Below are 72,089 nucleotides of genomic sequence, written 5' to 3' on the forward strand. Positions count from 1 at the left end.
TTGAAATAACATGTTTTCCCTAAATCTGCCTTTTTCCTAATGTCAGTCTTTTTTTTTAAGAAAAAACAAGATTAACTTTTAATTTATTTTTCTCTGCTTCCCTGATTATACACATTTTATAATTTTCCTTTCCATTAAACGATATAATGACATTTTACTTGTCCCAATCCTCACAATTATCCAGATCTAAATTTTTACCTACTTTGTAAAACTTTTCCTAATTATTCTAACTAGAAGTCATGTCTCTCCTCTTCTTTAACCTCTAAAATGACAGTTTTTAGAGTTTAGGAGGTAATTAATTTTGTATATTTATTAAATGTTCTGATGTTATTTCCTAGGGTTGCTCTTCATTTTTGTGTGTCTTATGTGTGCTTTTCAGGAAAAAGCACAACACACAGACACAAAAAGTACCTGGTGCTCAGTGGGTAGTCTATGACCATTTGGAAAACTTGGCTTGCTCCTATTTGGTCAGTTTCCTTTCAGGTTGATCAGCCAACTGAGTTCTATCCATCTTTACAAAAACACATGTTTCTGAATCATCAGGAAAATAAAATTCCATTGTATTCGCTTTATAAAACAGAAAAGATTTCTGTCAAATATTTTCAAAACAATGAAAAGGCATTTTGCAGAATTTCACTTAAACAGAAAATGCTATTTATTCCAATGCTTCAATCTCAAAGCATGTTCATCAATTTTATTTCATGCTAACTGAATCTGAATTAGTTTGGGGGTTTTGATCATTTATTTTTGAAAACCTACATGCATAGTGTCGAGTTACTGCAAAAAAGAAAAAAATGCAACTGATGCTGGAGCTCACCTCCTATAAATGAGTCAAATGTTTTACACATACTCGTTCCACACTTGTTTTCCTGGTAAATATCATCATCGTCTGTACTGACATGTCAACTGTACATAAAGGCCCATATATCTAACAAAAAGGAAAAATAAAAATTACAGCTGTGTAACCCAACTATTGTTGGTCAAACTCAGACCTAGATTTGTTCTCTTTTTCAATTAAAAAAAAAATTATAAACACAGATTTCTCACAAGCACAAACTTGTTTTCTACAATTTCCATTTACTGCTAATTTCCAAAATACTATCTTCTCTGACTTTATTTATTTATTTTCTCCTCAATAGGGAATATTAAAATTTGGGAAATACTTGCTGATTTCCTTTGACCCCTTTGTTTTTGTGCAATTGCTCTTGCATGAGATGTCTGTGTTGGCATGTCATACATATCACAGCTTTCCAGCAAAACCATGTTACGAGTTCCAGAGCAAGAGTTTATTGAGCAGTCACTGTGCATGGGGACTGACTTAGGCACTATAGAAGGGTGCAGAAAATATAAAAATGCATAGTCTTGAGGCACTTTCTAATTCAGTTAGAAAGAGCAAAAAACCAAACATGAACCTTCCTAAAGATTAATTTTAATCAGTTAAAAAAATCAGCATGTTACAAGTATAGAGTACCAATAAGAATTGATCAAAAAAAAAAAAATCTCTCCTTGACCAAACTTTAGTCAGGTTCCTCTGAATTCTCCTTTCAACTAGACCCTGACTTTTGAGCTTTCATGTTCTTCTCTGCATTGTCCAATATTAGCAAGAATCCTGCTAAGTCAGTCCGACCACAATCCCCCACCTTGGTATCTGCTCATTCTAGATATCTGATCAAGTCCCTCAACACCCACAGTCCCCCAGGTGATGTTTATCCCTCTAGCCTCCTTTCAGCAAGAATCCTGTTAGGTCATTTAGTCAGCATTCCCCCTTACCAGTGTTATGATATATCCTCTTAGCAATTTTCCATCCATTGACTCCCACTTTGCAACTTGGCTATCAATTCCGACCTTTCCTTATTGTGTCTTGAGTTGAGTCCAATCTCTGTCCTCACAAAACCCCATGTAGTAGGCCCCTGAATAAAGTCTGCCTTACTGTCTTCAATAAGTGTCATGAATAATTTTTCTTTAAGAGTATTGGTGAAATACAAAATAAAGAGATGGATAATTTAAAGAAAAGGTTAATTTATTTGGATTTAATGAGGCAAATGTTAGAGTCGTGAGCCTTGGAAGTAATAAAATGAGTTAACTTGACAAAAACGAAAGCTATGGTTTTCTGTGGAGGGAAGAGAGGGATGGCTATTTATTATCTATAAAAAGGCACAGAGGAGAAATATGGAAACTGAAATTCAGGGCATCACACACTGGTACAGTTGAAGCAGAGGCTTCAGAAGCTGAAGAAATAGATACTACATTAATTGATGGTGCAAACTGAATGCTTGTCTAATAAGGTCCATGTATTACCTCATCACTGTATGCAATCTGTGATTACTAAAGGAAACAGTAAAGTTCTAAGCGGAAAGTGACTGAAGCATATCACATTGTTCCGAACACAGATTCATAAGAATTTCTCATGCATGTAAGCCACTCTAATTAGGAATATTTCATCAGCTGATTGTGATCATGCCTGAGACAAAATGTTGCCATCTGTGGACTGGCCAGTCCTTAGAGGCAGCCTGGCATAAAGCCTCTATGTATGGTGTTCCATAGACAGATACATGCAGCATAATGGTGTTCTATATTGTTTAGTGACTAGTTAATCCTATCAAATATTCTCTCAGACATTTGAATATTAGATACATATCCAGTGATTTACAAAGTACTCTAAAATAGAAGCTTATAATCGTATAGATATAACAGGAAAGTCCAGGAGGCAGTGAAGAAAGTAGAGATTTCATACTTGGCAGCACTGATAGAGCTAGAGGGACTGAGTCAAGAAAATGGGACACTATGAGAGTTGCTGCTGAGCCATGAGAGGGACTCCAGAATCCAGAGAACTCCAAAGTTCAACTCTGAAGTTCTCCAAAGTTAGGCTGTACCAAGGCTGAGAAAGTTCCCTAAACTTGCTTAATTAATTTAATGTAAGCTCATCATGATCTTAAACTTAATAATCTTAAGACCTGGAAAAAAATCAAATGTACAAACTCTGTTTTTCTTCAAAATAAACTTTCTAGGATCATTTCTCATAGAATTATTACACTGTATTATTCTTCCTTTCCTTCTCTGTTCTGTGGTACATGACTTTCCTTGGTACATGAACTACTACTAAGTTTACCATTATTTACATCCCCTCCTCGCTAATCTAGAATATTTCATATTTTTGTGTTCTTCAGTATGGCTGAAAGGGCAACTTTACCACATACTGCCATCAAAATCACTGCTCCTGATTGCTGGGGTGGATGCCACAGTGCTTTCACACAGCTCTCAGTGGCTGCATCCCACCTGATATACCCACTTACAGACTCTCCAGTAGAGAAGAAAATATTGCAAAATAAATTGAAAGTCACTGAACAAATGGGGGTGTTAAGCCCAGTGGAGTGACCCAGATGAACAGAACACTGCAGAGGTAATCAGGAAACAATGCAACCTGGGATCACAAGGAGAGCTGAGCCCATAACAAGGGAGGAACCGTACAATGAGTACTTCTGATGCTTTCAGCTATTTCAAATGTGTCTTGCTAGGGTTTCCTAAAAGAGAGCAAACACTGCTCTTGATGTGAACAGACATGATTTAAAGCCCCAGCTGTGCCATTAGCTGCTTGCCTGATCTTGGGCAAAGCAACTGAACATTCTGTAGAGCCCTAGTGGGAGAGAATACTGACCCACCTCATGTATATAATGCACATGTAATAATATGTGTGAAACAATTCGAAGTATAAAATTATACTTTTTATTTCTAAGAATTTTTTAGTAAACTGCATGTTAAAGCCTAAAGATTTTAACTATATAGATATAAATATCTCTGATGCCCCTGGTAGTTTCTGGATCCAAACAAAATTAATTAAGAATGGTCACATTTATCAAGATTAAGAATTGACATTCATTCCCTTAAGACACAGTAAAATATTTTAGTAAAAATTAAAAAGGAATTTCTAAATAAGTGATGTATAATTTATTACTGAGAGATGTTAGCTCACGTGCATTTTGTGTGTGCAAGTACTTATTAGATGAAAAATTCAAATACAATCAGAAATATTTTTAAGAATGGTGCATATATAGGCCATTGTTTCAAAGATGGAGTCATAATATGGTTATTTAAGAGGTGGGCACTGATCATTAAAAAGCTAATTTTGCCTTCTAGTGGTTTATATAGTTCAAAAGCAAGGCAAGTGACCGTCAGAGACTCCTTCTTCTACCCTCCCTCCTCACTCACCCATTAGCAATGCCCTCACTGTCTCTCTCTATGTGCCCTGAGCAGAGAAGTTACATATTTGCTCTCTGTTGAAGAAGGGGTGGATAGCTTTTATGTGACCACAATGAACAAATTATCCCTTAAGGTGTCCAAAAGAGTCAGTGATGATAGCAACTGAGGCAGCTGCTTACTCATCCCCAAGGCTGAAGCATTAAATGCATGAAAGAGGAAAAAATAATAAATGCAGATTATCATTCAGAACAGTATAATGAAATAAAGGTATCCATATCATATCCATCAGAGTCATTTCTTTTTTAATTTTAAAAGTACAGAATTCATTTTTAATCTTCTCAATGATTCTGATTTCACAGGAACTGATTATGGTGGATTCTAGCAAAGGAAAAAAATGCAAGCATTGATTGATAATATGTAGTTAACAAAGCGATAATCATCACCATTAGTTTCACAGTAAAATGGCCACCATTCCTCCAAGGTGTGAACGTGGCAATCATTTCAGAAAAAACAGCAACAAAGGTGACAATTACAAGGTGAAAGAGTCCTTAGGAAATGACAATATAAAATGCTAGCCTTGCTGAAAAGTACTGATTAGCTACAGAAGCAGAGTGAAAACACAAAGAGAAAAGATACAAATGGAAGGACAAGTACCAAACTATCAATACCTGTTGAGGTTAGCTTTTGATAATTTGTCAGACCAAATAAAAAAAGAAGCCACTTCCACAACTATGCATCTGTTTCATTCAGAAATTACATATGAGCTGTGGAATGACTCCTGGTAAAGGAGTGGTTGTGAGCATGGATTCACAAGGAAGACTGCCTGGCTTTAAATCCTGTTCCACCATTTACTAGCTGTATGATCTTGGAAGCTTACTTTCCTCATCTGAAAAATGGGGGCATTAATACCTACTTCACTGGATTTTTAATGAGGAGTAAATGAAAGACAGTACATATGGCATGTGTACTGTGTGCAACAACAAAACAAATGTGACCAGACTCTACTCATCCCCAAGAGTGAGTGCTGTTCTTCAAAGTCATCTTCAAAGGGCATGACTATGGCACCTGTAATGACAGTAGTTTCTGATACTATTCTTAGAATACATTTTTAGGAGTTGGCTACTCTACAAACTCAGGAAATATAAGGGCTTCTCTAACAGTTACTTCAAAATTTTGTAAGCAGAACTGATTCTGCAGTCGGCTTCCTTTTTTCAATTCATGAACAGATACTTTGAGACAAGGACAAGCAGAGTAAAGTGGGTTGCTTCAGTCTTGCCGTTGTTTTCCCCACCCCATGCTACACGTGGAGGGAAAATCGGAGGTTGGAGATGGAAGCTACAGATGTTTGACTCTATTGTGTGTGGATCTTTATAGTCAATACATCAGAATAGCTCTCTGTTTCTATCTCTCATCGCTGTCTGCTAGGTACCTCTTACGCTCACCAAACTTTTCTCTCTGTTACTTTCTCCTACTCTTGACGTAACTGATTTCAGCCAGAGAAAATTTTAGAAGTTGCTCTAAATTGTGCATTTTAGTAAATCAATCAAAGTGTTCAATTGTTTCAAACACTTTTGCAACAGAGAACTTCTTTGTTCAAATGTCATCGTGTGGGCATAATTTTGTTTAACATATTTGCACTTTAAACATCTTTGTGTCAGGATAAACACATCCTGTACTCTTATCTGGTATACTCTAGGCCCTCTGTAGAATGGATGTGAAAACTTTAAAAGTCATAGATTTCACTACCTTTCTAGATTCAGGGTATGTTTATATGTAAGCAGATCCCTTGTCTTTTTCCAAACCAGTCTTTATTTAGGGCTGGCTCAGACACAGTACAGGCTCCGATATCAGGGAAAATGATAATATGTGGATGGAAATGCCTTTTAGTCAGTGAATCACAGTTTTGAACATTCACCGAATTCACTCTCCTTATTTCCCCTATTCTCAGTGTCTGGTTATTAAGAGACCACAAACTTGAGAATAAGTGACAGCAAACCCTCTTTCCATATTTTCCTATCTCTCATCCTGAGAACTCATCACTAGATGCTTTGAGGAGTCTATTGTTGTTGTTCTTACTTGTTTTGGGTTTTTGTTACCTTTCTTATGTTAGGTATTCCCAGAATGCTGGCTGAAATTATACTGGACATGGAGGTATAAGTAATAAGAAGTAGTCATGCAAATGATTCCTTAGAATTTTTTTCCCTAAGTTTAGTCCGAAATTAAATACTGTCCACCATTTTCCATGCTAAGGGTAGCAAATTAAATTGAATCCTCAAATAATTTCTTACTGGCACTAAATCAAGTGTTTCAACTGTGTTCCAAATCCTCCTAAAAATGTGTAAAATGTATAGGTTTGTAATTTGACTTCTCTCTTTGAAGTTTTATCAGTAATGAAAAAATTGAGGTTATACAGACCAGCAGATAAGTAAGCATTACGAAGGGGGTGGGGAACCCAACAGACTAACAGTTTATTGGAGAACTCCAGGATACATGAGAATGAAGACTTATGGAAAGTGAAGGTAAGTAGACAACTTTCAAACATGTGTCTCCTGTAACAACAAAAAAATCCCATTACTCCCTATTGCTTTCCTTTCACAGACAAGCATCTGAAACCACTGATCTCTACTTGCTGCCTTCATTTTTCACATCCATTCAATATTTTGAACCCCTTGAAACCTGGTTTCTGACCAAATCAATCTCCTGATTCTACTCTCTCAAAGGTCACTAACAGTCTTTTCATTGCCACGTGCAATGGCCCTTTTCTCCAATCCCATTTTTCTTCATCTTTCTGTTGCATTTAACACATATTCCCCACTTCCTTGAAATGCTTTTCCCCCTCTTTTCTTGTGGCCTTACAAATCTTGATTCTCTATTGACTTTTTGACAAATCTTCTTTTTTAGTTGTTAAGATTTGTGTCCTCTTTTCCCTATAACTATTCACGTTTCTCAAGGCCAGTCCTAGATCCTTTATCCTCTGGCTCTGCATGCCCTCATTCTTATTGCATATTTTGTTTCTCTGCATGATGTCAACCCTCTTCTCTATGCTCCTGACTCTTAAATCTATTGAATGGTCAGGCTTTATCAAATGACAGGAAGTATCCTGCTCTTCATCCTTTTACCCCTTCTCTAGCCCAGAAAACCATGAGCCAATGATTCATTCTTGCCAAAGATCGTCTCCTGCTCTTGACAGAGACCACTTAAGAGGCTGCTTAATCATGACCTAGATTTTCTCCTTTAGGGACAAAACTCTTTATATGGGTTACTGATCCTAGTAGCCTGAAATCCATTATTTTCACACACTGACTGACCTGATTCTTTGAGTCCAATTATATCTTAGAGGCTTTTTTTGTCTGCTTGGAACCCTGACTTAGACCCTGTTTTGTTTTGACACTCAGAAGAGCCCTAATTCCTGCTATTGGACAGGACGTGGGGGCAGTGTTAAGAGGCCCTCCACAGAGAGGAGATAAAGTAAGGATTTGTACCACCTTGTTCCTTAACGATCTTTGTTACTTGTCTCTCCCATGTGAGACATTGTCAGTTTCAACAGCCTTTCAATAAGATAGTCTTCTGTAAATGAAACTCACCCTTCTCAGAAGGACCCACCCCATTTAACACACTATTTTCGTTCTCATCTACCAACACTCTCTCCTGTTTGTTTGCATTCCCACCACTTCCATCTCCACCTGAACAATGTCTCCTGCCTACCTTACTTCTTTTCTAAGAGATGCTTAGTGGCAGCCATCCAACCTGGTTGCCCTATGACCTTGCTTGACCAAGTCAAACTCTTTTTCTTAGGCTACTGAAATCAGGAGTCTGAGATGCCAGTCAGCATTTGCTAGGCACTTAAACTGAGGATACAAAAGCTTAGGATTTTGGAGTGTGAGTTGTAATCTTCCCTTATGTGCAGAAAAGTAAACAAAGCTGATTCCAGGAAAAAAGAGAGTGATGCAGGTGTTCATAGAAAAACCCAAGTGAGGGGAATAGTTGAGCCCAGATTAAAAGGCAGAGACAGAATAAGACCATTGTGGTTCTCAGCTCTTAAGGCCTAAGAGTAACTCCTGATCATACTATGACCAAGTCTGCTCCTCTCAGTACAAGCTGCTTTCTGTCTAAGCTGGCTGAGTGGATTTTGATTAGTTACAACCATGGGTCTCAACCAAGACACTGACTATCATTCAAACTAAAGGTCACATTTCACCTTCTGTGTGAAGTCTTCTAAGATTATTCCTTATTGATTTCTAAGTCTCAGAAATCCCATTGAAAAAGAGGCTTTGAGTCACAAATGCCTGTACTAATGATGCATTGTCTTTGACTGTTAGTCACATTTCACTGACAAGATTGTAAGTGCTTCAGTTTTTATTTCCCAGTACATACAACATGCTACTAGCAAATAGTTGTGTCTCATAATAGCTTTTACTAGCACTGTATACATATTGATCTATGAATTGGAAACATAAATGCTATATAAATTCTGCATAGAGAAAACATATGTATAAACATATAAGCATGTTGACTCCTAAAATAGAGTAGGCATTATGCAAATAGATTTTTTAAAGTTCCCAAACTAACATATAATGACTAGAAAAGTATCAGTAATAGCATTGTTTATGTTTTGTAGGCTGAACTTACTAATTTTTGTTATTTAAAATGGTATATGGAAATACTTATGTCAACCAATAGAGATTCTTTTTTTTTTTTTGGTCATGCTGTAATGCTGTCTTGAAACATTATAGAAATATTGAATCACTATGTTGTGCACCAGGAACTAACACAGTGTTGTAGGTCAATTGTACTTCAAAAGCAAACCAATGAAGTCATGGAAAAAGAGATCAGATTTGTGGTTACCATAAGCTAGGGTTGGGGGAAAGGAGAACTGGATGAAGGCAGTCAAAAGGTACCAATTTCCATTTATAAGATAAACAGTACTAGGGGTGTAATGTACAACATGACAAATATAAGTAATACTGCTGTATGTTATATATAAAAGTTGAGAGAGTAAATCCTAAAAGTTCTCATCACAAGGAAAAAAATTGTTTTTCCTTTTTCTTTTGTATCTATATGAGATGATGGATCTTCACTAAACTTATTGTGGTAATAATGTCTTGATGTATGTGTTGACTGAAAAAAATGCACAACGTAAAAGCTGAGAGTTATGTTTTATTTGGTGGACAAAACTGAGGTCCTAAGCCTGGGACACTGCATCTCAGATAACTCTGAAAGACTGCTCTGAGGAGGCAAGAAGGGGGGAGCCAGAATGTATAGGAGTTTTTGCAACAAAAACCAGGTAGTTGAAACACCAAAAGATTACTGATCATTAAAGAAAACCAGATATCTCAAGTTTAGGAATTTAGCGCTTTGCTTTTCTGTTTATGGGAAGATGCAAGAGTCTGAGCTCACTGATACCACTCCTTTGTTATGCACCTCAGCTATCTGGGGTCAGTATCCTGTGCTTCTCATCCTGAGTTCCCTTAGGGTGCACCATCTGGTTGACTGTAACGTGATGGCTTGATGGCTGCAACATCCTTCATTTACTGATACAGCAGGCAATATTTTTCATTCACATATGTAAGTCAAATCAGTATGCTGCACACCTTAAATTTACATAGTGCTGTATGTCAATTGTAGCTCAATAAAATTGGAAGGGGGAAATAAAGAAATGTAAAACTATTTAAAAGTAAAATATAAAGGTTAAAAAATTGTTATCTAGGAATGTGTTCAGACAATGGGATAAAATGAAAAATAAAATGCCGTGTGAACTATTACAAAGGACTTGACAATTTTCCTTTAGAAGGGGAAAAAAAAAAAAAGCCTTAAGAGAGCAAAGCAGTCTTACTCACCCCCTGCAGCTGTAGAAATGAACAGGCCAAGCTCTGCCCTACTTTACAGTCCTTGGGCCTCAGGATAAAAAAAGGGGGGAATTTCTCAGAGAGCTGTGAATAAAACTGTTGCCACAGTCAAGTACTTCAAAATGCCTAAGGATAGAGAATTCCAACATAATTCTCTCAAATGCAAACAACTTTTAAGAATTAAGCCAACTGACTTTAAAAGGATACTAAGAGAGCTGCCATTTAACCATTAAGTAATCAATTTCCTGACTCTTACAGAGAAAACAATGTAGGCTGGCTCCTTCAGTGTGCTCCTCCAAAAATGAGGACACTCTGAGACTGGAAGACTGGTCTCTTTGAGCTGGAAATAGTATTGAGTTGGCCAAAAAGTTCATTTGGGTTTTTTCCATAAGATGTTATTGAAAAACCTGAACGAACTTTTTGGCCAGCCCAATAATTTCTCTAGACCCTCTCCATTGTCCCTCCTCTTTTTGAAAAATCCTTGAACTTCAGAGTTTCAGTTAGTTGATCAACTAACTACTCTCATTCTAAAACTTACTAAAGGCACATACAAGTTAAAAATGAGAAGCTTAATTCTCCCTGTTGAAAATAAGGGAGAGACTTCTCCCCGCTCTTTTTTCTTAGAGCAATTTCTTGAGAAAACTTGTATTTTAAGTTCTTTCCCTCTCTTTGAAATGTATGTAATTCTTTTTTTAAATTGAAGTATAGTTGATTTACAATGTTGTATAACTGAATCACTTTGCTGAATATAACTCTTTTTGAAAGCTAGATAAGCTTTTGCCATCTTCACAATACAGCCATGTCTCTCAAGGACCAGAGAATCAACCCCTTGAAATGTGATTAACAAGGAAATGGGACTCTATCTCCTAGTCTCTGTGGATGGGTATGTGGGTAAGAGTTTAACTTTGGTGGGTGCCTGGCACCAAATCTACCTTCTGTCAGAAAAATAAATGTATTTTTCCTTTGGATAAAGCCAACTAGCTAACACAGAAGGTCACCCCAATTACCAAATGAATTTAGGATGAACTATGTGCAGCAAATGGTGTTGTCAAGTCCTCTTACCTGAGGACTAATTATCGTTTATCTTGAGAACATGTATGTGATGGCTATATGAAAGGATGAGATGTCTTTCTGTCCTTGTAATCTCTTAGCAGGTTACCTGTGATGCACATCATTTTCTGGTATAACCCTTATTCAATACTAAAACTGTTTTCTTACCCTTTTACCTTTGTGATGTTACAGTAATTAATCAAAGAAGCCATTAGACTGAGGTGTCTTTAATGCCTTGGTAGCAACCAAAACCAAAGCCAGAGTCAAAGCACTGGAGTCCAGGAAAATGAAACTTAAGAACTACCAATCCCAAACAGCCAAGGAGGCTTTTCCAAGTAAAGCAAGCTTAGGCAAGAGCTAATCAAATAACATTCTTGCTTTGCTTCCTTATCTTCTCTATAAAAACCTCTCCCCTAGCTCCTGTTAGTGGAGTGTCCCAAAGACTTGCAATGTGGGCTACTGCCTGACTCATATGGATGTATGCGCAAATAAGCTCTAGAAAATTTAATGTGCCCCAGTTCATCTTTGAACAGTTCAGAGGTTGTCTGGGTTAGGTGAAGATTTTGTTTTTAATTATATTGCCCCAACACCAGCTCTTGCTTCTGGGACACCAATTTCTCCTGTATTTTCTCCTGCTTCTCTAAGCAGATACCTTAGGGTGTCCCAGAGAAAGAGAACTAGGCATGGCTTTCTTATCAGAAGAGAAGCCATTTTGGGCCTAAGTCATTTTGTGATCTAAGCCTGGCCAGGATGTTTGTCCTTGAACAGGTCTCAGCAATTAATGATCTTAAGGAAACAAAACAGTGCAGAGACATTGCCTGTTATCAGACAAGGGAAGTAACAATACAAAGATAGTGTATCAGTTGTAAAGACTCCTAGTTCCAGTTTCAGTGGTAGAGATTAGCCAGAAGCCTCAACCATCAGATCAACTGGAACCTAAGGGAGGATAATGTTGATCTTTTCTGACCCCTGTGACTTCAATCAACTAAAGCTTGGACTCTGTGACTGCCCAAGCCCCTTCACGAATATGCATGTACCCTTAGCTTAAAACTTCCCCAGTTTTGCTGTTCAGAGAGACACTGCTTTGGGAAAGATTCCTAGTGTTTTCCTTATTTGTGGCAAGTAATAATAAATCCTTCCTTCTCTTGATATTTGGCTTGGTTGTGTCTTTTGGCTTGACACCCAACAAGAGGTGAACCCAGTTTTCGGGTAAGAGTCTGTCTGCCTTCCTGGTGCCCTTGGTTGAATTCTCTTTCCTGACATTGACTGACCAGATTTTTCAAGGTCTGGTCCCCTTCTACCTTTCCAAACTGAGTCCTTGCCAGTCCTAGCTCTACCAACCCCCGCCCAGCCAGCCCTTGCACATTGTACAACCTAACAATATTACTAGAGACACACCATGTTTGTTTTGATTCTATGCCTTTAAGGTGCTGTTCTTTCTGGCTGGAGTCACCTCCTCCTCTGGTTTGATCTCCTCTGTTAAGCTTTTCCTGAGCAGGCTCTGGAAACAGTTATTTCTTTTGCTGCAAAATCTGCTCTGATTTCATGTTACCCAATCTTCTGATTGTAACTGCATAAAGTGTAGATTTGATGAAGGGAGAAAATGTACTAGTCTGCTCCAGAATTCCTGTTCATGTGACAGTGATTTCTCACTATTAAATTGGCTGGCATTGTTTTGCTATAGTTTTTATGAATCAGTTTCTGGGATTAGGTGAGTGTGATACTGTTTTAAGAAAAGGAAAAAAGAAAAAAAGAAAAAAAAAAAAGAAAAGGGGTGATCCATTCAGAGAATTTCTGAATTTTTGAGGCTGTGAAGGTCAGACCCAAGGTAATGGTGGCCTTTGGGACTCTGTGGATGCCATCTAGTTGGGCTTCCCTGGTTATATGCCAACCTCACCTCACTATCTGTTTAAATTGCACTTGTTCTAGCCACAAGTTTGCATATAAATATAATCTACTAATCAAGACAAGTCATTTCTCTGATCTTGGTTTTGTCAATTATAAAATGTCAGGTTGACCTTGGTTATTTCTAAAAGTCCTACAGTAAAGTATATGAATCTGAAAATGTTTTCCTAATCTGCAGTGTCAATATCAGAAAATGCTAGGAACCCTCAAGTATCTATTATTAGTGTCAGACATTCAATTTTCTCCTTGGTGGGCTGTTGTGGTCTATAAACCCCATCAACAAAGCATCTCAAAAATCTCATATAAGCAGCTGAGAAGTGTTAAATAAAAGTTATTTTTCCATTAAATTTTTTTCCAAGCAAAGTTTCTGCATCTATTTTCATCATTAAAAACTTAAAGTTTATTTCCTTATTTTTGATTAATGCTTCTCTTTTTGTTACTTATTTTCATGTGCATCACCTAAAAGGCTAGAAGGTTTAACAAGATAGCTTGGGGGATGTTTGTGTGCAAATTGCCAATAAGAAAGTGACCTGAAACTAAGTTCCCTTTGATCTTATCAGATTTGCAGAATGCCAGTCTTTTAACCCTGGGATCTCCTGAGGAGAGCACCAAATAGAAGGTATATGAAAATTAGTGAATGAATGATGGATAAGTAAATAAGTAAGTAAATAAACAAATACATACATACATACATAATTAGTTGAGGGTAAGGTTGAAGAGAGGAAAAGACTATTAATTATTAAAGTCAAAGGCAAAGGCAAAGTGAAGCTTAGAAATCATTAAATGTTATCATTTGATTAGGCAAATGTTCCAACATTAAAGTGATGGGAAATTATAGTCATAGTACGTTATAATGCAAGGCCTAATTTTTGCTGATAGCTCATGCTGACCCACATCAGCATTATAATACAGATTCATGCAAAAAGGCCTTTGAGTACAGGCCAAATTTCAGCAAAAATTTTGTTCATTCCACAAATATCTTTGAGTGGAAGATATAATGATGAACAAAATAAATATAGACCCAGACTTCAAGAAGCAAGTGGATTTATAGGCAAAAAGTCCAGAGTGGCCTTACTGCGCTTCACAAAACCAAGCAACGCCTCTTGGCAGGCAGGAAGGGCCAGAGCAAATGTCTGTGAGCATCTCCTGGGAACAGAGGAAGAGAAGTTGAGCATGGTGACTTGGCTCAGCCTATATTTCCACTTCAACTTGCTGTGCAGAGGTAGATTTACTTCTTGACAAACAAAAAAATATGCATATTTAAGAAAAAATATCTGATGAATAAGATTTCTGAATTTGAACAAAAAGCACACAAGTCTGTTACTGCCTGAATGAAATAAAGATCACATTTAGGGAAATGAAAAAGGAGGAGGGTGGGAATAATATGAGTTTAGGGGTCTCATTACTCTTATTTCTTCATCAGCCAAGGAAATTCTGTTGGGGAATATCAGATCAGCCCAGTGTTTTCTCAGAAGCCTTTATGGCTAACAGAGAAGTTAGTCTTCCAAAGTCTTAAAAACTAAAGTGTTTGCTAGATGAACCTTAAATTGCTGCAAGCTAAATAGACCAGATAATAAAAAAGAATTGCAGCAGAATGTACAGATAGCTAGCTGTGTCAAAATCGTTGTTCTCAAAGATTGACAGGCTTGAGAAAAAAAGCAACTTTAGAGTTGCTTCAATTGCAAAATCTAAAGCATTCACTCCTTTTATATCCTTGAGAATCTGTGTAATGTGTTACAGCAATGTAACGTCAAATTAATACTGTTGAAAACTCCAGACCAGGTCCCTACTTATTTTATTTTTTCAGAATTTACTTTGTTTTTTTTTAAGTTTTAATAAATTGTGTTTCTTTGATTTCTTAAATGAAATATAATTACATATTTAATGCATGAGTGTATTTGCTATTTAAAATTTAAAACTCATCAGCTAAAAGCTATTTCTTTTAAACTGTGGATGAATGAGGAGTAAGAAAAAGGTGGATTTATAATCAGCAGAAGCTTTTTCCTCATGAAGCTTAATCTTAAGGCCCGTTATTTGTACAAGGCCATATCTCTAGTTTTTGATTTGTTATTTTATATGCTATTTCCATGGGAACTTTTCCCCTCCACCTCAAAATTGTACAAGCTTTGGGAGCCAATATAATCTGAGTGTGATATCCATAATTAACATTCTACCTCTGTAAGATCCTCAGCTACTTGTCCGTCTTTCAGTAGTGAGAATATCCTGTGATTTATGCTTGAACAGGAAGTGAGAAAATGTGTTTGCAAACTGACTACGTAGTCATACCCATTTACCAAGGTCTGAAGTTTTTCTTGGGAAATGAGACATTCAGTGCTAAAACCAGGCCAGCTGGTCACTAGAACTTTGGGTTGGACAGTGGTTTAGGAAACAGAAGGAGAAAAATGAAGCCTGCTTAATCATGTTCCCCAAAGACAACATTGCTGCTAACCTACCTTTTTCTGGCCCTCTCTTTCCCCATTAAAATGAAAATGCAAACTCATAACTTTCACCATAAAGATAACTCACATCACAAGAAAACTAAAACTTTATATGTAGCAAACACACTATATATTTGGAAGCATGTGACATTACTTTTTCTGATTGCTTTTGTACCTATTCATTCATTTGAACTTTTAAATAATCCATCAAGGTAGAAACAATATATTTTACTTGTTTTTAAAATTAAGGAAACTAGGCTACTAAGGTTTTGAGTCATCAACTGAAGGAAAATAGTTAGAGACTGAACCAGAATCAAAGCTTCTTGAATTAGCACAATAGATCAGCAATGGGTCATCTGAAACACCCTGGAAAATGTCCCAGACACCAAATATTTACCAACCAAAACCCATCTTAATCTAAACTGTGCTAGCAATTTAACCAAATCAGAAAGCATATCATATAGAAGCAGTTATTTGACTATAATTTAAAAACACTGTCTTAATCCCAAACCAGAGAAGCTACTACATTGCCATTTGAGTGTATACATCTGGCATAGAATGTAAAGAGTACACAATATTTCCCTTCATATATTCCAACATGCATGCTTTTCTATTTGTAGTTAGTGGTTCTCTTTAAAATTATAACAGTTTAATTTGAGAATTTCACAACCACATAACTATTTTCTTCACATGATGAAAATGTAAAATGGCAATTAGAACAAAAATATATTAAGATCATGAATTATGCTCAAAACCACAATTGATAAAAAGTTTTTAAATGAAACATTACTAATTATAAACGCAAAGTTATGTATGAATGACTTTAAAAATAACACTTAACTTTGAGCTACAGGCAACTGAGACCCTGTGGTTTCAAGAGAAACTACTGCTCCTCCCTTAACTCCCTAGAAAGAATTTAAATTGGGGATTCTTCCCAGCAAAATGGATGTTACCAGAGATAAATTTTATCTGAGTGGCCCCATCTAAATGGCAAGGCAAATGTCTAAACATCAAACATCTGCTCTTCTTATGGACCTGTCCTGGAATGACCCTCTTCTCCTTGGAAACACCAACCCCCTATCCCATTTCTTAACTCAGGGTGACATAGATACCTCATTCTATCTTTCTGTCTTTGGACTTTTCACATATGTAGGGTCTCTGACCTCTCACGTATGTGGGATTCTGGTACATACAAAATTAAATTTTATTTTCTCCTGTTAATCTGTCTCATGTCAATTTAATTCTTAGATCAGCCAGAAAAACCTAGAAGGGCAGAGGGAAATTTTCTTCCTCCCCAACATATCAGAATGTTTAAACGTATATTAAGTTAGAAAATAAATAAGAGACTTCTTCTTTTAACTAGGAGGTAACTAGCAATATCTGCCAATAGTTGCCGTATTCACTTTTGTGTGTAGTAAGTGGGGAGAAGAAAACTAAACAAAAAGTCTGAGTACTCTCTGACTAGTAAGGTAATTTACATATTTCATAAGTATTGGGCTGGGTGAAATTGAGGTGAAGTAGTAAGCTGTGTGTTAATATTCATAAAGGAATACACAAATCAATTTCCAATAACACACATGGCCTATAACTTTAAGTGAATAAACATATTTTCCTAACAAGCATATTTTCAAAGTTAAGGAACTATTAAGGGTTTCTTTTTTTCTGTCAGTATTTTATTTAATGCAGATGGCTTTCACTATTGTAGTCACACTTATACTAATAGAAACATATAGGTACTCTGAGACCAAACTAAGACCTAAAGAATTATAATGGGAGAATCACCTGGATAATTTTCAAGACTCAAAATAAAATAGAATGTAGGTAAATCTACAGGATTTCTTTTCTCTATAGAACTATAGATAGATATCTCTATAAATAGATAGATACTCTCTCCATATAAATATGCATTATATATGTACATATATATAAATACATACAAACATAGACAGATACTTTTATATAAATTCATGGAAACATACACATGTATAACTGAGTACTAAATGCAACAAGATAGCACTGGGGGCTGGTTGAAGAGACCCAGATTAAGAGAGCTGCAATATAGAAAATGTAGAGTTCCTATTGTCAATTATGCATATCTGTCTCGATTATGTAGATGCTTCAACAATTAGCAATATCTAGTAACTAACACTAATATAGCACTTACTATATACCAGGCATTGTTCTAAGCACTTTTATATATTCTCATTTTACCCTTACAGCACGCCTTTGAGAACAGGACTATTATTATCCTCATACAGAAGAGCACCTGAGACACCATAAATTTTAATGACATGACTGAGGTCGTTTGTAACTGTCTGATCCAGGAATCAAAGCCATTAGTCATTTTGCTCCAGAGTCCATGACCTCCACCACAATGCCCTTTAATTAACTGTCTAGGCCCAAATTTTCCATGATAAAAACCTATGGCTTACTATTTACAATAGCCAGGACATGGAACCAACCTAAATGTCCATCGACAGATGAATGGATAAAGAAGATGTGGCACATATATACAATGGAATATTACTCAGCCCTAAAAAGAAACGAAATTGAGTTATTTGTAGTGAGGTGGATGGACCTAGAGTCTGTCATACAGAGTGAAGTAAGTCAGAAAGAGAAAAACAAATGCCGTATGCTAATGCATATATATGGAATCTAAAAAAAAAAAAAAGATACCGATGAACCTAGTTGCAGGGCAGGAATAAAGAGGTAGACATAGAGAATGGACTTGAGGACTTGAGGTGGAGGGGGAAGCTGGGGCAAAGTGATAGTAGCATTGACATTTATACACTACTGAATGTAAATAGTTGGCTGGTGGGTAGCAGCAGCATAGCACAGGGAGATTGGCTCCGTGCTTTGTGATAACCTAGAGGGGTGGGATAGGGAGTGTGGGAGGGAGGCTCAGGAGGGAGGGGATATGGGGACATGTGTATGTATATGGCTGATTTGCTTTGTTGTGCAACAGAAACTAACACAGTATTGTGAAGCAATTATACTCCGATAAAGATCTATTTAAAAAAACCTATGGCTTAAATATAGTCTATCCAGTTTACTTATAACTCAGAAACTCTTGAAATTTAGAAATCAAGATTATTTTTAGAGGTACAATTTCACATGCATTAGTTCTCTCAACAGTCTTGTAAGAGGCAGCATCGAGCCAGGCAGACTTGACTCCTAGTCCAACTCTACTAACTCTTGCCTGTGAAAGTTTAGGAAAATGGCTTAACCTTCTCCAGCTTCAATTTACTATATTATGCTATACAGGAAAAATGCATTCTTTAAAGGGCTGCTATCAAGGTAGTAGCAACTGTATATACATTTTATGGCACATTAACAAGTACTTTAACAATGATAACTATTATTAAACTATCATTATTATTCCCATTAAAGTTGAGAAAATTGATGTTCAAAGACTGTAAAATGGAGCTGGAGGAATCAGACTCCCTGACTTCAAATTTATAGTAATCAAGACAATATGGTACTGGCACAAAACAGAAATATAGATCAATGGAACAGGATAGACAGCCCAGAGATAAACCCACGCACCTATGGTCAACTAATCTGTGACAAAGGAGGCAAAAATATACAATGGAGAAAAGATCATCTCTTCAATAAGTGGTGCTGGGAAAACTGGACAGCTACACGTAAAAGAATGAAATTAGAACACTCCCTAACACCATACACAAAAATAAACTCAAAATGGATTAAAGATCTAAATGTAACACCAGACACTATAAAACTCATAGAGGAAAACATAGGAAGAACACTCTTTGACATAAATCACAGCAAGATCTTTTTTGACCCAGCTCCTAGAATAATGGAAATAAAAACAAAAAATAAACAAATGGGACTTAATGAAACTTAAAAGCTTTTGCACAGCAAAGGAAACTATAAACGAGATGAAAAGACAACCCTCAGAATGGGAGAAAATATTTGCAAACGAATCAACAAAGGACTAATCTCCAAAATCTATAAACAGCTCATGCAGCTCAATATTAAAAAAACAAACAACCCAATCAAAAAATGGGCAGAAGACCTAAATAGACATTTCTCCAAAGAAAACATACAGATGGCCAAGAGGCACGTGAAAAGCTGCTCAACATCACTAATTATTAGAGAAATGCAAATCAAAACTACAATGAGGTATCACCTCACGCCCGTTAGAATGGGCATCATCAGAAAATCTACAAACAGCAAATGCTGTAGAGGGTGTGGAGAAAAGGGAACCCTCTTGCACTGTTGGTGGGAATGTAAATTGATACAGCCACTATGGAGAACAGTATGCAGGTTCCTTAAAAAACTAAAAATAGAATTTGCCATATGACCCAGCAATCCCACTACTGGGCATATACCCTGAGAAAACCATAATTCAAACAGAGTCATGTACCAAAATGTTCATTGCAGCTCTATTTACAATAGCCAGGACATGGAAGCAACCTAAGTGTCCATCAACAGATGAATGGATAAAGAAGATGTGGCACATATATACAATGGAATATTACTCAGCCATAAAAGGAAACAAAATTGAGTTATTTGTAGTGAGGTGGATGGACCTAGAATCTGTCATACAGAGTGAAGTAAGTCAGAAAGAGAAAAACAAATACCGTATGCTAACATATATATGGAATCTAAAAAAAAAAAAAGGTTCTGATGAACCTAGGGGCAGGACAGGAATAAAGACACAGGCGTAGAGAATGGACTTGAGGACATGGGAAGGGGGAAGGGTAAGCTGGGACAAAGTGAGAGAGTGGCATGGACATATATACACTACCAAACGTAAAATAGATAGCTAATGGGAAGCAGCCGCATAGCACAGGGAGATCAGCTCGGTGCTTTGTGACCACCTAGAGGGGTGGGATACGGAGGGTGGGAGGGAGGGAGACGCAAGAGGGAAGAGATATGCGAACATATGTATATGTATAACTGATTCACTTTGTTATACAGCAGAAACTAATACAACATTGTAAAGCAATTATACTCCAATAAAGACGTTTAAAAAAAAAAGGACACGACAAAGGAAGGAAGACGAGGGACAGGAAGAGGAGCGGATCTAACATAGAGTTTATCGTACACAGTCGCATGGGGATAAGAATAAAAAGCACCAACAGAAGATTGCAAAGTGGGGAAAGCAGGTATAGAAACTTGGGGTTGGGAATATCTATTTGCATAGTAGGAAGAGGGAGAATAAGGAATAATAACTAGTCCAATATTTGCTTCTTTTTTCTCAAAATAAGCAGCCACTTCTCCATTATCTTAGAAGTAGAGATTTATTTCCATCTGTTTTCTTTTCTTTTTTTTCTTTTTTTCCCCCGCTGTGCTGTACAGCATGTGGGATCTTAGTTCCCCAACCAGGGATCAAACCCCTGCTCCCAGCAGTGGAAGTACAGAGTCCTAACCACTGGACCGCCTGGGAATTCCCTATTTCCATCTGTTTTGAGACCTCAGAAAACTGTTCATATGACTGGACAAGATTCTTTGACTCTTTGAATATCATGGTTGATTAGGGTGTCCAGCTGTAGGGAAAATGCCTTTCTCTCCCACAGGGCACACCTAATACATTAACAGGTGCCAGAGCAGATTGATGAAGCATGTAACATACAGAGAAATGCCCAGCAAAGACAGGATGTTCAGTAACTGTTTCTTTACTTCCACGAAGAGTTTATAAAAAGTTCAGGAAACAAAAAACCCCTGATTTAAAAGGAAAACAATGCTACATAACAATATATGGTAACTGTCAAATCTGGGATATAAAAATAGCAAGCTTGGGCCACCCTGGTGGCACAGTGGTTCAGAATCCACCTGCCAATGCAGGGGACATGGGTTCGAGCCCTGGTCCGGGAAGATCCCACGGAGCATCCTTAGTTGCAGAGCAACTAAGCCCGTGTGCCACAACTACTGAGCCTGCGCTCTAGAGCCCGCAAGCCACAACTACTGAAGCCCATGCGCCTAGAGCCCATGCTCTGCAACGAGAAGCCACCGCAATGAGAAGCCCACGCACCACACTGAAGAGTAGTCCCCGCTCACTGCAACTAGAGAAAGCCCTCATGTAGCAACAAAGACCCAACACAGCCAAAAATAAATAAATAAAATAAATTTTAAAAAAAATAGCAAGCTTTAGGATTTCAGAGGAAAGGAAAATCACCATGGGTCAGCTGATGTGGTCAAAGAAGGCATCTGTAAAGAGGTGGGTCTGGTCATCAGCCAAGTCTCTTACTGTGGTACTGAGAATATATAATTAAGCAGCCACACCTAAAATGCTGACCCATGGCACAAGAATAGCATGTATCTCCAATTTACTTCCTTTTTTTCCTGACAGTGTTTTGCCAATTCAGATGCATAATGTTCTGGTAAAAATAATCTTGTTGACAGAACAATCATATACAGAAAAAAAATGCAAAGTCTAGAGCAGTTGAAATGCATGCTTATCATGAAAAATCTTTTGAAACACTCATATTCCTATACTATATTTTGTTTCTGTTTCCTTCATAATTTAATGTTAAAATCTTTATTTTCCAACATAGCTTGCAGTCCCAAGATACCAGAGGCATATCATTTAATGTGAATTCTCCTGCAAACTCACCCAACTTTATACTCAACTACTCAATGTTCTCTTCTTGTCATGACTATAATTTTTAAAAATTATTTTCTGGAACTTATCTTTCCTATCTCCCTATATTTGTACATTTATATCTGGCTCTGACTGAAAATCTACCAGTGACATTTAGTCAATGATAATATGAAGCGCTTTGTAGAAATTATATTGGTAACACCTACAATGAACAAAACATTGGAAGAAAAACAACACATCATTTTTAAAATCGTGGATAGCAAGGCAAACATTTTTCCCACCATGTTTCCAGTACTGTTCTAGGTGTTTTCCTTGCCTAATAGTAGAACCTCAATAAAAACATGTTAAATAAATGAAGTACTGAATACAATAACAAAAGAACTGCTCATTTTTCTGTTTCATCTATTTAGTTAATCATTAATTCTTATATACATTTATTCCAGTAGGCACTACTGGATAAAAAGACAGAATGGAACTCTAGCCTTTGAAACAGTAAAAGGGGGAATGGAAGATGACACGAATATGTATAATTAAAACAGACATTGAAAGCTTAGGGTGCTGTAAGATAAGATTCAGAGCCATAAGATGTATGGGAGTTAAAAGGAGGGAGAGAGCAAAGTAAGTTTTCTTCTGCTTGCCACAGAAAAGCACTAATGTAGCCTAATAATTATGTACAAGTGGTCTGACTAACCTTAGCATTAGGTTAGTCACCAACATGCTTGAATTTTTACCAATAAATTCCTCTACAATTTGGCTATGTTTACATGTCAACATTGAATGATTAAATGTAATCAAGCTGTGAATTTGGGTCCTGATCATGTTTGGTACCAGGCAACCTGTCAGCACATGACAGGCCAGGCCATAACCCACAGCTGTTATGTGGCCAGCGTTATGCACTCAATCAGATCAATTCACTCAGAAGTCGTGTCCGTCTTCCCTAGCCACGTCTCCAGCACAATCACCTGAGAGCCCTTTTTCTGGAAACCCGTGACAGCCAACGTCAGGTCTGGCTGGGCCACTGATTGCATATCTTTCGCTGATTTAATTAAGTGATAAATTATGATGTCTGCTGAGAGGTAAAGTTCCTTTATTGTGAAGCCAACTTAATGCAGTAGATCTCCAAGCAGTGAGAGGTGAGAGACAGTAAGTAAGCAAAATTTGAATACCTCATAACAAGTGAAGACCTGACTTTAGGACATGGCCTAAAGGTATGAAAAATCAGTGGCCATCAAATTCCATTTTGTGGTCCAAAGTTATCACAAACAGGTAGAGTTTATCGTATCTATTTCATATGGGCTAGGAGACGTACTTAAGACTTTTTCATAGTTTGTTTCTCATTCAGCAAATAACATTTTACTTCTGTGCCCATATTCATAGATCTGTCATAGGTAGTCAACGCATCTTTAAAAGGCATTAAAGACAGTGTTCCAGACTTCAAGTAGCTTCCAGTACATTTGGAAGGATAGAAGAAAGTTAAATCCAAACTAAGGGTATTGTTGTCACTATGTTTCCACAAATCTGATTTAGGTTTTCACAAACCCAAAAATAAATGACTGATTTATGCTAGAACAAAACCCTACAGACAAAAAAAAAAAGAAAAAATGCCACCTTAACAGACCCTTTTTATTTGCTACAAACAGAGGAGTAAACCTGTCCTTGGGTGCCACATTTCCATCTCACCAAGGAGTACATTATCCCTCCAATATAATTCTATAAATGGTACAGAAGTTCTCTTTCTAGCCTACAAAGCATGTTTATTCTGTAATGTTGCTGGAACAATACAGGAACAGGAAGTGGCAGAAGAGAATGTGAAAAAAGGAAAAACAAACAGAAGGATAAGAAAGAATATGAATTGTTTTACTTCAGCAATAGTATTTTGCATTTGTATAACATTACATAGTTTACAAAATATTATGTGCACACATTTCATGTTTCTTAAAAACAGTGTGTCATAGGGAAATTACAGATTAGTAGATTGGAATACAAATAACGTTTCAAAAGTGTCCATTAAGAATGATAGCTAGGGGCTTCCCTGGTGGCGCAGTGGTTGAGAGTCCACCTGCCGATGCAGGGGACACGGGTTTGTGCCCCGGTCAGGGAAGATCCCACATGCCGCGGAGCGGCTGGGCCCGTGAGCCATGGCTGCTGAGCCTACGCGTCCGGAGCCTGTGCTCCACAATGGGAGAGGCCACAACAGTGAGAGGCCCGCGTACTGCAAAAAACAAAAACAAAAACAAAAAACGAATGATAGCTAATTTTGAAATTCTCTTCTGTCTCATTAACACAGAATTTCTATTCCTGTGGGTGAACATTCTTCACCTTTTCATCTCGTTAGCTATTGGGCACCATTACTTAACTCCTTTCCCTATATAACTTTTCCCTCTTGACCTGCTTTTTCTCCCTCAACATAAAATCCTTCTTGAACTTTTTCTCAGCTTAAAAACAACAGCTGTTCTCTCAACACTGTCTCTCCCCAGATACTATGCTAGGCTCCCTTCTTAGCTTTTTGAGATTCATCTCCAGTCACCATCCTCCATCTCCAACACATTCAACTTTGTTCCATCCTTCTCAGTTCTACAAAAGCACTCTTTCTAAGTCCAAAGACGCCCTAACTGCAAATTCAACTGGGCATTTTCATTTCTTATCCAAGTTGGTATCTCTGCTTCATTTAACACTGGCTTCCTCCTCCCTAAAGCTCTTTTTCATTTGCTGTTACAGAACCTGGAAACCACTCTCTTCACTTTTCCCCTCTGGGCATTCCTTATCAGTCTCTTTTGCAAACTCTCTTTTCTCTGCTGTCTAGACGAATGTTAGCTGATCACATTCACGGTCAATATTGCAGTCTTCCCGGAGTTTTCCCTCTCCCTTTCGCCACTGCAATGAACTGAACACCAAGGACTACGCGTTCGACCAACGAACCTCTCGAATTTCCAATCTGCCCTCTCCATTTCCACTGCCAACGCCTTAACTCAGCTCCTTGCTCTCTATCACGTGGACCACTATACATTTGCTAACAGTACATTCTACTTTCTCTCAACCATCTCTACCACTATGAACACCACCCCCGACAGCAACCACTCATTCATTCTCTATGCAGATCCAAATAAAATGATTACTTTCCAACTTTATTTGGCAACCGAGATGCAACTTTTCAAAATAGCAAGCACGTTTTTAAGCTATTATGGAATTGTTGGCTCATTTAACTTTCTTATAAATTTTTATGAAAATGATTATGACATATATCTTTTAAGAATTTTAAGCAAACTTTATTTTACTCCAAAATGAGTCTTAGATTATCTGTTTGTATAATAAAGCCTCTACCCAAGACAGCAATAATGAAAAAAACTGCAGCCCAGTTTCTGTACACATTATTCCTAATTTTGAAATCTGAAGCAATGAATGGTGTTTATAGTGATCATTAATTAATCAGTGCTTTCTAAGCAATATCTCACAAAACATTTTTTCTTATATATTTCTTCTCTGATACATACATGTATTCTTATATTTATATAAAAATGATTAATAACAAGTGTACCTCAATGCAGCTTTATCAAAATACAAAGTAATTAATTAAACTGCCTTTTAAATCAAGGAAATGTAATGTGTCCTTCATCTTACAGTTCTTAATTGAATTCCTAAATAAAATTTAAGTCATAGCCTCATCTTGTGTTTTCCACTTGGCTCCCTCCTGATGAATATGAACTCTGATGCATTACTGCTAGAGTGTAATATTCCATCTTATCTATAAATTCCACAAAGTCTTAAGCCATAAAAAAGATGATTACATGCTGGGTTTTTTTTAATGTCTGAGAATTAATCATTTATTTCCCTTTCCTGACATGTCTTTTATGCTTTGCATGTTTTTCAAAGATAAGGGGAGTAGTAATGTTAAGCAGTATTACTATCCTCACCAGTGGAGAAAATGAAACTATCAATCCCCAAACAAAGATACACACTTGACTTTGAAGGTGCAACAGTTTGTCCAATATCAGAGTCTTTTCCAAACACCTTTTCTTGAATTATGAACGGCAAAATCACTTTGACAGTTAGAGATTCTATTTTTAGAGTCTGTGCCTTTTGTCACATAATTTTGCATAAACTTCCAAGCACTTGGAGCATGAAGACAATAAGAGGGAGATTTAAAGTGCTCGAATTGCTAGAGTATAAATGACATATGAGGCAATCACATAATTCAATCAACAGATTTAACTCCACGAAGAATCTTTCCAAAACGTTATCTATGTTCATGCATGACTCAGCATTATTAATAGCACCTGTAGAGACAATGTCTGAATAAAAGAGAAACAATTAAGAACGTGAAACTTCAAAATGTACAACTAACATTTTTCTATAAAGTATAAATTTCCAAGCCTGGGTAATGGTCCATAGAAACTGAAATTCATTGAGTTGATCCTCATTGTGAGAATTAACGTATATAAAAAAGTTATATTCTCACACTGCAAGTTTGTGATTCATCATGGAGAAATATGAAAATAATTTTCAATAAACCTAATACATTTTACACTGTTAAGTCAGACATCTGTTCTTGGGAAATAATCAGAAACTCATATATAAATTAAGTAGTTCATTGTTGCATCTTTAAAAAGAGCAAGGCAGGGCTTCCGGGAAGATGGCGGAAGAGGAAGACGCAGAGATCACCCTTCCTCCCCACAGATACACCAGAAATACATCTACATGTGGAACAACTCCTACACAGCAGCTACTGAACGCTGGCAGAAGACCTCAGACCTCCCAAAAAGGCAAGAAACCCCCCACGTGCCTGGGTAGGGCAAAAGAAAAAAGAATAAACAGAGACAAAAGAATAGGGATGGGACCTGCACCAGTGGGAGGGAGCTGTGAAGGAGGAAAGGTTTCCACACACTAGGAAGCCCCTTCGTGGGCAGAGACTGCGGGTGGCGGAGGGGGAACGCTTCGGAGCCGCGGAGGAGAGCACAGCAACAGGGGTGCGGAGGGCAAAGCGGAGAGATTCCCGCACAGAGGATCAGGGCCGACCAGCACTCACCAGCACGAGAGGCTTGTCTACTCACCCACCGGGGCGGGCGGGGGCTGGGAGCTGAGGCTCGGGCTTCGGTCGGAGCGCAGGGAGAGGACTGGGGTTGGCGGCGTGAACACAGCCTGAAGGGGGTTAGTGCACCACAGCTAGCCTGGAGGGAGTCCAGGGAAAAGTCTGGACTTGCCGAAGAGGCAAGAGACTTTTTCTTCCCTCTTTGTTTCCTGGTGCGCGAGGAGAGGGGATTAAGAGCGCTGCTTAAAGGAGCTCAAGAGACGGGTGCGAGCCGCGGCTAAAAGTGCAGACCCCAGAGATGGGCATGAGATGCTAAGCCTGCTGCTGCCACCACCAAGAAGCCTGTGTGTGAGCACAGGTTACTATCCACACCCCTCTTCCGGGGAGACTGTCCTGCCCGCCACTGCCAGGGTCCCAGGATCCAGGGACAACTACCCCGGGAGAACGCACCGCGCGCCTCAGGCGGGTGCAACGTCACGCCGGCCTCTGGCACCGCAGGCTCGCCCCGCACTCCCTGCCCTTCCCTCCCCCCGGCCTGAGTGAGCCAGAGCCCCCGAATCAGCGGCACCTTTAACCCCGTCCTGTCTGAGCCAAGAACAGACGGTCTCCGGCGACCTACACACAGAGGCAGGGCCAAATCCAAAGCTGAGCCCCTGGGAGCTGTGAGAACAAAGAAGAGAAAGGGAAATCTCTCCCAGCAGCCTCAGAAGCAGCGGATTAAAGCTCCACAATCAACTTGATGTCTGTGGAATACATGAAAGACAAAGAATGATCTCAAATTGAGGAGGTGGACTTTGAGAGCAAGATTTATGCTGTATAGCTTTGCTTCCACCATTTGTCCTAGGGTTCTCTCCATCCTTTTTTTTTTCTTAATAATAATTTTTTTAATTTTAATAACTTTAGTATATTTTATCTTACTTTATCTTCTTTCCTTTTATCCTTCCTTCCCTCCTTCCTTCCTCCCTCCCTCCTTTCTTTCATTCTTTCTTTCTTTCTACTTCTACTAATTCTTTGTACTTTTTATCCCTTTTATTCAAAGCCGTGTCATGTAAGGCTTTTGGTGCTGCAGCCAGGAGTCAGTGCTGTGCCTCTGAGGTGGGAGAGCCAACTTCAGGACACTGGTCCACAAGAGACCTCCCAGCTCCCCTTAATATCAAACGGCAAAAATCTCGCAGAGATCTCCATCTCAACACCAGCACCCAGCTTCACTCATCGACCAGCAAGCTACAGTGCTGGGCATCCTATGTGAAACAACTAGGAAGACAGGAACACAACCCCACCCATTAGCAGACAGGCTGCCTAAATTCAGAATAAGTCCACAGACACCCCAAAACACACCACCAGACGTGGACTTGCCCACCAGAAAGACAAGATCCAGCCTCATCCACCAGAGCACAGGCACTAGTCCCCTCCATCAGGAAGCCTACACAACCCACTGAACCAACCTTAGCCACTGGGGACAGACACCAAAAACAACGGGAACTAAGAGCCTGCAGCCTGCAAAAAGGAGACCCCAAACACAGTAAGATAAGCAAAATGAGAAGACAGAAGAACACACAGCAGATGAAGGAGCAAGATAAAAACACACCAGACCTAACAAATGAAGAGGAAATAGGCAGTCTACCTGACAAAGAATTCAGAATAATGATAGTAAAGATGATCCAAAATCTTGGAAATAGAATAGACAAAATGCAAGAAACATTTAACAAGGACCTAGAAGAACTAAAGATGAAACAAACAACGATGAACAACACAATAAGTGAAATTAAAAATACTCTAGATGGGATCAATAGCAGAATAACTGAGGCAGAAGAACGGATAAGTGACCTGGAAGATAAAATAGTGGAAATAACTACTGCAGAGCAGAATAAAGAAAAAAGAATGAAAACAACTGAGGACAGTCTCAGAGACCTCTGGGACAATATTAAACGCACCAGCATTGGAATTATAGGGGTTCCAGAAGAGGAAGAGAAAAAGAAAGGGACTGAGAAGATATTTGAAGAGATTATACTTGAAAACTTCCCTAATATGGGAAATGAAATAGTTAATCAAGTCCAGGAAGCACAGAGAGTCCCATACAGGATAAACCCAAGGAGAAATACGCCACAACACATATTAATCAAACTGTCAAAAATTAAATACAAAGAAAACATATTAAAAGCAGCAAGGGAAAAACAACAAATAACACACAAGGGAATCTCCATAAGGTTAACAGCTGATCTTTCAGCAGAAACTCTGCAAGCCAGAAGGGACTGGCAGGCCATATTTAAAGTGATGAAGGAGAAAAACCTGCAACCAAGATTACTCTACCCAGCAAGGATCTCATTCAGATTTGATGGAGAAATTAAAACCTTTACAGACAAGCAAAAGCTGAGAGAGTTCAGCACCACAAAACCAGCTTTACAACAACTGCTAAAGGAACTTCTCTAGACAAGAAGCACAAGAGAAGGAAAAGACCTACAATAACGAACCCAAAACAATTAAGAAAATGGGAATAGGAACATACATATCGATAATTACGTTAAATGTAAATGGACTAAATGCTCCCACCAAAAGACACAGATTGGCTGAATGGACACAAAAACAAGACCTGTACATTTTCTGTCTACAAGAGACCCACTTCAGACCTAGAGACACATACAGACTGAAAGTAAGGGGATAGAAAAAGATATTTCATGCAAATGGAAACCAAAAGAAAGCTGGAGTAGCAATTCTCATATCAGACAAAATAGACTTTAAAATAGACTATTAGAAGAGACAAAGAAGGACACTACATAATGATCAAGGGATCGATCCAAGAAGAAGATATAACAATTGTAAATATTTACGCACCCAACGTAGGAGCACCTCAATACATAAAGCAAATACTAACAGCCATAAAAGGGGAAATCGACAGTAACACATTCATAGTAGGGGACTTTAACATCCCACTTTCACCAATGGACAGATCATCCAAAATGAAAATAAGTAAGGAAACACAAGCTTTAAATTATACATTAAACAAGATGGACTTAATTGATATTTATAGGACATTCCATCCAAAAACAACAGAATACACATTCTTCTCAAGTGCTCATGGAACAGTCTCCATGATAGATCATATCTTGGGTCACAAGTCAAGCCTTGGTCAATTTAAGAAAATTGAAATTGTTTCAAGTATGTATTCTGACCACAACGCTATGAGACTAGATATCAATTACAGGAAAAGATCTGTAAGAAATACAAACACATGGAGGTTAAACAATACACTACTTAATAAAGAAGTGATCACTGAAGAAATCAAAGAGGAAATTTAAAAATACGTAGAAATAAATGACAATGGAGACACGACGACCCAAAATCTATGGGATGCAAAAAAGCAGCTCTAAGAGGGTAGTTTATAGCAATAAAATCGTACCTTAAGAAAACAGGAAACATCTCGAATAAACAACCTAACCTTGCACCTAAAGCAATTAGAGAAAGAAGAACAAAAAAAACCCCAAAGTTAGCAGAAGGAAAGAAATCATAAAAATCAGATCAGAAATAAATGAAAAAGAAATGAAGGAAATGATAGCAAAGATCAATAAAACTAAAAGCTGGTTCTTTGAGAAGATAAACAAAATTGATAAACCATTAGCCAGACTCATCAAGAAAAAAAGGGAGAAAACTCAAATCAATAGAATTATAAATGAAAAAGGAGAAGTAACAAATGACACTGCTGAAACAGAAAAGATCATGAGAGATTACTACAAGCAACTCTATGCCAATAAAATGGAGAACCTGGAGGAAATGGACACATTCTTAGAAATGCACAACCTGCCAAGACTGAATCAGGAAGAAATAGAAAATATGAACAGACCAATCACAAGCACTGAAATTGAAACTGTGATTAAAAATCTTTCAACAAACAAAAGCCCAGGACCAGATGGCTTCACAGGCGAATTCTATCAAACATTTAGACAAGAGCTAACACCTATCCTTCGCAAACTCTTCCAAAATACAGCAGAGGGAGGAACACTCCCAAACTCATTCTACGAGGCCACCATCACCTTGATACCAAAACCATACAAGGATGTCACAAAGAAAGAAAACTACAGGCCAATATCACTGATGAACATAGATGCAAAAATCCTCAACAAAATACTAGCAAACAGAATCCAACAGCACATTAAAAGGATCATACACCATGATCAAGTGGGGTTTATTCCAGGAATGCAAGGATTCTTCAATATATGCAAAACAATCAATGTGATACACCATATTAACAAATTGAAGGAGAAAAACTATTTGGTCATCTCAATAGATGCAGAGAAAGCTTTCGAGAAAATTCAACACCAATTTATGGTAAAAACCCTGCAGAAAGTAGGCATAGAGGGAACTTTCATCAACATAATAAAGGCCATATATGACAAACCCACAGCCAACATCGTCTTCAATGGTGAAAAACTGAAAGCATTTCCACTAAGATCAGGAACAAGACAAGGTTGCACCCTCTCACCACTCTTATTCAACATAGTTTTGGAAGTTTTAACCACAGCAATCAGAGAAGAAAAGGAAATAAAAGAATCCAAATCAGAAAAGAAGAAGTAAAGCTGTCACTGTTTGCAGATCACATGATAATATACATAGAGAAACCTAAAGATGCTACCAGAAAGCTACTACAGCTAATCAATGAATTTGGTAAAGTAGCAGGATACAAAATTAATGCAAAGAAATATCTGGTATTCCTATACACTAATGATGAAAAATCTGAAAGTGAAATCAAGAAAACTCTCCCATTTACCATTGCAACAAAAAGAATAACATATCAAGGAATAAACCTACCTAAGGAGACAAAAGACCTGTATGCAGAAAATTATAAGACACTGATGAAAGAAATTAAAGATGATACAAATAGATGGAGAGATATACTATGTGCTTGGATTGAAAGAATCAACATTGTGAAAATGCCTCTACTACCCAAATCAATCTACAGAGTCAATGCCATCCCTATCAAACTACCACTGGTATTTTTCACTGAACTAGAACAAAAAATTTCACAATTTGTATGGAAACACAAAAGACCCCAAATAGCCAAAGCAATCTTGAGAACGAAAAACGGAGCTGGAGGAATCAGGCTCCCTGACTTCAGACTATACTACAAAGCTACAGTAATCAAGACAATATGGTACTGGCACAAAAACAGAAAGATAGATCAATGGAACAGGATAGAAAGCCCAGAGATAAACCCAGGCACATATGGTCACCTTATCTTTGATAAAGGAGGCAGGAATGTACAGTGGAGAAAGGACAGCCTCTTCAATAAGTGTTGCTGGGATAAATGGACAGGTACATGTAAAAGTATGAGATTAGATCTCTCCATAACACCATACACAAAAATAAGCTCAAAATGGATTAAAGACCTAAATGTAAGGCCAGAAACTATCAAACTCTTAGAGGAAAACATAGGCAGAACACTCTATGACATAAATCACAGCAAGATCCTTTTTGACCCACCTCCTAGAGAAATGGAAATAAAAACAAAAATAAACAAATGGGACCTAATGAAACTTCAAAGCTTTTGCACAGCAAAGGAAACCATAAAGAAGACCAAAAGACAACCCTCAGAATGGGAGAAAATATTTGCAAATGAAGCAACTGACAAAGGATTAATCTCCAAAATTTATAAGCAGCTCATGCAGCTCAATAATAAAAAAACAAACAACCCAATCCAAAAATGGGCAGAAGGCCTAAATATACATTTCTGCAAAGAAGATATACAGACTGCCAACAAACACATGAAAGAATGCTCAACTTCATTAATCATTAGAGAAATGCAAATCAAAACTACAATGAGATATCATCTCACACCAGTCAGAATGGCCATCATCAAAAAATCTAGAAACAATAAATGCTGGAGAGGGTGTGGAGAAAAGGGAACCCTCTTGCACTGTTGGTGGGAATGTAAATTGATACATCCACTGTGGAAAACAGTATGGAGGTTCCTTAAAAAAGTACAAGTAGAACTACCATATGACCCAGCAATCCCACTACTGGGCATATACCCTGAGAAAACCATAATTCAAAAACAGTCATGTACCAAAATGTTCATTGCAGCTCTATTTACAATAGCCTGGAGATGGAAACAACCTAAGTGTCCATCATCGGATGAATGGATAAAGAAGATGTGGCACATATATACAATGGAATATTACTCAGCCATAAAAAGAAATGAAATTGAACTATTTGTAATGAGGTGGATAGACCTAGAGTCTGTCATACAGAGTGAAGTAAGTCAGAAAGAGAAAGACAAATACCATATGCTAACACATACATATGGAATTTAAGAAAAAAAAATGTCATGAAGAACCTAGAGGTAAGACAGGAATAAAGACACAGACCTACTAGAGAATGGACTTGAGGACATGGGGAGGGGGAAGGGTAAGCTGTGACAAAGCGAGAGAGAGGCATGGACATATATACACTACCAAACGTAAGGTAGATAGCTAGTGGGAAGCAGTCGCATAGCACAGGGAGATCAGCTCGGTGCTTTGTGACCACCTGGATGGGTGGGATAGGGAGGGTGGGAGGGAGGGAGACGCAAGAGGGAAGAGATATGGGAACATATGTATATGTATAACTGATTCACGTTGTTATAAAGCAGAAACTAACACACCATTGTAAAGCAATTATACTCCAATAAAGATGTAAAAAAAAAAAAAGCAAAGCAATAAAAAATTTTGAAAATACAAGGGCAAATACAGTGCAAATAATTGACAATATGGTAACTGTGTACTTAATTGTGGTAGCGATTAAGGATGGCTTATTAGGTGACCACTAAAAGAGCAGTAAGTATGGAAACAAAAAAATAAAAGTCTGAGGAGCAGAATTTACCTGGGAAAATTTGGAACAAAGAGAAACCATGACATATTCTAGTCTTCATGTCCAGTTACATTTATATTGTCTCTTCTTCCATGCATCAAAGAAAACAGATAAGATGTAGCTATGAAAGATTTCTCATAATAACTGGGGTGTTTCTTCTTCATTTCTGTCTATTCTTTGCACTTAGTGAACATTAACAAAACAGGTTGTGTTTATTCTGTGATTGTTTATTCATATGTGTTGCCTTTTTCTTCAACTGGAATTTTTGTGAGTTCTTCATAGGTTACCATGAAATCTTTAAATGTTATCCCCCCAAAGCAGTTTCCACCCCTGAAAATATGGTTTACAGCTGGTCCTTGGGCTTTTAGTAGATTTTCATATATTGTATATTCTTAGAAAAAGTTATGGGAATGCATTTATGTAATCAGATTCTAACAAAATATGTATACAAAGTAGGGTTAGATTCTCAGATTCTAACTTAAAATATGTATACAAAGTAGGGTTAGATTCTCTGTATGCTAATTAAAATTTGCTTTTCACCATTAATCTGATTCACCACTAATCTACTGCACAATAATTTAGTATCATGGTGAAAATGAGATCATGCATTCAATAATATTTACTGAGCAGGTATGAGCAGAAAGGCCTCCTTCCAGGCATTTTGAATGCATCAGTAAACAAAATAGATGGGGATTCTTATCTGCATGAGTTTTTGCTTAATTCTAGTAAGGAGAGACAGACAACAAACAACATGTGTGAGGCAGAACAGTGGCTACTCAGAGATGTCCGTACCCTAATCCCTAGAACCTGCAAATAAGTTACTCTACACGGCAAAAAGGACTTTGCAGATAAAATTAGGGTTGTGGGCCTTATAATAGGGAGTTTGTCTTGATTTATCTGGAGAACCCATCTAATTAAATAAGCCTGTAATAAAGAACTGTTTCTGGTTGTAAGTGGAAGAGAGATGACGCAGAAAGGGAAGTCAGAGATATTCCACATCTTAGAAGTATTTTATGAGCAATTGCTGGCTCTGAGACATAGGGAACCACATGTAAGAACTGGAGAAAGGATTCTAGGATCTAAGGGTGGCCCCAGTTGACAGCCAGCAAGGTCAATGAGACCTCAGTTCCATCAGCACATGGAATTGAATTGTGCCAAGACCCTGAATGAGCTTGGAAGTCTATTCTTCCCAATGCCTCCTGAGAAAAGCCCAGGTGATGAACACTTTGATTTCAGCCTTATGAAATCCAGAGCACAGAAACCAGCAGGTCAATCTGGACTTTTGACATACAAAATGGTGAGATAATAAATTTGTCTTGTATGAAGCAAGCCGCTACATCTGTGGTAATTTGTCCTGACAACAATAGAAAGCTAATACAAAATTCATAATAAATAAGTAAATTAGATAATCTATTAGAAGGTATTAAATGATCTAGGAAAAATTAAAATTAATGCAAGGTCAGAGAAATCAGGAATGCTTGTATGAGGAGACTGGGCAGATGGAGCATTAAATAGGTGGCCAGGTTGGTCCTCATCAAGAAGGTGAGATTTGAACAAAGGAGGTAAGAATGTTGGCCAAGTTGATGTAATGAGAGAAGTCTCTTCTGACAGAGGTACCTGCTGGTGGAAAGACTCTAATGCAGACCTGGTGTCTCTGAGGAACAGCAAGGAGCCTTGTGTAGCTGGAGCGGAGTGAGTTGGGGCTGGACAGGGTAGGTGGAGGTGAGATCAGAACATCTGCTGTCTCAGCCCTTGGAAACTTGAGCTTGTACTCTGAGCAAAATAGAAATCCACTGAAAGGTTTTGAGTGAATGAGTGATATGATCTAATTTAAAAATTTCTAGACCAATCTCGCTGCTGTATTGGGAACAGGCTGTTAGGGGAGCAGGAAAAGAAGCCAAGAAATTTGTTCAGAGGTCCACAATTTGTTCATTTATCCACACAAACGATTGTAATTGTTTAAATTAAGGTAGAGAAAATAAGGATGATGAGAAGGGATCCTTTTCTGGAAACATTTTTTTTAATTTACATATAAGAGTTAAGGGGTTCTTTTTCTAGGAAGCTTCTGTGACACACCTAGATAGCTTTACTTAATTATCATAACACTTCATGCTATTTTCATAGCACTTATCACACTACACTGATCTGAAATGAGCTGTTTACTCTTTCTCTCCTGCTAGACTTCAAGCTGGACCCTTAGAAAGGCAACTGCATATTTTCAGGTGAGCCTAATAACAAGCTACATGCTGCCAGCCCTATTTCTAACCTGTACTGCAGGTACAATCCAGGCTTTTAAGAAGAGTTATCTTTTATGACATACTAGAAGTACTCCAGGCCACTTCTCTCAGAAGCTATATATCATTTCAAACAACTTAGATGATACCTAGATGTGAAAATAAGATTCATATTATTTTAATTTGTTTTTCAGTAAAAAGAAAAACCACAGGAATAGTATAATCACCACTAGAAAGACAGTCCAAATGGAATATCATTTCCTGGATTTTAACTCACTGTTTTTCCATCCTTGGATTGGAGCATTCTAAAGAAAAAGCCTAGAACAATCCAATAAAAGTTGGTAGTGGCAGAATATTTACATATCACTGAGGAGTAAGCTGCAAAAAACTTCCAAAGCCATGAAGTATGTGTAACAACTGATTTCTGGTCAATAATAAGCAGCATAGTCATTACAGACTATAAGTTTGATTCTGTTTAATAAACTACCTTTTTTTTTTTCTGCCCTGCCCATATTCTAACAAGAACAAAAGCCAACTAATATTTGCTGTCTTCAAACAGGAGACTTGTCAGGATGTGAGCAAGGACCATTTTGCACTCTAACCACTGGTTAGAAGACGTACCTGTAAATTAATCTCCAGCACTAACAGCTTTAACAATTTAGTACCCAGAGAAGCATAATTAATCCAGAGTAAGCCTTGGTTTGCTATAGCTTACTTAAGAGGAAGATGAAAGATTTAAAAAAAAGAAAGAAAAATGGTGAGAAAGTTATCACTACTTTCCAGTCTTCGCAAATTTTATGAGCAGCAGTGTTAAAGGTCATTCAAAGAAACCAAGAGATTATTTGTCCTTCTCTTTCAATTCTATTGTACTGATTTGATAATGGAATTTACCGGTTTTCCTTTTGTTTTTATATATTTGAGGTTCACTTCCTCACTCTTTTTAACGTTTATCTTTGTAACAACCTTATAAGAAGCGATTTCAGACAGCAAATGATGTACCAACTATAATTATTTGCACAAGAGATATTTGACCACAGTTTATGTGGGAGGAAAGACGAATCTCTTCTGGGAGTGGGAGTAATCAGAAAAGGGACATTTGTGAGTTGCAAAGAGAAATATAAGATAATATTAATTAATCTCCATATAATTATGATAGAAGTTTCTTTCTTCCCCCCATGAGAGAGGAGTTCACAATTAGACAGAAAAAGTTAAAAATATCTGCAAGCCTTGAATGTGCACTACAGAATACAATGCTGTTGGGAAAAAGGAAATTATGGCATGCAAAAGAGTGGTTTGTGTAGTTGGATTGGAACATGCTAGAATGTTTTGGAACTAAGGCCATTTTCTTCTAAGTCCAGGTAGGGAGATTGTAGTCAAATCTCATATGCCTTAAAATGATTAAGTACAAGTTTATCCAAACTTTTGATCCCCATCACTTAAATTTCATTACATCTCTGGAACCTTAACAGTCGGTATTGGGAAAAAAAAAAAAAACTTAAACTGAAAAACTCATATAAGGCCAGAGGATAGGAAACTAAAGCATGAGGAAATGAAAAATGTTAATTGGTAGTAGGCTCATGAAGGATTAGGTAAGAAAAATGTCAGCAGTAATCTATGTGGAAAGCAGGAAGATCACAGCCATCTGCTCTATTGGTTTGTCAAATTCATGCATTCTGCCTATAGGTTGCCTATGCAGTGCTATGTTCCAGGCACTGTTACATGTATTAACTCCTCCTCACAATGACCCTAAGAAGTAGGTACTCTTATTAGGGATATTACCATTTTACAGATTATAGAAACTCAAAGCTAAGTTAAGAAGCTTACCTAAAGTCCCAATGCAGTCCAGTTCCCATTTTGTTTGGTAATATTTTCTGGAAGGAAGAAGGAAAATGCAACCATCAAAGTGCTCACAACTGTTTTCAGTTTGTTTGATATAAAGTGTCTGTGAGTCTCCATGGGAAAGAAGGATGAAAAATGTGAGGCAGTGAAAAGCATGAGACAGAAAGTTCTACAGACTACTACTTAGAAGAAAAACAAAATAGAAATGAAAATATTTCAAGTGGCAAAAATACTTTTAAAATGTTGTAGATGGCTGATAATGTCTAATGCAGTAAAATAAATTATTTTGACAGTAGATTTGCTGAGAAAGAGACAGGCTGGAATGAAAAGGGTCCTCTAGGCTGTCACCAATTCCAGACTTCTGAATTTCCCTGGGAAAGAGGCCCTGAGGTTTACAGATACTACTGATGTACACACACAAACCAAACCACACGTTGCTCATACAATTTCAAGGTGAGCTTTGGGGAAAAGGCCTTTTGAGATAAACAGTTTTGCATTCATCTGTTGGAGTAGGTAATCGAGAGGACTTGACCACTGGTTGACCTGTGAACTGGACCAGGGAAATCGGAGGCTCCTCAGCCCCTCCCCTGCCCTTGGAATGCACACTCTATTGTTCCCACAGTCGGAGCTGTTGCAAGGACACAGCCTTGAGAGAGTAATGTGTTCCTGAGACCATCTAGGCTGTGTACAGCGACTAAACCCATTAAAACCTCTATATAAACTTTTAAGATTCTGCAGGACAGGTGTGGATATCTACCGGTCTTGTGGCTGCCAAAGACAAGCTGGTAAATTTCCTGGCTCATTAAACCTGCAACCTACCAATCTGGAGTGCTCTGCCTCTTCCTTCAGTCTATCCTTACCCTCTGAATATGGGAGCCAGTTTGCAAACCAACCTCATCCTTTATCACAAGACATGTGGTCTTTGAAAGCTGAATATATTACAAATAACGGACTCTCTCAGAGATTCATTAATGTGCTTTTTAAAACTATCAACATCTCATCAAAATTTCTTTTGATTTTTTCAAAACCGTTTGTTAGTCCAGAAAATTGTATAGTGTCAAAACCTTTTTATTTCATGTGAATAATAGTATTCTATGAGGCTGATTGAGCCTTTGAACTATATTTCAGTGTTTCAGGCCGATATTAAACTTGGCCTATCAATATTAAACCTCTATCCAATGGCAAAAGTTTTCACTAGACTGCAAAATATTTGACTAGAAGTGAACATTAGACATCAAGAAAAGCACATTCTTAAATTCCTGGTACGCAGGCTAGAATCTGTGCCTGCCTAATTTTTGAGGTTGTGAGCATGTCCTTTAACAAAATTAAGCTCATAAAATGTTTATTAAGCCCCTACTTTGTTTTATGTATTGCATTAAATGACTAAGGATGGAAAAGACTTCATTTCTGCTTCTAAGGGGAAGGGTAGTGGTAACAATGGAAGTTACATGAAAAAGGGAAATGAAAAAATAACTAAAGGCATTGCCTATGTCCTCAATGATTCTATGAGAGAAGGATTACAAAATGTCTACAAAATAATTGGAGGGAGTAAACCACTTACAAGGAAAACACAAACACAAGGTAATAGATTGGCCAGCCTGCTTGATGATCTATTCATCACAAGCAATAATAAACCAAAATGCCCTGTTCTATATGCAAAGAAACAAAAGTTGCAAAAGGACATTAAGCAAGCAAGAGAACAGAGTGGAGAGTTAGTGAAACAGTTGTGACAATGGCAAGTTTAGATATGTGTTAGGAACAGAGAGAAGGGAAGCTTTAGTTCTGTCATCAATGTCATCCACAATAAACAGTGCTATGTCACAGACTGTTTTAAGTTCCAAGGAAGGAGAGAAAAGGAATAGATGCATGCTCTCTAGGACTTGAAAGTCTATTCAGAAGATGACATTTATAAAATGATAAGTAGCATTTCTTAAGGCCAAAAGAAAATGATAAATTTTCCTACAGGAATTAAGAGAAGTGTGAAATTTCAGTGGAATAAGGTAGTGTGGAAAGACTTTGCATGCCATGGAGTTACAGACCTTGGGTACTATTAATCTCCTTATCCTTAATCAAATTTCTTCACTTCCATAAGTTCCATGTACATGGTAGTCAAGACCACTGGCTAGAAACAAATAGCATCCGTTACAAGTTTTGTGTCCTTGGCCATATAGCATCATTTCTAAGACTAAGTATCCTCAACATAGTATGAAAATGATAAAATGCACACTTCACTAGTTTTCATAGATTCATTTTTAGATTAGTTTTTAGAATTAAATTATATAATTCATTAAAAATCCCTAGTATATACCAATGTGTTTAATAAACATTAGCTACTAATGGCAAGAATTAATACTCTTTGCTAAATTACAAATCAGTGCTTAGAAATAAATTTCTTTATATATATATATATATATATACACACAGACATAAGAAAATGGAAATAAATAGATCCAGATTAAACACTTGCTGATTCATTAATTCAAGTAAAAAATAAACAAAAGCATTGCTAGAGCTCTACAAAAATGCTAACGCACACTGTACCTGGGGATATAAAACCTGCGTAGCTTGGGGTTTTCAAAATTACTTTCTTTGATTCATATTTCATTGTATACATCACTACTATGTTGAACATTTGACCATTATTAAGATTTATGAAGTTCTGTCCTGATTTAAATTCATACCATATAACCAAGAGCCCAACAAAAATTTAGATGCAACAAAACAGATACTGAAAAAGAGATGAAAGCAAGTCAAAAGAGCAATAATTAAGATTAATGCAATCGTCATTTTTACTAACATTGTAAAGATTCAAATTTAATTCTATGACAAATAAAAAAACATAAAAGAAGAATCCATTTTTGTTCAGAGAATCTTTAGTTAAAATGTAAATGTTTGTGTATATTTACCTATAAATTTGGGTATTTTTATTAGGGTCACTTGTTTAGTTCACTCATTCTCTTTAAAACTAATGAACTAATGTCATTATTCTGACATGACGAAACCCATTTTGAAAAGTCTTTATTTAATAAACCCAAATGGATCCAAGAGCAGAGCAATCTTCACACCAATAACTCTTTAAGTGTATGGATGATTTTGGTTGTTAACAAACAAAGAAGAAGCCTGGATTAATCAATAGAGTTGTTTTCTGATTAACAAACTCAAAGATCTATCATTGCCTCATAATCATGGAGAGCAAACACTCTCATACATATGATAATTTAACCAATTTTAGGCATTCTACCTTGTTGAAAATGTGTTCTATATACATATTATATAGAATTTAGGTATCAACATTTATACATATATTCATACTCAACATAGAGTAAATTAAAGTATTTTATTCTTCAAGATTTATTTTCCAGTTTTATTCTAATATAGAAAGGCTCTTCTTTCATTGCAAATGTGCCAATCCTGCTAACCCCATAAGAATTACTGTATAAATCTTAACAGAATACACTCAAGGCCTTGTACAAAATGGACTTTCCTTCACAAATTGTAAAGTCCCAAAAGTACTGTGCACAAATAAAGTAAGCAGTCACCACCATGGTTGAATTTGAAGGAAATAAGAGGATTTCCAGGTTGAAAGGTTCATTTAGTCAAAATATCTTCATAGCCAGTTTATCAGACTACCTAAAATTTCACCAGTAGAGATTTACTCCCTTGTAATTATGTAACCCAGCTTCTGACTCATTAAAAGTAAAACAAACATGGCTTTAGTAAGAAAAACATATGCAGACATCACTTATTAACATCTTACTGCAATTTGCTTTCTTACCTCACTTTCCAAACATTATATCTAACTGGTATGAATGAATAGAACCTAGGTCTGAGAGAACAGGAAGAATATTAGATCTGAAATGCTGTCAAGGAAATCAGCTCATTGGGGAGGGTTTATTTGTCCAAAAAACATTATGCTGCTATAATCTAAGTACCCAATGAATTCTGGGGACAGAAACTGGAATAATATTCAGTTCCTGCCCTATAGGGAGATTGTAGATTAAAGAAGGATTAAAGAGATGTTAAAGGAAAATTAAATTAAAGAGGGATTCAGACACATAGGTAAATAGTTCCAGTTTATTTTTAAGAAGTGCCACTTTGAGCAAGTCATTCACTTATATATAGGTACATCAGTTATTCATCTGCCAGTGTTGGAATTGGTTTTTATGCTGATACTTAGATGTTAAGAAAAACTATTGGGATTGACAAAGGGATATCAGCAAGGGAAAGAGTATTCCTGGCTTAAGTGGTATTAAATGCAAAGGTACAGGGAAATAAATACACTGCCCCCATGTTATCAATATTGCTCACATGAGAGAATAATTTAGCAAAAGGGGGCTTTCTCTTGGTCTTATGAAGGATTTAGATATTGAAAGGCCAAATAAGAAGTCAAAGGCCATGCCTCAAAAAAAGTAAGATAGTCAGGATCCTTAAACATGTTTCTAGTAATCATAAGAAAAAATGTATAAAATATTTCTTAAAGTAATCTTCTTTTAAATAACATACCTGAGCACAGAAGAATGAATTTGATTAACTGGACTTAGGACTCTTGTATTCTTATTCCTATCAGTCAAGACCCTTCCTGACATATTCCTTACACAGGTTCACTGCTCATTTCTATATGCTTAGTAAAATTTTAGCATCAAGTAAATTTAGTTAATTTTTTAAAAATCATGTAAATAAAATATACCATATCTCTCAATATATACAAGAAAGAACAAGACTATTATTCAGTAAAATGCACTGAATATTCAAATTTAAATTGATAGTTATAGAATTGGTTTGATAATTGAATAAGGGATAAGAAATATTTTTCTGTAAGCATTATTTTTGAGGGACAAGGAGGACCCTTCTCTGGGGTTAGGCATACTTACTAAAAGCTGAGACATTTTTAAGGCTATACATGCAGCATTCATATATGAAGAAGGATAATCCAAAGTTATACAAAGGTAATAAGACATAAGTGAATAAACAATAGAAATAAGAAATTATTAAAAGGGTGATGGGCTCTGAATATAAGAAAGATTACTGGGCAAATTATATGAGTGGGGTTTGAATGGAAGAAAGAACAAAACAGATACTGGATATATGATCAAATAATCCAAACTCTGCCCATATATATGCATATACTTGTATGTAACATATATAGTAACAATTTATAACCAATTTTTAAAAATTACTTTCAGAATAATTATTTTAAATTGAAAGTCACATGAGCAATTCAAGTTTGATAATTGACAAGGCATCAATTCACATGAATCTTTTCAGAAATAAATCTAGTAAAGTAACATGGCCATGTAACCAGATAAAGATGGATGATAAAGAGTTCAAATGTAAAGGAAAGAAACAGACTGGGTCTAAGAAAGTTCCTAGTATTCTACGTTATTTTAAGCATGACAGTATCTATTGTGATTCCAATAAATTCTACATTTGGGAAAAATTACACAATGAATTAATATGAAGGGTGATTTAGATCTTTAACCTTAAGGATAGTAAAAGTGAGAAAAAAGCAGGGGAGGAGAGGAGATAGGAAAGAAGGGAATCAGAAAGGAGTCATCCAAATACATGTCGGCATTTTCTTCTTGGTGTTTAAAACACAGGCACTAAAATTTAAAGCAGATGAGAAGGTAAACATTTGGCCAGATGGGCTCAGTTGTATGCAAGTCTCTGACCATTTTAAGAATCCTATTTTCATTGTAATTCTTTCTTCATGAAGCCATAAGTACTACAGATTTTGAGAAATGAAAAGACCCTTATTTTTAATATCAGGCACTAATTTTATAAGGACTTCTATTTTCCTTAGATATAAAAGCAAAGTCTGTATATATGTAAACATATACATATATATTTTATAGCCATGATAGCACAAGCTCTATTTCTTCCATGAGGAAGAAGAAACATGTATGGTGCTTCTTCTCTGGAGACATTTTGATTTCTGTTGTTTTACATCCACTTATGTGCAAGGAAAACATAGCCACTAAAAAAATAAAACTAACTGAGAAGTGTGGTAAAGCAAATAGACTGCAGAATGGAGAACAAGATAGGAAGGGAGCCCCCTATGTTTCTCCTAGAGAGAACTCACATTATAGCAAAATGTTACATTTTACATGGACATTCAATAACCCCTAATGCAATCTGTTAAAAAAAGAAAAGACAGATCCAAAATGGAGTCACCTGTGCTAAGCCCTACATAAGCAAATTAAGACTTAATACCCAACCTAATTTCAATTACAACCTCCTCCCGGAATACAGTCTTAACCAGTCAGTCTAAAATTTTCTGGTCAGCACAAATGAGGTAATCCGCTACATAGATTGCCTAAACCTAAAAAAATCTGCTCTTTTCCCCCTTTGCCTATAAAAACCTTCCATGTTGTACAGCTCCTTGGAGCTCCTCTCTACTTGCTAGCTAGGATGCTGCCCCATTCATGACTTGCTCAAAAGCCAATCATATCTTCAAATTTACTTGGTTGAAATTTTGTTACTTAACAAATCTGAGCATCTATCTTTGAAACTATATACAAGCTCCTGTGTCCCTGTCTTTTGAAATAAAAGGCTTTTGCTTTAGTCTTCTAGGCCTCCCCCAAGTCTCAAAAGGCTGGCTCAAGAGTTAATGATAAGGAAATGTGAAGATGGAGAAACAAAGAATAGCTGTTGGGTTGGGAAACTGGTAACAATTTATACTATAAATCAGCCACATAGTAGAGTCACTGAACTCCCAGTTCCCTGAAGTGTATAGATAAAGATTTGACACATATTTCTAAATCGTTTTTACAGGAAGCAGATCCCCATCAGATTAAAACTGCTGACCACAAACACATAAAACCCAGACCAGCTGAAACCAAAAGGTTAATGATGCTTGAAAATTCACCTTGATGCCAATCAATCTGAGAACTGAGCACAAGCTGATCAGGCACCCTGCGCCCCCCTCCCTCAAACTGCCTTTAAAATCCTTTCCCTGAAAGCCATCGGGGAGTTCAGTTCTTTTGAGCATGAGCTGCCCATTCTCCTTGCTTGGTGCCCTGCAGTAAACCCTGTACTTTTCTTCACCACAACCTGGTGTCAGGAGATTGGCTTTACTATGTGCAGGCGAGTGGACCCAAGTCCAGGTTCAGTAACACCTTCTGTGTCAGTTTGATGCATTGTAATAGATCTGGAGAACTTCATTCTGGGTCTTCCCCTCTGTAATATTTACATTTTAAAATTCTGTTATTCAAAAAGTATGAAGAAATTAAAAGCTGTGACTTCTGAGTTTAAAGAGTCAGAAACAAAACAAAACAGAACTTCAAACTGTGGAGAAAAAGTCTGCCTTCCCTGGTTAATGGATATTCAAACAAAACAATTTTGAACACTATGGTTCATGTTTTCAGAAAAAGATGGACAGTAGCACATATTTCATTAACTTCTATCCCTTAATATGTGGTCAAGCTGAACAATAAGAAAATAAAAGCACAACTGGGCAGCAAACTCCTTGGGTTTCTTGTTTTTCAGGACAGGAGTACAGTCATATTTTACTGACATTTACAGAAAATATTTGCTTTATATAATAGTACATTAGTAGAGTTGTAAGTATCCCTGATATTTTATTGAACTACTAGTTCATATATATCTAATATATATTAGTTTATATTTGTGAGGAATAATGCCAAACTTTAAGAGAAATATCTCTCTCATGATGTCTAAAATGGTTTACTTACTATTAACAGAAAAGTCTTAATAGAATGAGACAAGTCTTCCATTGTAAAACCAGATTATATTCCCTAAATGTCTTTAAGTTTTTCAACTATTTAAGAGTGTGCCTCTTGTTTTGGTGTTAAATTGCCAATTGTGTCAACTTTTAAACTCATTTTTCCAAGTTAAAAGAAATCATGTACTTGATAATTTTGGAGGTGTGGTGACTGTAATAAAAAAGATTTGTATTTGACAACTTTAACAATGTTCTCTGAAGTTGTAGTGTCACTAAACAGAATATTAATCTCTTCCTAAAACCTAAAATTTGCCCTCTATGTGCACAGACATTCACCCTCTCTCTTCTGTTTACTAACTTGCCAGACTTGCATTTTCTGATTTTTATCTCTAAACTCATAAATTTTCTGCTCTCTCCTTCAGTAAACCATTCTCAGCACTCTACGGCAGCAATAAATTAAGTATCTGAGTTCATTTGTGAGCAAAATCTCTATAGACTAAAAGGGAAATCTGAGTACTTACACTGACCTTCCAGTTACCTTTCTTCCTGGTGATGCCTGGGTTTTCTTTTGGTTTTGATTAGCAAGGCCAATCTGGCAGACTTTTCTTGTTTCCTAGCCACCCCCACTTCCCACTTCCAGATTCCAGGTTAACAAAAGTAAAATGAAGTGAACCAACCTGTCTCCCAAAGAATGAGAGAACTGCCAGGATACTTCTGAAGTTCATATTAAGAATTTTTTAAAACAAGGGTCAAGTGGAAAAGAAGCTTAAATTAAAGACATAATTTATTCAATACATTGAGTGGAGTTTTGTTTCCCTCATTCAAATATTAGGTCTGAAATTTTCTAACTTTTTACATTATAACTTCTATAATGTGTTTTTTATTTTATTATTATATTTTTTCTGTCCCTCTCTCTCTACTCCATTCGTTTTCCTAGGTATCCAGTCAGTTGGCTACAACACAAAGTTAAAAAAGAAACCACATTTGGCTAAAGTTTTGCATGAAAAATAAATTTGATCCTTTTTTTCAAACATCAACAAGAGGAAAGCCAAAATGCATGTCTCTTCTATACATCAGGCCGTTTACAAGGACTACGTTAGAATTGACACGAGGAAAGGAACTAGAAGGCTGAAATAGCATCAGCCCATTCAACATATACATGGTGATATATCCATTCCCCATATACCTTTGTGCTATAAACCATATGTTAAATTTCTAACTGAAAAATCAATTGATAAGCTATGAACTCAAAAAGGACAGAGTTTCATGGAGTTACAAATAATCCCAGTTCTATAAATTTTAGTGTTCATAATCTGTTTTTGAAACAAATTAAAGGGCAATGCTGATAGTTCCAATAGCATAAAACATCTACAAATGACAAATTATTGGACAGTATTTAAGCAACTGTTTCAAGACAGTCTGTACCTGAGTGCTATTGTGACAGGTGAACTCTAGTTAAAATTGAAAATATCAGAGAAAAATGGAGTCTTTGGCAGGAATAACAAAGGTCATCTATTTGATAATTGATAGGCTGTTCTTCAATTATTACTTCCTAAACTACAGGATCTTAACAGTAATCTCCTAACTAAAGAACTAGATTTTTGCCAGTGAAGTGGCTTTTTATGCCATGATTCCTCTTCAGATACCAAGGGCATTCTGTTTCTTTTAAGAAATATGTTTGCCTTACATTGTCTTTATTTAGTAATGGTACAAAATTAATTTGAAACTAATAATTATGGATATGTATGCTAATTTCAGGTATGCCCACCATGATTATCAAACACATGCAAAACTTCAGCAATGCCTGATAATTGTTTCATTGACTGTATCTCAGGCTATGCTCTGTGAAGCTTCAACATATTCCTGAATTAGCACATGAATTTGTTTCCTGCACAACTAGATGAGATACTTAAATACCAGAGAATGTTCTGTCTGCCTTGAATAACAAAAAGATGATTTCATTTTTCTCAGTGTGCTTACAATTGAAGTCGACAGCTTTATTCCATTTTCGTGGAATAACAATGTAAATGGCAGCATCAGCCCCACAGCACTTCAGTTCCCTGACATCCTGAATCCAGAATTTCTAATTTCCTTTAGTGAGGAGCTTTCCAAATGTCTCTTCAGTCCTGAGTTAGGTTTTATAAAGCTTTAGGGAATATCTCCATTAAGATATCAAGCTACTTACTTCAAAACTGGCAATAGACATGTGGATTATTTTACAGGGTATAAACATTTTTCAAAGTGATTCTAAATTATTTTAGTTTTCTTGTCTACTCTATTTTCCTATGAGTTTAGTTTGGGGAATCAAAGAATAATCTCTTCAAAAACTGTAATCAGGTGGAATGTCACTCGCTTTCTTAATCAGTGCTTAGTGTTTCCAGAAGACAGTCCTGACCAAGAAACCAAGTAGCATGAAAAGGGGCCTCTGTTTCCCAGAAGGGCAACTCTGCTTGTTCTAAGGTTCTTATGGCGAATAGTGTCAAAATGGTTTTAAACAAAAACTTTGTATTGTGGTTGTGACCACTTTATAATTACCTGAATTAAAATTTCTCCTCAGGGACTTCCCTGGTGGTCCAGTGGTAAAGAATCCGCCTTCCAGTGCAGGGGACGTGGGTTCGATCCCTGGTCGGGGAACTAAGATCTCACATGTCGCGGGGCAACTAAGCCCACGTGCCATAACTAGTGAGCCCGAGTGCCACAAACTACAGAACCCACACACCACAACTACAGAGCCCACACACCACAACTAGGGTGCATGCCACAACTAGAGAGAAGCCCACGTGCTTCAGTGAAGAACCTGCATGCTGCAACTAAAACATCCCGCCCTGCGTGCTGCAACGAAGACCCGACGCAGCCAAAAATAAAAATAAATACATAAAATAAATAAATATAAAAAAAAATTCTCCAACACTTTTCATGTATAAGTTCTTATGCTCTGTTTACACCTTACCTTTTTTCTTTTGAAAAGACAATTATATCTATAATTACTGGTTTACAGAAGGAAGTACACGCCTTCCTCACGTGACCATGAGGGCAGCTCCCTGAGAGCAGGAAGAACAGGCCATTCCTCTTCATCTCTGTGTCCCAGTGTCTGGCACAGCTTCTGGTACATGGTAGGTACTCAATAAATACTGAGGAAATGGATGAATGAAATTATATTAATACCTGGGTCCTGACCTGCAAACAACCTCTATGATAATCATTTATCTTCAAACATTTTATCTGCATTTACCTAGTTCATCAAAAAATAAAATAAGGGTAATAGTTTTAAACTAGAACTTCTAAAATGTCTTCCTTCAAAATCCGTTATTGAGAATGTGATTTATTTAAACTACGTTGCATGTATTAGTGATACCAAGACTGAGAGGGCAATTTTTTTAAAAAAATATTTATTTATTTTTGGCTGTGTTGGGTCTTCGTTTCTGTGCGAGGGCTTTCTCTAGTTGCGGCGAGCGGGGGCCACTCTTCATCACGGTGCGCGGGCCTCTCACTGCCACGGCCTCTCTTGTTGCGGAGCACAAGCTCCAGACGCTCAGTAGTTGGGCTCTCGGGCCCAGTTGCTCTGCGGCATGTGGGATCCTCCCAGACCAGGGCTTGACCCTGTGTCTGCTGCATTGGCAGGCAGATTCTCAACCACTGCGCCACCAGGGAAGCCCCTGAGAGGGCAGTTTTCAAAGTATTAACATTTAGCATTTTCTTACTCTTCAAGTTCCTTATCTGATACAGCACTTCTTGTTTCAAAAAGACATAGAGAGTAGCAGGGGTTTGTAAGGGCTTTTGTTCATATAAGTGAGAATAGAAATGTATTTAGACTGAGATCCTATCATTCTTTTGGCATACATTTTCAGCTAAAAACACCATGGAGAAATCCCTTCTACCTATAATGGCATTAGGAGAGGAGCCAGAAAGTACATATAAAATAACATGAATAGGGCTTCCCTGGTGGCGCAGTGGTTGAGAGTCCGCCTGCCGATGCGGAGGACATGGGTTCATGCCCCGGTCCGGGAAGATCCCACATGCCGCGGAGCGGCTAGGCCCGTGAGCCATGGCCGCTGAGCCTGCACGTCCGGAGCCTGCGCTCCGCAACGGGAGAGGCCACAACAGTGAGAGGCCCGCGTACCACAAAAATAAATAAATAAATAAATAAATAACATGAATATACAGATTCTTATTCCAGGGACTTATTAATCTAATTTGGCAGATACATGTGAGACAACATAATATGAGACATTTCAACTGCTGGACAAAATTTGAGCAGAACTGTGACCTCACATAAAAGCATGAGATTTCCTCAATCATCACAAATGGAAGTTAATTCAAGAATATCTAACTCTGAAGATGAAATAGACTTTTATATTGTCATAGAATTTTAAATAATTTTTTTAACCACAAAACCATGAAGTAAAAATGTCTATATGAAACCCAATTATCCTGCAAAATCTTTTTTAAAAAGTCAGAGATAGGCATGTGCACAAACACCCATAGACTGGCCAAATTATTCAGTCTATATAGACTTAATGGACATTCTCTTTCAAGAGCTGATTGTTTTCACTGACTAAAACAGTTGATACAAATAATGTACCACCTACATTCATATCTCCCTTACTTTGTTCCTTGAAGTAGTAATTAATGCCTCAGGGCATTAACAAGGGTATTTGAAATAGAGTTTAGTCAAACATGTTGTAGAAAGCTGCATTAGGCAAATTTAAAGAGGTTTCTTTACTGCAGGACTTTTCAGAGGCTTTAGTTTGCTGATATGTATCATAAACTGCCATTTTAAAAAAAATCGAATGTAGACAAATCCAATTTTTCAGTAACTAATTCTCTGCCTATTTTTAACTTCCCTAGTTTCATTGTTCACCATAAAGCTTCAAAAATGTAGGCAGTAAAGTATAACTTATTTCTGTAATAAAACGATATTATTACTCCAGAAATCCTCAACTGTGGAGAGAAAAAATTGCACCCCAAGCAACATTTGAAATATGATCAAATTTCTTCAGGAGATAATTAGTGGTAAAGCCATGACGTGAACCTACCTCCAGTGTTATGCATTTCTCATTATAACAATATCAAAAACCTAATATTTAATGAGTTTTTTCTATGTGCTAGGCACCAAGATTAACATTTTACATATACCACCACATAAAATTCTCATAATACTCATGTGATATGGGTATCATAACTCCACGTTTACTCAGGACCTTTGACTGAGAAGATAAACGTAAATGCCCTTAAGCAATTTTTATCATCAAACTTATACAACTGTACCTGACACTTCCCTCCTACTCTTTAAACCAGATGAAGAAAATTTACATTTTGTACTTTCTGCTCAATTTTGCTGTGAACCTAAAATTTACTCTAAAAACATAAAGTCTGTTAACAACTTACATTGTGAATCAGTACCCAAGGCTGAGTGAGTTGCCACTGCCTACAGTGGAATCTTTAATCTCTGATTAACTGTTTAATGATTATCTATTCCCACTAGACATTCTTAGCGTGTGTGTGTGTGTGTATGTATATGTATGTATATATATATATACATATATATACACACACATATATTTACAGTTACATATCAAAACAAATAACATAAAAACAATAATAGCAGAAAATGCTTGATGAGTTCCTACTCTATGAATAATTTTAAGTCCTCCACATGTGTGTACTCATTCAACCTTCAAAACAACTGTATGAGATAAATAACCCTTTACAGCTGATGAAAGTGAAACAGAATTAACTTGTCCAAGGTCAAACAGCTAGAATAGTGGTGCCAGGACTTGAATTTAGATAATCTCACACTTGATCATTTTGTTTGCTGTTAACATTTGAATAAATGGGATGGCATCATTTGAAAAAGTAAGTCTTTAAACTTCAATGAAGAAGTGCTTATTTAATATAGCATCTTATATGTTTAAACAGAAGCGACTTTTGAATTCCTCTAGTATGGGTAGGTTGGAGAAGGATTTTTTAATTGTGATTCCATCTAATAATGATACTCCTGTTTCTTTTTTCCCCATGGAGAATAAATTTTCCTTATTTAGATATTTAAAATTTCTAACCCCAATAAAAATGTTTCTTCTCGCTCTTAAATATGCACTTTCTTTGATCTAACATAAGGAACACAGATCATGGCAAAGGGATCATATGCAAGATGAAGACAAATCTGGTCACAGAAAGCTACCTGGCTAAGGACAGGGATGTAAGTTGAATCACCTGTCTTCACCATCTCAGTAAGTGGCAATGTTATCTACTCATTTGCTCAGGTTAAAAAAAAAAAAAATCTTCAATTCCTTTCTTAGTTTATGATTGCTGATCAGTTAATCACCATGTTTTAATGACTTTTCTTCCAAATATATTCTGAGTCACACCTCTATCTCTGAATTATCTCCTAAATTACTACAACAATCTCCTAACTACTTCAGTGTACAATGGTCTTTCCAAATATATCAAATATGCAAAATATATTTATTTTACAAATAGATCATGTCATTGCCTTGCCTAAAACTATTCTCAGTACTTCTAGAATCAAATATGAACTCTTTAGCAGAGTCAACAAGACACTAGAGGATCTGTACCCTCCCTACCTCTCTGACTTCAACTTTACTCTCCTGCTTATTCCCTACATTCTAGATACATTGTCCTTCTCACTTTCCCACCTCAAGGACTTTGCACTTGCTTTTCCCTCTAGAATGCTCTTTACTGTCATTATTATCCAATCCTCATTTTCAATCAATCTTCAGACCTCAAACTATCTAATGCTGTGATATTACTGTTTTCATTTCTCCCTTATCTGGTCATTGTAGGACATTATTTTATTTTCTTCCTAGAATGCACTGCTATGTGAAATTACTTGTTAATGCTCCATCTTTCCAACCAGATATAAATATTATTTCTCTTGTTCACTGATCTATCTTCAATACAAAGAATGGTTCCTAGGACACTGATGATCTCAAAAATTCTTACAATGAATGAATAAATACATCATATTATGGATAATAAATGAAGCTGGCATTAATCACATTGCAAGGAAGAGCAAGTCTGCGTAAACTAACTTATAAAGACTGTACCTAAAGCGAATGTTGAGCGTTTGATAATCCACAGTGCAGAGATGCAGATGATGATGCACGCTTTATAATGGGTATAAGACTATCCCAGAACAGAATGAGATAAGGATGCCATAGAAAAGACTTGCTGAACATGAATAAAATAAAGAAGAAACCCAGAGAATGCAAGACATATATTTGCAAAGAATGATTATAATTTCCTTAGTGAGGAAGAATTGGGACTGAATGTCAAAACTCTCTATACTATTTTTATGCTATGTATATACATGTATGTATAGGGATATATATAAATATATATGTATATGCATATATCTATCCTTATATTTTATGGTTACTTGCTTTCCTCAATTTTATTGTAAAAAAACATATGGATGGTCCTATTCTCAGTCTGTGGTTTGAATTATGCTGAACAAAGCCTTTATTATTTTGTATAAATCATCATTCTATGTAGCATTTTATAAAAATGTTATCAAGAATTTAGCATATATATTATATATGTATATATGTTGTGTGTTTATACACACACACACACATATAGTGAGCATGAGAGAGAGAGAACAATAGGGAAAAGCTCCATTTATAATATATATAGAAAAGCTCCACATATATAAAGCTCTCTATACAGAACAGGGGAAGGCTAGGCTTAGTGAAGGCTGTCCCAGCAGGGTCTATTATTTGGGTTTGACTGATGATACTTAAGTATCGGAATATAAAACATGTATGTACGAGAGTTTTGGAAGCAGATTCTTGAAAACTATATTCTTTTTAAGGTGACATTTTTTCATTTTGCAATAGCAGTACCCTCTCACTATTAAGAATCAAATACAAACTTGATTCGTAAAATTAGTCTTTTATATAGGCTCACGAGGATTTCCTCATTTTGTAGTAAGACTGAATAACTTATTATGAAAACTTCTGTATTTCTCTAATGTAAGGAGACATTAACTTCATTGAAACCTTGAAACAACTCATAACAACATTTTCAGTGAAACACAATCAAACTTTAGGATTTCACATTCATCTTTTTAACTGTGAGAAGGACTGAATGATACTGATATGGTATTCTCCAGATTAATTATCCTTCCTCATAAGTAATACAGACAACAAAGTGAGAGAACAAATGCTCTTTAATTTTTTTCCCCTCGGTTTCCAATTATGTACTGAGTTTGAAGTGGCACACAGAATAGAATGATATATCTTCAGTGCAGTTCATCCCCAGAAAAGTTACTCTGTGAACTTAACTTCAAATTAAAATAGCGATTCAAAAAAAGGAAAGAAAAATCTGGCAAGATCAATAAATGTGCTTTAGTGAAATCAAGGAATAATTTATCTTTCTTAGGAGTTTGGCTCCAGTTTATTTCTTTCTTAGGTGCAGCTAATCCATAGATCTAGACTCACAGCATGATAAATTTTAATCTTGGCATGTTCCAGCAATAGATCTCTTAATAATGAGAAGCACATCTCTCACAGAGCCTGCCCTGAATCAAATGTTTAGCAGAACCGTGTGAAGCTTCCCCTAACTCACCACTCACTGGCACTTTCTGAGAGAGAAAGAATTGCTAGACAATTGAAACAAATTCACCACTTGAGGAAGTAGATGACATCACATTAAATCCCAGGAAAGAGAAAAATGGTTCTGCTTTTCTAACTCCATCTCTTGGCTCCAAGCACCTAGCTTAGTGACAAATACTCAATTGCAATTAAGTCTTGCTTCCCCTAAGAATGTTGCAAAAAAAGGAGAGGACTTCAGAGAGTGAGGAGACTTCTTGTGTTTGTAACTTATGTTTAGATGAATAATAACCAAATGACATAGAGAATGTGATCCAAAGACTTCTTTTTCCTTATTACCTTGATGAAATTGGTGAGTGCTAAAAGAGTATTTAATGTTGAAAACATAGTATCTACAAACCCTAACATCTAAAAAATCGTAATAATCCTTCCTCTCCCTTTACCTACCACCCGTCAGGTCTCTCTTGCTGCTCCATAACCAAAAATTCTATTTTCCTTAAATCTTTCTCTGTATTCCCATCAATTTCAGGCCTTTTTGGAGGGAGGGGAGGTGTAATAGGTTTTGGGTTTTTGTTTTTGTTTTTTTTGCCTTCAGAGAACACATTTGAAACATTTTTTAAAATCCAAAAAACAGGCAATGATTTTTTTGACCATTTTATTATATTGACAATGGTGGCATGACAGCAGCTTATGGGAAGTTTATATCTATTAAAACTAATTCTAAGCTGAGTTACTTTCAATACTGCCATCAAAAAGTAATCAAATTCGGCAACATTTTTATTTAAATTATTACACAATTTTAAGAGCACTTGACGTTCACCAGCCATAGCCTTTTATCACTTCAGTGTATTTACTTCCAGACATTTTTTCTATGGTTACAAAAATAACTCACAAAACTCACAATAGGTAGAGAATTCCAAAGCCTGCTATTCATCTCCGAGCAGTATATTATGAATGTCCTTCCTCCTCTGTAAACATGAATCTTTATCATACTTTAAAAGTTACATGCATCAAATACTATAATTTAGTCAATCCCCTATTGTTGGACATCTGGATTGTTCACATTATTTTGTTTTAGTAGATAGATAGATAGGTAGATACACATACTTACATAGTGGCTCAGAATAGTATAACAAACTTGTGCTAAAATGAACTTTTTTCCCCTTAAACTCTCGGGGAAAGTGGGCTTTTAAATTACACTTCAGTGAAAGATATTTTAAAACCCTTCAACATTCCTGTACAGAAAATAATTTTACTTCCTGTTCCTGGAAGTGTCTAGCCTCTAGGGTCTGCCTGTGTGTGTGTTTAGTATTTCCTTTAATCCTAGACATTTGTTTTTAACATCTTTATTGGAGTAAAATTGCTTTAAAATGCTGTGTTTGTTTCTTCTTTATAACAAAGTTAATCAGTTATACATATACATATATCCCCATATCTCTTCCCTCTCGTGTCTCCTGCCCTCCCACCCTCCCTATCCCACCCTTCCAGGTGGTCACAAAGCACCAAGCTGATCTCCCTATGCTATGTGGCTGCTTCCTACTAGCTATTTTACATTTGGTAGTGTATATATGTCCATGCCACTCTCTCACTTTGTCCCAGCTTACCCTTCCCCCTCTATGTATCCTCAACTCTATTCTCTAGTAGGTCTGTGTCTTTATTCCTGTCTTACCTCTAGGTTCTTCATGACCATATTTTTTGTTTGATTTTTAGATTCCATATATATATGTTAGCATACGGTATTTGTTTTTCTCTTTCTGACGTACTTCATTCTGTATGACAGACTCTAGGTCCATCTACCTCACTACAAATAACTCAATTTCGTTTCTGTTTATGGCTGAGTAATATTCCATTGTATACATGTGCCATATCTTCTTTATCCATTCATCTGTTGATGGACACTTAGTTTGCTTCTATGCCCTGGCCATTTTAAATAGAGATGCAATGAACATTGTGCTACATGACTCTTTTTGAATTATGGTTTTCTCAGTGTATATGCCCAGTAGTGGGATTGCTTGGTCATATGGTAGTTCTATGTTTAGTTTTTAAAGGAACCTCCATACTGTTCTCCATAGTGGCTGTATCAATTTACATTCCCACCAGCAAGAGGGTTCCCTTTTCTCCAAACCCTCTCCAGCACTTACTGTTTGTAGATTTTTTGATGATGGCCATTCTGACTGGTGTGAGATGATATCTCATTGTAGTTTTGATTTGCATTTCTCTAATGATTAATAATGTTGAGAATTCTTTCATGTGTTTGTTGGCAATCTGTATATCTTCTTTGCAGAAATGTATATTTAGGTCTTCTGCCCATTTTTGGATTGGGTTGTTTGTTTTTTTGATATTGAGCTGCATGAGCTGCTTATAAATTTTGAGGATTAATCCTTTGACAGTTGCTTCATTTGCACATATTTTCTCCCATTCTGATGGTTGTCTCTTCGTCTTGTTTATGGTTTCCTTTGCTGTGCAAAAGCTTTGAAGTTTCATTAGGACCCATTTGTTTATTTTTGTTTTTATTTCCATTTCTCTAGGAGGTGGGTCAAAAAGGATCTTGCTGTGATTTATGTCATATAGTGTTCTGCCGATGTTTTTCTCTAAGAGTTTGATAGTGTCTGGGTTTACATTTAGGTCTTCGATCCATTTTGAGTTTATTTTTGTGTATGGTGTTAGGGAGTGATCTAATTTCATTCTTTTAATGTAGCTGTCCAGTTTTCCCAGCAACACTTATTGAAGAGGCTGTCTTTTCTCCACTGTATATTCTTGCCTCCTTTATCAAAGATAAGGTAACCATATGTGTGTGGGTTTATCTCTGGGCTTTCTATCCTGTTCCATTCATCTATATTTCTGTTTCTGTGGCAGTACCATACTGTCTTGATTACTGTAGTTTTGTAGTATAGTCTGAAGTCTGGGACCCTGATTCCTCCAGCTCCGTTTTTCTTTCTCAAGATTGCTTTGGCTATTCAGGGTCTTCTGTATTTCCATACAAATTGTGAAATTATTGTTTGAGTTCTGTGAAACATGCCAGTGGTAGTTTGATAGGGATTGCACTGAATCTGTAGATTGCTTCAGATAGTACAGTCATTTTCACTATGTTGATTCTTCCAATCCAAGGACACGGTCTATCTTTCCATCTGTTTGTATTATCTTTAATTTCTTTCATCAGTGTCTTATGATTTTCTGCATACAGGTCTTTTGTCTCCTTAGGTAGGTTTATTCCTAGATATTTTACTCTTTTTGTTGCAATGGTAAATGGGAATGTTTTCTTAATTTCACTTTCCAATTTTTCATCATTAGTGTATAGGAATGCAAGAGATTTCTGTGCATTATTTTTGTATCCTGCTACTTTACCAAATTCATTGATTAGCTCTAGTAGTTTTCTGGTAGCATCTTTAGGATTATTTATGTATAGTATCATGCCATCTGCAAACAGTGCCAGCTTTACTTCTTTCCTGATTTGGATTCCTTTTATTTCTTTTTCTTCTCTGCTTGCTTTGGCTAAAATTTCCAAAACTATGTTGAATAATAGTGGTGAGAGGGGGCAACCTTGTCTTGTTCCTGATCTTAGTGGAAATGGTTTCAGTTTTTCACCATTAAGGACGATGTTGGCTGTGGGTTTGTCATCTATGGCCTTTAATATGTTGAGGTAAGTTCCCTCTATGCCTACACTCTGGAGGGTTTTCATCATAATTGCATATCAACTTTTGTCAAAAGCTTTCTCTGTATCTGTTGAGATGATCATATGGTTTCTCTCCTTCAATTTGTTAATATGCTGTATCACATTGATTGATTTGTGTATATTGAAGAATCCTTGCATTCCTGGGGTAAAACTCACTTGATCATGGTTTACGATGCTTTTAATGTGCTGTCGGATTCTGTTTGCTAGTATTTTTTTGAGGATTTTTGCATCTATGTTCACCAGTGATATTGGCCAGTGGTTTTCTTTCTTTGTGACATTTTTCTCTGCTTTTGGTGTCAGCGTGATGGTGGCCTCATAAAATGAGTTTGGGAGTGTTCCTCCTTCTGCTGTATTTTGCAAGAGTTTGAGAAGGACAGGTGTTAGCTCTTCTCTAAATGTTTGATAGAATTCACCTCTGAAGCCATCTGGTCCTAGGCTTTTGTTTGTTGGAAGATTTTTAATCACAGTTTCAATTTCACCACGTGTGATTGGTCTGTTCACATTTTCTATTTATTCCTGATTCAGTCTTAGAAGGTTGTGCTTTTCTAAGAATTTGTCCATTTCTTCCAGGTTCTCCATTTTATTGGCATATAGTTGCTTGTAGTAATCTCTCATGATCCTTTGTATTTCTGCAGTGTCAGCTGTTACTTCTCCTTTTTCATTTCTCATTCTATTGATTTGAGTTTTCCTTTTTTTCTTGATGAGTCTGGCTAATGGTTTATCAATTTTGTTTATCTTCTCAAAGAACCAGCTTTTAGTTTTATTGATCTTTGCTATCATTTCCTTCATTTCTTTTTCATTTATTTCTGATCTGATTTTTATGATTTCTTCCTTCTGCTAACTTTGGGGTTTTTTTGTTCCTTTTTCTCTAATAGCTTTAGGTGCAAGGTTAGGTTGTTTATTTGAGATGTTTCTTGTTTCTTGAGGTAGGATTGTATTGCTGTAAACTTCACTCTCAGAACTGCTTTTGCTGCATCCCATAGGTTTTGGGTCATCGTGTTTTCATCGTCATTTGTTTCTAGGTATTTTTTGGTTTCCTATTTGATTTCTTCAGTGATCTCTTGGTTATTTAGTAGTGTATGGTTTAGGCTCCATGTGTTTGTGTTTTTTTACAGATATTTTCCTGTAATTGATATCTAGTCTCGTGGCATTGTGGTTGGAAAAGATACTTGATACAATTTCAATTTTCTTAAATTTACCAAGGCTTGATTTGAGGCCCAAGATATGATATATCCTGGAGAATGTTCCATGAGAACTTGAGAAGAAAGTGTATTCTGTTGTTTTTGGATAGAATATCCTATACATATCAATTAAGTCCATCTTGTTTAATGTATCATTTAAAGCTTGTGTTTCCTTATTTATTTTCACTTTGGATGATCTGTCCATTGGTGAAAGTGGGGTGTTAAAGTCCCCTCCTATGATTGTGTTACTGTCAATTTCCCCTTTTATGGCTGTTAGTATTTGCCTTATGTATTGAGGTGCTCCTATGTTGGATGCATAAATATTTACAATTGTTACATCTTCTTCTTGGATTGATACCTTGATCATTATGTAGTGTCCTTCTTTGTCTCATGTAATAGTCTTTGTTTTAAAGTCTATTTTGTCTGATATCAGAATTGCTATTCCAGCTTTCTTTTGATTTCCATTTGCATGCAAAATCTTTTCCATCCCCTCACTTTCAGTCTGTATGTGTCCCTAGGTCTGAAGTGGGTCTCTTGTAGACAGCATATCTACAGGTCTTGTTTTTGTATCCATTCAGCCAGTCTATATCTTTTGATTGGAACATTTAATCCATTTGCATTTAAGGTAATTATTGATATGTATGTTACTATGATCATTTTCTTAATTGTTTTGGGTTTGTTATTGTAGGTCTTTTTCTTCTCTTGTGTTTCCTGCTTAGAGAAGTTCCTTTAGCATTTGTTGTAAAGCTGGTTTGGTGGTGCTGAATTCTCTTAGTTTTTGCTTCTCTGTACAGATTTTAATTTCTCCATCAAATCTGAATGAGATCCTTGCTGGGTAGAGGAATCTGGGTTGTAGGTTTTTCCTATTCATCACTTTAAATATGTCCTGCCACACCCGTCTGGCTTGCAGAGTTTCTGCTGAAAGTTCAGCTCTTAACCTTATGGGGACTCCCTTGTGTGTTATTTGTTGTTTGTCCCTTGCTGCTTTCAATATTTTTTCTTTTTATTTAATTTTTGATAGTTTGATTAATATGTGTCTTGGCGTGTTTCTCCTTGGATTTATCCTGTATGTGCCTCTCTGCGCTTCCTGGACTTGATTAACTATCTCCTTTCCCATATTAGGGAAGTTTTCAACTATAATGTCTTCAAATATTTTCTCAGTTCCTTTCTTTTTCTCTTCTTCTTCTGGGACCCCTATAATTCGAATGTTGGTGCATTTAATGTTGTCCCAGAGGTGTCTGAGACTGTCCTTAATTCTTTTCATTCTTTTTTCTTTATTCTGCTCTGCCGTAGTTATTTCCACTATTTCATCTTCCAGGTCACTTATCCGTTTTCTGCCTCAGTTATTCTGCTATTGATCCCTTCTAGAGAATTTTTAATTCCATTTATTGTGTTGTTCGTCACTGTTTTCTGTTTAGTTTTTCTAGGTCCTTGTTAAACGTTTCTTGTATTTTCTCCATTCTATTTCCATGATTTTGGATCATCTTTACTATCATTCTGAATTCTTTTTCAGGTAGACTGCCTATTTCCTCTTCATCTGTTAGGTCTGGTGGCTTTTTACCTTGCTCCTTCATGTGCTGTGTGTTTCTGTGTCTTCTCATTTTGCTGACCTTACTGTGTTTGGGGTCTTCTTTTCACAGCCTGCAGTTTCGTAGTTCCCACTGTTTTCGGTGTCTGCCCCCAGTGGCTAAGGTTGGTTCAGTGGGTTGTGTAGGCTTCCTGGTGGAGGGGATGAATGCCTGTGTTCTGGTGGATGAGGCTGGATCTTCTCTTTTTGGTGGGCAGGTCCACGGCTGCTCGTGTGTTTTGGGGTGTCTGCGGCCTTGTTATGATTTTAGATACCCTCTCTGCTAATGGGTGGGGTTGTGTTCCTGTCCTGCTAGTTGTTTGGCATAGGGTGTCCAGCATTGTAGCTTGCTGGTCATTGAGTGGATCTGGGTCTTGGTGTTGAGATGGAGATCTCTGGGAGATTTTCGCCGTTTGGTATTACATGGAGCTGGGAGGTCTCTCATGGACCAGTGTCCTGAAGTTGGCTCTCCCACTTCAGAGGCACAGCCCTGATGCCTGGCTGGATCACCAAGAGCCTGTAATCCACACGGCTCAGAATAAAAGGGAGATAAAAAAGAAAGAAAGAAAGAAGAAGATAAAATAATATTATTAAAATAAAAAATAAAAAAATAATTATTAAAAAAATTTTTTTAAGCAATTAAAGAAAGAAAGAAGAGAGCAACCAAACCAAAAAAGAAATCCACCAATGACAACAAGCACTAAAAACTATACTAAAAACACCCCCCAAAACAAAAAACGGACAGACAGAACCCTAGGACAAATGGTAAAAGCATAGTTATACAGACAAAATCACACACAGATGTGTACACATACACACTCACAAAAAGAGAAAAAGGGGAAAAAAAAAATATTGTTGCTTCCAAGTCCACCTCCTCAATTTGGGATGATTCGATGTCTATTCAGGTATTCCACAGATGCAGGGTACATCAAGTTGATTGTGGAGATTTAATCCACTGCTTCTGTGGCTGCTGGGAGAGATTTCCCTTTCTCTTCTTTGTTCACACAGCTCCTGCTTTCACCTTTGGATTTGGCCCCGCCTCTGTGTGTAGGTCACCTGAGGGCGTCTGTTCTTCGCCCAGACAGGACGGGGTTAAAGGAGCAGCTGATTCGGGGGCTCTGGCTCACTCAGGCTGGGGGGAGGGAAGGGTACGGAATGCGGGGCAAGCCTGCGGTGGCAGAGGCCAGTATGACATTGCACCAGCCTCAGGCATGCCGTGCGTTCTCCCAGGGAAGTTGTCCCTGGATCCCAGGACCCTGGCAGTGGCGGGCTGCAAAGGCTCCCGGGAGTGGAGGTGTGGAGACTGACCTGTGCTTGCACACAGGCTTCTTGGTGGCGGCAGCAGCGGCCTTAGTGTCTCATGCCCGTCTCTGTGGTCCGCACTGATAGCCTCGGCTCGCGCCCATCTCTGTAGCTCCTTTAAACTGCGCTCTTAATCCCCTCTCCTCGCACACCGGGAAACAAAGGGGCAAGAAAAAGTCTGTTGCCTCTTCTGCAGCTCCAGACTTTTTCGCGGACTCCCTCCCAGCTAGTTGTGGCTTGCTAGCCCCCTTCAGGCTGTGTTCACGCAGCCAACCCCAGTCCTCTCCCTGGGATCCGACCTCCTAAGTCCGAGCCTCAGCTCCCAGCCCCGCCCGCCCCGGTGGGGGAGCAGACAAGCCTTTCGGGCTGGTGAGTGCTGGTCGGCACCGATCCTCTGTGCGGGAATCTCTCTTCTTTGACCTCCGCACCCCTGTTGCTGCAATCTCCTCCATGGCTCTGAAGCTTCCCCCCCGCCCACCCTCTGCCAGTGAAGGGGCTTCTTAGTGTGTGGAAACCTTTCCTCCTTCACAGCTCCCTCACACTGGTGCAGGTCCTGTCCGTATTCTTTTGTCTCTGTTTATTCTTTTTTCTTTTGCCCTACCCCGGTACATGGGGAGTTTCTTGCCTTTTGGGATGTCTGAGGTCTTCTGCCAGCGTTCAGTAGGTGTTCTATAGGAGCAGTTCCACATGTAGATGTATTTCTGATGCAGTTGTGGGGAGGAAGGTGATCTCCACGTCTTACTCTTCTGCCATCTTGAAGCTCCTCGACTCCTAGACATTTTAATGACATGATATTGACTATTCTTAATGGTTTCCATTAGTACGTGTTCTCAGGATTTGATGGTGATGGATACTATTATTTTGTACTTTTAGGTGACTTTTTCCTACATTTATTTCCTACTGATATTAAGTGCAGGTTTATTTATCTGGTTTCATTTTATTGTCTAGATGGATATGTACACTATTACTAGAAACCAGTTTTGCCAGGTCATACTAAAAATTGATATCCCCAAGTCTGAAGTTTGTAATGCAAATGTCAATATTGGTACAGCTTCTCCCAGTAGGGCATTAACATTGAACCGTATTTTTCAAGGACAAGGATTTTGCAAATTCACGGAAATACACAAGGGATTAAGAGATTTATCAGATAAGCTAAATTTAAATTGCCTGATAACTTTAAATGAGAATTTCTGTTTGAAGATCTACCTTGGGAGCTGCTGCAATTCCCATCACACTTGGGCTACTTCTTTGCCAGATTCTCCTAACTATCTTTATTCTCATACCCTACCTCTCTCTCTACACTCTAGGTTGCCTTCTCCTGCAACTTTCCAACTCAAGATATCTTTTCATCATGTTTCCTTTAAAATTACAAAAATTAAAACTATGAGATTATTAGTTGTTGTTTGCTTTGGATTATTGATAACTAGATGATGGGAAGACAGGTGGAGGATGTGAGCTTTCGTATTAGTCTGTAAAATCATAAAGTTAATGAAATTAACTTACGGAAACAGGAACATGAAGAGACCAGTTACCCAAGTCACAAGGATACGTACTGCTCCTCTAAGAACCTCTAGCTGTAAGACCCTCTAGCTCTACACTGCATTGACTATACAATTTTATAAAGTCCATGTAACATTTAGAGTTTCACCATTTGCTTGAGTAATAATCAGAATCACCTCCATCATAATCATACATGCTTAGGAGTGATGTACTTCTAATGTACATATTAGATTAAGTGGTAATAAAGTCCTGACACACATGGGAAGATGTGGAGTATTAGAAAGAGCACTGAACTCAAGAGACTTTTGTTCAAATGCCCACCTATGTCCTTTACTTACTCGGTCATCTTTGGAGTAGCGAATAATCTCTCTGAACTTCAGTTATACTCTCTCAAAAATTAAATAAGAATTTAAATAATTGATTAAAGGAGATAAATTGTGTGTTAGTTCTTGTATGTACACACACATATACACACATATCTTTTGGTTTAACAATCTCTGTCATCGGAAAAATTCAGTAGGGAATAACGTATTGAGTTCTACCACATGATTCTTTAAAAACTAAGTAAGTAAGAAAATAAAGCATCTTAATGCATAAGAAAACATTCTTAACTTTCGGTTTCCATCTCATCACCATACTGAAGTCGAACAACAGAGAGAGAGAGAGAGAGAGAGAGAGAGATACACACACATACAAACACACACACACGCACGGAGATTGAGAAAAAGAGAGAGAAAGCAAGCACTGAGTTCAAGTGTGAGCTCTGGCAATTAATCAGTAGCTCTGTGATCCTGGGTAAATCACTTAAAATTTTTGAGCTTCATTTTCCTCACCTGTCAAATAAGTTGCTCTGGACTAAATGAAATCAACAATGCATGTAAAGGACCTAGAAGAGTATATTTTACATGTATACAAGTACTCAGCAAACATTAGTTTCCCAGTCATTACTGATAGGTATTGGGTGTACATAAATTAGTGTGGAAAAGGGAGAAAAATGACTCAGAGAAACAAATTACTTAGGGATTTAAAGACTCCTGATTTTTTCCCATATTTTTCTAATCAACAATAAGTAGAAAAATGATTAATTTCAAATTTAGTTCATGGTTCTATGGATGGGGGTAAAATTTATTTAATACATAAAAACAGACAAATTATGTGTTATATATGTAGGAATAATTTGAAAGAAAAAAGTAGATAAAACAAGGATTTAGTGTCTAAACACTGGAAAAGAAACTGCCTAGTCGTAAAAATATCCTCCCCACACCTGAAAGAGAGAACAACTAGCTATTTATGGGTGGTAAGGAGAAGACAAGATAATCCCAAATTATAGGTAAAATAAATCTGTATGTGTAATTTGTCTATCTATCGATGGCAGACACACAGATAAGTATCTGAAGAGTAACGTCTGAGTGTGGGTTACATAAATTCTGATTTGGTCACTCTGGGCCCCAATACTTCAAGACCCAGTAAGGGAGAGAATACAATGCTTTTATTGAAATTCATCCTGCAATATAAAATTTTATTTTATGTGGATAATGCAGTGAGTTACTATACTTAGCTCTAGTGGGAGTGTCACTCATGAGGAAGAGCAGCTGCACCTTCCTAAAATATGAGTCCCTTAATTTTTAGCTAAGCCAAGATTTCCTTTGTGTTTTACCAGACATTTCTTGAACGCATTTCTGAGATGCAAGTATTTCTGTCTGCTGTGCATTTTTTCCAAATTTCTATTCATTTTTTGAATGTGGAATTATGCACACTTCATCTCATTAGACCCACATGTTAGTAAGAGTTTGGGCTCTGAAATGTGGACCAGGGCAGCATGACTTAGCACAACCTGGGAATCAGCTGTCTTGAACGTCAGTTGTTTTTACTCACAACACCCTTTACTCACAGTTTAATAACTTGGCTTGCATTTTCTATGACCTGTGAAGTATAGCTACGGTTGCCTTCAAAATAACTAACTTGTTTTGTAAAACTTTCTAAGGTCACCATAAATTGCCATTTGCATTCATGGTAATGCTGGGAAATATTTAAAGGCTTATTAAAAAATAGTTGTCCTGAACACAGGAGATAGGAACAAGTCTTAGGGGCTTGAGAGTGGGCTTGGAGTAGAGGAGCCCATCCTGGTCCTCAGACCAAGGCTTTCTTGTACTAAGAAGCACACGGCTTTATGACCCTGTTGCCAATGCAGTGATGGAGGACCACATTCCCTCATGACCAAGTCACCGAAAAAGCCTCCCTGGACTTCCTGATTTTGGACTCACCCCTCTCAAATTCATGCCTTATGAATGTGGCAGAACGTGACCTATCGAACAGTATTTACATAATTCAGTTTCTTCTAGAAAATCTACAGTGCTCCCGCCTGACCCCTCTGAATCCTTCAGCCTTATTCTAGGGCTCTTTTCCTTCTTCTCTCTCTTCCTAAAGCTGGTCACTTCTTGTCACAGAGCCTATCCTTGCCAGATAAGGCCTTCTCAGGCTCCACTCTGCATTCTGTGCACCCAGGATTTCAGTAGTTAAGGCCAGAGATCACAGTTTTCTTCAAACTGGGCCAGCTCACAGAAAACTCATCCATGAATACATCTCTAATACCCCAGGCCTTTTCTTTTCACTACTTGAGAGGTTGCTCTTCTCACAGAGATAAATAGAAACTGATACGAGATTCAGGTTTCAAAAAACTGCTGAAGTTTTTAGTCCTGGATGAATACTTCAGGCATTCTAATGGAATGGGGATTAGAAATAGGTTTAACATTAAGGGATATATGTTTCATGCTTGTGTATAAACTGAACTTCATACATGTTACATTTATAGTAGTCCAGAAAGCAAAGCAAATGGCATTTCCTTCTAAATATAGTATATATAATGTTATTTATATTACTTATTACTATATAATACTATATAGTATGTATAATACTGCACATCATTTATACATAAAATATATATCGAATTATATAAATGTATATATAATATCTATAAAGAGGGGACCCCAAGTGGAGTTCATAGAGTGGAAAAAAGAAAGAAAGAAAAATGGACACATTCACCTACTACAGTGTTCCATACTTTCCAGGTCAACCCAACATATTTCCCTATAATGCCCCAGGTTTCCAGGGAAACCATAGAAAGTGTCCTCTAGCCAGTTGGTTTCATGGGGAAAGCACTAGCTCAGATCCGAGTTCTTGACACAAGCTCACTGCATCTGCACCTGCAGGAAGGAGAATGGGATCTCCTCTGGGTTTTGTGTGCTCCTCTGTGTTCATCATAGTCGCACACAGACCCCCACCAGGCACTTCTGCATAATGTTGATGATAGAATGTAATATTGCTTGATTTGTGTCTTTACCACTCCCATGGAAAGCTGCTTAAGATTGGGCAGATTACTTAGTCATTTTTCTATCTTCAGTGCCTAGAAGTGTGCCTTTTTCAGTTCTTCTAAACTTACCTCTATGAGAAATAACCTCAGATGAATTACTCCTCATTCCAAAGCAGTTATATAGAAACATGACCATACTGAATAATGGTAACTATATGGGCTATTGGCCCTGGAATCTTAAAGCAAGATATTTAACCCCGTTGGGCTTCAAATATCTCAACTGGGGTGAGAGGATTAAATGTGATAAGGTATCTAACCTTAGCCTATTCCAGAGCATATGGCAAATCTCAATAAACATTAGATGTTGTTTGTATTCTATTTCATAGCTTTGACAGGCTTCCAGTTGTTCAAACCGTATATAGTGTATGTTGCCACTCCAGAAAAATGGCAAGTTTCTAGAAGACAATGATTATGCCTCCATTTCTTTAGCAATTACAGTATTTCCTTATGACTTGTACTCAAATCCACCCACAGTTTGCACACAGAATGCACAAATTTCAAATGGCATACTGGGTAAAGTGGAGGCAACAAGTGACAGGAAGTTACTGTGTGAAACAAATCAGTCTTCAAATGCGATGAGGAAACTGGGGCCATTCTTGTACTTTACGAATAAGATCAGAATTTCTTTTGCAGCTGATCTTTTAAATTAAACAAACAAGCACAGCTGGAAAAACACATGCAAATTTTTCGTATTTCAGTCCAGCAATATGCAAGCATATCCACAGTAGGAGTAATTTGCTGAAGAAGCCTCATTAATGAGTTCTAGCACTGGTTTATTCTGAGAAGTCATGCTATACTCTAATAAAGGCAACGTCTTCCTGAGTGCTACATAAGGTCGTGTCTATGTGCAGTGTCTTTCCCCATAAAATACCAGTCCTTTTAGTCAAGAACCTTCTCCCATTACAAACAGCTTGTCAAATACACGTGGGGGCTCTGTATTTCTCAGCACCTCATTCTGAAGTATCTCTAGACTGAATTATTACATTCTGTTCGACATTAGGATGTGATTCAGCAACACCACTGGACAGACTGGATATTACTAATCCATTTACTAATTGTACTCTGTTGTTAGCTATTTGTGCATTGATTTAACTTCTTACTACATTTGCAAACTTAAAGTCTAAAAGTAGAATAATCTAAAGGGAAAACATTTTAGCTCATCTCCAAGACACAAGGAAGCTAACATTTTGCAGTGATGCAACTGGAGGATAGCCAAGAGTATACTAAGAGCAAATGTCCCTCTCCAGAAAGAATGGTTGGTACAAATGTCCATCAAGCTTTAGATTCACCTTGCAACTCTGAAAGAAATATCACTGAATATACCTGATAGGGGATACTGTTCCAACCTCATAGCCCAACACATTACATTTCTACAAAGGATTTCAAATATTCCTACTCAGGCTCTAAATACCTTCCACTCCTCATATATGTAAGCTAGTACGGCACTTCACTTCTCTAGCTCCATGATGCCATTTTCAAGAGACAAGAGCCAAAAATATGCTACAGCTCTAGCCCTGCAGCTGCAACTCCCAAGCTGGAAGGAGGAAATGTTAGCAATGCAAAAAGCAAAAGAAGAACCAGACCAATTGGTACTGCTATTGCCTGATTCATTAGCATGGGCCAGGGGTTATTCTCCAGTGTAGAAAAAAGCTGGCACAAATGCTTGCCAATGTGCTCCAAGCTCTATCAGGGAAAGGAATTGATCATTTGGATAAGTAAAAAAGAAAAAAACGTCTCTCGCTGCCTCACTGTGTCTCTTATGTGTGGTGCTACTGTACTGCTTCAGGAACAAGCATAGTGTGTCTATTTTTAGGGGCAAATGTGCCTACTCTATCCTCGCCAACTAAATCTTTCTACATGACTAATTTGCAAGTTGAATTATCTTGGTAAACAGGCTGACTCACTAGCAAATAATCTGTAGAATTTAACTATGCATTAGGCTTCTGTAGTGAATTAGGTCTTTCTGTCTTGCTCAGGATACTGAAATGAACTGCAGTAGTGCTCTGGTTAATAAGGAAGGAAGAAAAGTTATTCCAAAGGCAAGACATGTCTCTCTTTAGAAGAGTTTGGTATAATGGAGATAAATATAGCAGGCTATATTGAGAGACACGGCAGTGACTTAAGTCAAATAAGGAAAGGAACCACAGTTCAGAGAGACAGGTACATAGCTGCTGTGCATATAAATAAGATATATTTTATGTATGCGTGTGTATCTTCTACATATTTATACAATAATTTATACTTACATAATCATTTATTACAAGATGTGCACAGCAATCAGCACCCAGCAGTTGTTCAAGAAACATTTGTGAAATGGATGAATTAAAATACTGGGTTAACATCCCTGCACTGTTAAATGGTCCTGCCCCTCTGCTGCTCCACCCACTATATGCCTATGATGATTCAGCTTTAGAAAGACATATCTGTGCCTCATAGGTACAGAAAATTTTTTTCTTGTTTTTTTGTTTTGTTTTCACGTGGTTTAAAAAGATCACCAGGGCTTCCCTGGTGGCGCAGTGGTTAAGAGTCCGCCTGCCGATGCAGGGGGCGTGGGTTCGTGCCCCGGTCCGGGAAGATCCCACATGCCACGGAGCGGCTGGGCCCGTGAGCCATGACTGCTGAGCCTGCGCGTCCGGAGCCTGTGCTCCGCAACGGGAGAGGCCAAAACAGTGAGAGGCCCGCGTACCGCAAAAAAAAATAAAAAGATCACCAAATCATTTGTAATTATAGGGATAAGGACTGACATTTAGAAAAAAATACATATCTTGTCCAAGTATTATTTTTTAGGCATGGTAGGGATTAAAATTTTATATATTTAAGTACCTAAGAGTGGGCCAGGATGGCAGCACACCAAGATAATGTACACGGGATGAGGGGAAAGGGGGTTGGAAGTATTTTATCGGTGACATTATTCAGAATTGCTGGTGATAATAAAAAGCAGACTGACTTGTAGCCAGTTTTATTTTACTTTGTTTGTAAACCCTCAACAGATATTGCACCGTCTTATTGCCTGCACTTGGAGTGCAATGCCCCTATCAGCTCTCCCTCTTGGGCCAGGATTCTCAGCAGAAACCAATGTGGAGTGCAGGCTGGGATTGCAGCTATACCACTGCTCCCCCGACAACCATGCTGATGTACCGATCCCTTCACCAGCGTGTGCACTGGCTCTGAAGTGCCCTCATTCCCAGCAGCAAGCACCTGTGGATCCCTAGAGGAGGGCTGCCCCCGAGCCTCTGGATTCGGCTTTGCCTGCATCCAGGAAGAGATGCACCCTTGGGGGCAGATCTTAATGAGGACATATAGATATCATGCCCGGAGAGGACAGCTTGAAGTGTGATCTTCATCATCACCAGAGCCCCCTGCGAGACTGAGTCCAATGTACTTTCCACGACACGTTGTTTTATCTCCATCCTTACTTGTCTTGTCCTGTGCCATTTCCTCACTCCTGGGAGTACCTTCTAATAAACCATTGTCTCATGAAACCTTGTCTTGGGGTCCGCTCTGGGGAGAGAGAGGGCAACCTTAGACCCCAGTGACTGGTTAACCTAGAACTGGCAGAATTGTGAATCACTGGACAATTTTATATACCCTCTCTTTAGAGAAGAGTGAAAAAAAACCTCTATTCTAGTTTGTATCTTGGTAGCTCCAATTTCATAAAAGAAAAGCTAATATAAACCCCATGATTACTTACTCAGCATGATTTTACCCTTTCTGTAGGCTTCAAGAGGTTCCCTGGGAAGAGAAGTGTCAAAAAATAAAAAATAAAATGACCTTCGTCTCAATCTAAGGGTGCCCTTTGCCTTCCTCATTATGCATACATGAGGGAAAGATGTGGTTGTTTTCTTTGGAATCCAAGGCATTATTACATAGAAATTTTTTCACTTCTCCTATCTCACTCCCTTATCCCTTCCCAAAGTAGAATTAAATGCAAGGTCACAGCTAAGGACTGAATACATGGCAAGCTCTGATTCCATCTGGGGACTGCATATTCACAATCTAAAACATTCTCTACCTTTGGTATCACGGTGTAATTGGAAAGACAGATCTGTGCACAGAGACTGTAGAGCAGGGAAGAAAACACTTGCCTCAAAGAGAACTATAAATAAAGGTTTATGGGAGCTGAAAGGTAAAGCGAATGAACTTTGAACTGGGTGGCCAGGCAAAGCAGCATGGCCAAGATGTCTCTTGAGGAGATCCTTAATATGAGAGATTTGGTCAAGTAGAGTCCAGGAGAAGACTTTCCAAGGTGACAACAACATGAGAGGTTATGATGTGCAGAGACTAGGGCAGCAGGTTGGGAAGGCAAATATGGAGAGCAGAGAAATAATGAGCACGTGATGCAGGTAGCACTGTTTAAAATATTTAAGCAAGATTGGAATAGGACTAGGGGGTGTAGCAGGGATGCACTGAAGACCCAATGGCTATTTCATTATGACTGAAATTCCACTGACCTTAGGTCATTAAAAATTCAAATTTGCAAAGAAGTGTAATTTTAGGCTAGCTGTCATTTTCTGCCATGGCCTCTCCCATTGCGGAGCACAGGCTCCGGATGCACAGGCTCAGCCCAGCCGCTCGGTGGCATGTGGGATCCTCCCGGACCGGGGCACGAACCCACGTCCCCTGCATCGGCAGGCGGACTCTAAACCACTGCGCCACCAGGGAAGCCCCTAGCTGTCATTTTTATATTGAAGTGAATGATTTCTAAAATAATTTGATTCACAGCTGGCTTTGATAGAGGAGAGGTAAGATGAAGTGACTACTTCCTTAGGGGAGGACGAGGAGAACCTAAAGCACACTTTGCCCACTTAACACATTGCAAGTTTCACCCAGGCTTTTGCAATAGCCACAAACTAACTGGATAACAAAACAAAACATATGACTAAAGCACTGTTTCTCACAATGAAGGAAAGAGGAATAGTAAACATCAGTACTTTATATTAACAATTTTTTTGGACTGAAAACTCTTGGATATAACAGGTTAATTAATCAGATATAAATTATGGCAATTTTAATTTTGAAATCTGATGAGAAATTATAACTAGAAACAATACCACAGTAGTTGGGGAGCGAATCCAGACTCAAGGAACATAAAGTTGCATAAACCCCATAAAATCACTCGATAATGTAAATTTCTTAAAAAGCCAAATAAGTGATTGAAGCAAGGCATTTTTTGGCCATATTGAAGGACTTGTTGGGAAAATTAAGGGGTAATCTAATTTTAACTACCAAGATGAGTTCATAAATAAATATTTTGTTAACAAACATATATTGAACACCTATAATATAAGTACTAGGAATG

Source organism: Delphinapterus leucas, chromosome 2 (genome assembly GCF_059928025.1).
Source record: "Delphinapterus leucas isolate spDelLeu-1000000601 "Yukka" chromosome 2, BTC_Dleu_Yukka2, whole genome shotgun sequence".
NCBI lineage: Eukaryota > Metazoa > Chordata > Mammalia > Artiodactyla > Monodontidae > Delphinapterus > Delphinapterus leucas.